This window comes from Sciurus carolinensis, unplaced genomic scaffold (genome assembly GCF_902686445.1).
Source record: "Sciurus carolinensis unplaced genomic scaffold, mSciCar1.2, whole genome shotgun sequence".
Lineage (NCBI taxonomy): Eukaryota > Metazoa > Chordata > Mammalia > Rodentia > Sciuridae > Sciurus > Sciurus carolinensis.
In genome coordinates, this window is record NW_025920119.1 from 3,951,861 (window position 1) to 4,022,966 (window position 71,106).

General features: G+C 49.8%; 1 long non-coding RNA gene and 1 pseudogene across 2 annotated transcripts; both read left to right on the plus strand.

Moving 5' to 3' along the window:
• Positions 1-5,374: 5,374 nt before the first annotated feature.
• On the plus strand, positions 5,375-16,837 carry LOC124973652 (uncharacterized). 2 transcript variants are annotated; one of them, XR_007106695.1, is made up of 3 exons: positions 5,375-5,593; positions 11,988-12,143; positions 16,629-16,837. It is a non-coding gene; the product is annotated as an uncharacterized LOC124973652 (long non-coding RNA). The 2 variants fall into 2 exon arrangements; XR_007106694.1 differs by lacking the exon at positions 5,375-5,593 and adding an exon at positions 10,356-10,566 and having other exon boundaries at positions 16,629-16,836.
• Positions 16,838-23,902: 7,065 nt separating this feature from the next.
• On the plus strand, positions 23,903-49,666 carry LOC124973703 (probable RNA-binding protein 19; annotated as a pseudogene).
• Positions 49,667-71,106: the final 21,440 nt, after the last annotated feature.

A 71,106-nucleotide genomic window follows, 5' to 3' on the forward strand; every position in this document is an offset into this window, starting at 1 on the left:
TCCTTCAATGCCTGCATTTGCTCTTTCATCTCCTCATTAGCTTCCCTGATCGTTTTAATTACGTACATTCTGAACTCCCTTTCTGACATTTCTTCTGCTGTGCTGTCATTGGGTTTTATTGATTGTAGTATCTAGGTTTGTTTGGGACATTTTCTTCCCTTGTTTTCTCATATTGGTCAGCTATCAGTGGGACCCTGAGATATTGCAGTTTTCCGCTATTGGCTTATAGTGTCCTGGTAGATTTCCAGTGTATTACCTCCCAGCCTTCAGTAGCCTGATGTCTTGGAGGAATCTGATAATGCAGCGCATCTGAAGAAAACTGCCCCTAGCCCCCTACTGGTTCCACGGTTTGGAGATGGCTCTGTGTGGAAAGGCTCTCACTGTGGGCCTGCACCATGCAGCTGGCCATGTGGGAGGAGCCCACTGCCGGAGTGTGGAAGGCTACCTTGGGAAGACTCTAGCTGCCCTGCCCAGCTCTGATAAGCCACCTCTATCTGGGCCTGCCACCTGGGCCAAGTTTTACCCAGCGGGCAGACTCACCTGTGGCTCTATTTCAGTCCAAGTCTCTCAATGCCTCCCCTTCTTAACTCCTCGGTTCTGGAGCGACTGGGGGTGCAGTCACCCTCTAGGCCGCCATCTTGGATTGCCCCATGAAGAGAGCCTGTGGCCGGAGTGGGCAGAGCCGCCTGAAGAGGTCTCTGGCTGCCCTGCCCTGATCCCAGAGGCTGCTTGTGGATCGAAGCTCTCCGTTGGTTTGGGGGCTTGTGGCTGGTTCTATGTAGAAAACCTCTCACTGGGCGGTCTGGTCTGAGAAGCTAGCCTTGAAAGGCACCTCCCACCGCAGGGGTCCAGGCTACTTGGAGAAGTCTCTGACTGCCCTATCCTGGTCCCTGAAGCTGCTTGCATGCCAGAGTACGCTGTGCTGCGCTGGCTCCGGGACTTGGAGCTTGTTCTGGTCAGAAAGGCTCTCACTAGCGGGCCAGCTCTGGGAACCTGGAGAAGTTGGCTGAGTGGGCGGGGCCCACTGCCAGAGTGCGCAGGGCTGCCTGTGGAAGTCTCTAGCTGCCCTGCCCGGCTCCGATAAGCCACCTCTATCTGGACCTGCCACCCGGGCCGAGCTTTACCCAGTGGGCAGACTCACCCGTGGCTCTATTTCAGTCCGAGTCTCTCAATGCCTCCCCTTCTTAACTCCTGGGTTCTGGAGCAACTGGGGTGCAGTCACCCTCTAGGCCGCCATCTTGGATCCCACTTTTTAATTTTTATTTTGAGATAGGGTCTCACTGAGTTGCTGAGGCTGGCCTTGAATGTACGATACTCCAGCTTCAGCCTCCTGAATAGATGTGATTGCAAGCATGTGCCATGGTTGTGAAGTTTTGAATGGTGATGTGCTTTCATCTCTGACTGCTCATCACCGCAAAGTCAGCATGCTGTGTCCCTTGCCCCTGTGATGTTTCTCAAATGGCCACAGGGACAGACATGTCCTAACCATGCCTGCCTCTCCAGATGTGCTTCACCAAGGGCTCCAGGCTGAGGGACTCTGATCTTTTCTTGCCACAGGGTATAAGTTCAGTGGAGCATTTGTGTCCAGGGTAGGAGGGGGAAAGTATCTTTGAAGGTCCTTTCCTTTAGACTTCTCTCTCCTTTTTCCATCTGCCAACTGCAATGAAAAAATTTCAGCATCCTGGTAACCCTGTGCCCCTTATAACTGTTTAGGTGTGATTTTCAAAGGGTTGAAAGTATGGCTGTCATTAAATACAAAGCAAACATGGGGGCTGTGGAGATAGCTCAGTCAGTAGAGTGCTTGCCTTGTAAGCACAAGGCTCTGGGTTTGGTCCCCAGCACCGAAAAAAAAAAAAAAAAAAAAGAAAAGAAAAGAAAAAACAAAGAAACTAACATGGGTGAGAGATTTTCTCAAGTTCTTCATTGCTAAGGAAACCAGTAATATGTGCAGATGAATTCAAAGGAAAATATGAAAAATAGATATATAGGCATAAATATGAATATTAGAAGAAATTTATTATAATACTTATTTCATTTCTGAAACATTGTTTTATAATGTACATAAATTTTACATATACAATCATAGTAATTCAAGAATATTAATCTTCTAATCATATCAGGGGTATCTATAGGGGCCCGAGGTATTGCTATGGACAATAAACATTTGCAAAACTATCAGCTTTCTCCAAGTAGATTTTAAAGTGTTGAGTGGTTTTCAGTGTACTCACAGTATATTCATACCACATTTTCCAAAATATTTTTATCACTCCAATATGTAATATATTAAATCATGGATACCAGGTGAATGTATGCATATTTGTAAATATCACTAAATCCAATCTTACACTTCACCCTTCTTGGTGGAACACTCTAGAATTCACTCCCCTACCTGATCCTCAGCTGATTCCCAATATATATAAGTGGGCAAGATACAAGTGGCTCAGGATATGATCTATTTCTCCTTCCCCATCCCCTGGCTACCTTCAATCCAGCTGCTGGGCTCTGCTGGGAGTTCTCTTATGCTGCTCCTGGAGTCAGTGAGGTGCATCTGGGGAAGGTCTGGAGAACAGGCATTCACACAAAGTCCCTGGTGAAGCCACATGAGGGTTTCCTGTAATAAAGGAAAATTCCTCCAGTGCAAGGAGAAGCTACCATGTAGGCAAAGAAAGCTGAGATTTGGCAGTCCAGCTTTGTCTGCATCTGACCAAATGGTCACTTCACAAATCTAAGGTCCTACTTCTTTCCCATCAGGGTCCCCATCTTTGTAGAGGAACTATTGAGGTTCAGCATGTCCCCCTTGCAATGATTTTCTGTAGGATCTGAAGAAGACCTTTTGTGTCCTGCGATTATGAAGACAAGGGATTCTTTGAATTTTGCCATTTGGTGAGCTTCACATGAGAATAGTTCATGTTCACTTGTTTCTCCTTAACACTTCCACAGCACACGGGAACAGCCATCTAAATCCACAATCTTATGTGATGTTCACTGTTGCCACAGAGATCACGCTGAACAGCAGCAGGGACCCTGAGGCCTCGTCCTCCATCCACTGCTCCTCCTACCATCAGTGCTAACAGGGTCCTCCTGCTGCTGCGAAATGGCATGGGCTACTAGCATTCCTTCTGTTCCCTACACGGGCACAGACACGTGCAAAACCCAGCCAGAACACTACATTGAAGAACTGTGGTCCCTCTTGCTATCAGCCAGTGCTGGTCAGCAAACAGAATCTTTCTCTGAATGTTGGTACTGATGTGCTGCTGAACAGCTGTGAGCAGGATTCAGGAAGCATCTGTATTCTTTTGCTAGGACAGCCCTATCAACGTCCCACAAACCGGGAGTTTTCAACACAGAAGCAGCATTGGAACAGGCTGGACGTCTGAGATCCAGGTTGGTTCCTTGTGAGGGTGCTAGGCAAGAACTGCTCCAGCCCTTTCTCTTAGCTTCTGGCACCTCTTGGCCATATCTCCAATATGCGCGTGGTATTCTCCCTGTAGGTCTGGCTGTTCAAATGTCTCATTTTGTAAGAACCCCTATCATATGGAATTAAAACCCACCCTAATAACCTCATTTTCAACTAATTACATCTGTAATGACTCTATTTCCATTAGGTCACATTCTGAGGAACTGGGGTTTAGGACTTCCACACATGGATTTTGGGGGACAAAATGCAATTATACCATCAAGGGTTGGTGAGCCCTCACAAAGGAGTGACAACAGGAAGCTGTCAGCACCTGTGCTAGATGCTCTCCATCCCCTGCTCCAGCTACCCTCTCCAACACTCTCCACCTTGCTCTGTGCTGGAAGGCTGACCTCTGAAAACTGCATCCTGGAGCATCCTGACCTCCCATGAGCTTCTGTCAGACTTGAGTAATGGGAGACATGGGCAGGAGACTGCAGGGTGGGAAGAGAGGAGTCAGGCTGTACTACCCCATGCTCCTCTTCCCATCCCCTCCCAACTAAGTTTCAAATTCCTGTCTTTCCATGCGTCTTTCCTATTGAATATTTGACAGATAAAACTGAATAATATTGAAAGTATGGGTGAATGTGTATGGATTGCATCAGAAGCACATTCAGGAATATGAGGAGATGTTCACGAGCGCCTTTCCTGCAGCTCAGGTGGTTCACTTGGGAGTGCTTCCCAAATGTGCCCTCAAAGAAATGATGTTTGAGGTGATGGATATGCCAGTTATCCTGATAGGCTCATTACCCATCGTATAAATGTAGTGGAATCTCATTCAGTGCCCCATAAATATGGAAAAGTATGATGTGTGAATTAAAATAAATCTTTAATAAAGTGTGCTAACAAGTCCGAACATAATTGTTTTTATTTTTCATGCTATTTTTGGGAGATCTCCAAAATGTTCTTTAAAACCCAAACACACTTGCTTTACTGGTTTCCATTAGTGTATTCTGTCCTTCCTGAGATAATGGGCTGTGGGCTGGTCAACCCGCAGCTTGGAGAGCAAGAGTTCTCTTCCCCAGGTCCTTCCTCCACCTCTTGGAATGAGGCGTGTGGGGGCAGCTCCTGCCACCCTGAGCTCTTTCCCAGGAGCCGCCACTCGGGGGTTGGAGCCGCACTGCTGCCCAGCGCTCCCTGCGATCTGTGCGGGCATGGGAGGGTGGGGACCTGGCAGCAGGATGGGACCTCCTTACTCCATTTGGGAACCATGAGTCAGGCCGCTGGGATGCAGAAACCCGCCCCCCAAGGCGCAGCGGGAGTCGGCGAGGTGGGGGCGGCCTGGGGCGGAGCCGCCGCGAGGCTGGGCGGGACGGTGGCGGGGAGGCGCGCGGTTGCGCGGGCTGCCCGGGGCGAGCTCCTCCCACTGCGCTCCCCCAACTGTGAGCGCTGGGCACCTGCAAGTGTGTGGTTCCCACGCTACTGCTGCAGCCGTTTCCTGCCCATCGAACTGGCCCTGGTGCTGCTGGTGGCCGGGCGATGCGAAGCGGCTCCCCACAGTGCAGCCGGATCTCCCGGGATGTGGCTCAAGCCCGAGGAGGTGCTGGTGAAGAACCCTGAAGCTCTGGGTGGCCCAGAGGAGCAGCGGGTACTTCTTGCCACAGCGGCGCCGCGGGCACGGCGAGGGGATCGGTCATCTCACCGGTAAGGGGGTGGCGGGGGTGGGCCGCGCCTGGGGTCTCGCTCCCTGCACCACCCGCCGTTCCCAGCCCGGGGTTGGGACCCGGAAATCCGGGATGAGCCTGTGCAGTCGGCGGGGCTGAGAGGGGCTCGGGGTGCTGCGAACGCTGCCTGGGCGGCTGGGCGGGCTGCGCAGGGTAAGCGGGGTGGGGCGGGGCCGGTGCGCGGCTGCGCAGGTTCGCGGGATGCGCTCCTCCTGCTGCGCTTGCGGAAGTGCCAGCGCTGGGCACCCACCGGTCTGCGTTTCCCGCGCAGCCGCTGCCGCCGCTTCCTCCGGAGCTAGCTGGGCCTGCGGCCTTGGCTCCGGCTATGTGAAGCGGGGCACCAGAAGAAAGGGAAAAAAGCCCGACGGGGTGCTGCTGAAGGACGCCCTGAAGCTCTGGGTGAACCAGTGGAACAGCGGCTCTTTCATCCTAGGGCGGTGCTGCGGGCACGGCGAGGGGGGCGGTGGCCTCAGCGGTAAGGAGCTCGCGGGGGGTGGCCGGCCTCAGCTCCCAGCCCGGGCTGAGTCGAAGGTGGGGATTTCTTGGGAGACGCAGGGTCAGGATGGCCTTGCCTCGGGTTTGTTTCCTTTCTTCTGCATTTCTCTGTCTTGTCAATGGTGTCTACTCCGCGCCCTCCCCCCCACCCCGCCCAAGTTACAGCCGGCCTTTGCTGCAGTGTTGGAAAGCAGTTGTCCTGTTATTCTTCTGCCCTGCAGCTCTGCTGTGCTTCTTAGTTCCTTAAGTTTTTCTTGATTCTTTCCTTTATTTTTCTAAAGAAAAGCATGTCATCTTTGAACAAATTTTATTTCCTTCTCTCGCTGTATACCTTCTGTTTCCTCTTTTCGTCTTAGCATATTAGCTGGATCTTTCAGTGTGATGTTGAATAGGAGTGATAGGAGAAGTTGTCTTTACCTTGTTCCTGGTTATCAGGAAAGTGTTGAGTTTCTCCTTAACTATGATGTTAATTGTAGGGATTTGGGGCGAGAAGGTAAATGATATTATCAAGTTAGACAAGTTCTTGATTCCTCATTTGCTATTTTTTTTCCTTTAATCGTGAATGGGTGTTCCATTTTTGTCAAATGCTTTGTGTATCAATTGGAATTATTTTGTGATTCCCCCCCCACTTCTATATTGATGAATTTTCTAATGCTGGACCATTGTTACATACTTGGAGCAAGTCCACTTGGTCATGAGGTATAATTTCTTTTATATGTTGGTGGATCCTGTTTGCTGGTGGAATTTTTTGTGGTGTGAGCAATTGAAGTCAGGGAGTTGGGTATACTAGGCAAGCACTCTGCCACTGAGCTACATCCCTTTCCTTTTACTTTGTGTGACTGTGACATGGGTTTCTTGTGGGTCTTGGTTTTCTTTTCTTCCTTTTTTTTTTTCTTAAATCCATTCTGAAAATTCCTGGGTGTTTTTGGTTGGTGTATTTAGGCCATTCACATGTAAAGTGATTGTTGGCATTGTTAGATGAATCTCTACCAGGTTGGTAACTGTTTTCTATTCCTTGTTCTGTTCTTTTTCTTTTGAACCTCTTTTCCTGACTTCTTTAGCAGTTGAATGCTTGGTGATGCCTTTTATCTGTTAGCTTGCCAACAGTAGGTTGAAAAGAATTTGTAGTATATATTTCTGGTTTGGAACATAATTTCCTGATTAGTCTGTGTCTACCTTCAAATATTATGCTGTTTCACATGAAATGTAGATTTTTTTTTTCGTGTTTTGGGATTGAACCCAGGGACGCTTAAGCACTGTGCCATATCCCTAGTCCATTTGTAGCTCTATTTTGAGACAAGGTCTCAGAGTTGCTGAGGCTGGCCTTAAACTTGTGGTCCTCCTGCCTCAGCCTCCTGAGCCACTGGGATTGTAGGTGTGCACCACCATGCTTGGCCGAGATGCAGTAATACTAGTATTCCCAGATCCTGTCTCATCTTTTCTGACATTGTCATCCATTTCACTTATTTACATAGTGTAATCACTCAATAAATTTTTTGTTAACCCTTCAAATATTTCTTTTCAATTGCTTAGGGATAGGAAAAATAAGAAATTTGAATCTACCCTCATTCATTTCCTGAGACACACTTCTTCTCTTTACGTAGCTCAGAGCTACTGACCTATGTGTTTTCTTTCTCTGACAAATTTGATGGTTAGGTCTGCTGGAAATGGACTTCCTTTCTTTTTCAAGAAAGTCTTTTTTTTTCAATTTTGAAGGATAATTTCACTGGACACAGCCTGGCATGGTGGTCCTTGCTGGTAATTCTACCAATTTGGTAGGAGACAGTAGGATCACATCTTTGAGGTCAGCCTCAGCAATTTGTTGAATCCCTGTCTCTAAACAAACAATAAAACAACTGGGGATGTGGTTCAGTGGTAGAGTACCCCTAGATTCAATACCAGGTATCTCACCCCCAAAAAAATCCTCACTTCATTTAGATTTATTGGTTTGTGATTCATTTCTTTCAACACCTTATGTCAACTCCCTTGATCACATGCTTGGAGAAGTCTGCTATAATTATCATGTTCTTCCTAGACTGTCTGCTTCACACCCCCTCTTCTTTAAAGATTTTCTTTTTGTTTCTGCAATTTGAATATGATATACCTCAGTGTAGATTTGTAAATATTTTTCCTTTGTTTTTTTTTTATAATTTTCTGCGTGGTGTTCTCTGTACTTCTTGGATCTGTGATCTGGAGTGTGTCATTAATTTTGGAAAATTCTTGGTCATTATTGCTTCACATGATTGCTTTCCTCTTCTTCTGTTTTTCCAGTTTGGGATCCTTGTATCTTTGGGAATTATCCCCAGCAGTCAGATATTGTGTCCTTCCTGTGTCTCTGTCTCTCTCTTGGCTTTTCAGTAGGTTTGGGGGTTTCTGTTGATCTGTCTTCAAGTTCACTGATTGTTTTCTTGACCGTCCCATCTACTGATGAGCCATGAAGGGCAATCTTCATTTTTGTTTATTTCTATTTGTTTTGTTTTTCATTTCTTAGAGTTTCCATCTGTCTGCCTTCATGATCTAGTCTTCCATACTCTATACCTTTTCTTCAGAGCCCTTCACCTATGAATCACACTTATTTTAAAAGTTCTCTCAAAGTACCAAGATCTGTCATATCTGTGTGTCATTTTGATGCATGCTTTATCTTTTAATCATGTGTATTTTCTTGCCTACTGGCATGTTTTTCTATACATATATACAGAAAACTTATTATGGTATATAAACAACTTATAATTTATACATGTATATAAGTAATAACAAATGAGGAAATCATCTTCCGTGTGTGTTTTGCTACTCTGCTGAGACTTGGCTCTTTGCAGTTTCCTGTAGCTGAAGGTACCAGAGGCCTCACATTCCTCCATGTCCCTGGTTGTGTTTCTTCTCTGTCCCTGGGTTAAGAACTTCCCAGTCTCCCTGCTCTTTGACCTGTCATGTGCTCTTATTTATCCTGGAGCTTTTGCTGTTGGCAAGGGGGAGAGTCCTAGAATCATCAATCCATCTCAGTCATCAGTGGACGTGTGACCCTGACCTGTGACCTTCCCAAGTGTTTTCTAGCCACTTCCTCCCACCCCTGCAGGGACAGGAAAGCCAGAGGGGACACAGGAGCCAGAGATGAGTCCAAGAAAAGCCTGTGATTTGCAGTCTGCTTGGCCTCTGCTTGTATTTATGGGAGGGGTGCTTCCCAAGCTCTTTGCATGCCTGAACTGAAGCTGGAAGTCCCCTTGTGGCTTTTTGATTGCTGCTCTGCCCACCTGCCCACCAGTTGAAGGGTCAGGGTTGACATAGACCACCTGACCTTTTCAGAAGCATGTGAGAGAAATCCCCACTCTGCCTCAAAACTCGTCACCCCTCTGTGACCGTCCAGGTGCTGCACACCCTCCCTGTTCTCTTCATTCCATGTCACCTAGAGTCCCCCAGGCTGCTGTTACAAAGTCTGCATGGGTTCTGTCAGAGATGTCTGAGAAGCGCCTCCTGGGATGGGCTCCCTTCTAGTCTTCCTCGGTGTCTCCACCAGGATTTTTTATCTTTGCTAGACAAACATGGCGTTTCACTGGTCTTTTGAAAACACAGCCTTAAGTGCCCTTACCCCAGCCTGCTGTTTTCTTCCACTGAGCTCTGCTAAGCTGCCTGTGGGTTCTGTATTAAGTGTCAGCTCTCCATCTAGCAGAGAGGACAGCCTTCCTGTCCCCGCTCCGTTATCTGACACCAAATAACAAACCCTTAAAGGGTCAGGGGACTAGCCAAAGAATAATTGCTGTAAAAACACACGTCCTTCCTTCTGCTGGAGAAAGTCATCCCGTAGGGCAGGTGAGGGTGGTGTAGGTGCCAGTCATCTAGGAAGAGGTTGCACAGGGTGAGCCAGGTGTCTCTTGGGTGTGGAGGTTGGCAGCAAGAGAGGCTTGATGTGCAAGTAAATCTATCAAGGGTGGTGGAGGCTGGGCTTCTCTGTTGGAGAAGAGAGCTGTGAACAAGGAAAGAAGTAAGAATGAACACGGGGAGTGGGTCGCAGGAGGCATCGGTGTGATCTCAGTTTTTCTGTATGTGGACTATGTATACATACACACATTGCATTAGAGATGTGTATGCCTGTGTGCAAATACATGCGTCATATGTATACACAGAGACCCCCTTACCAATGAGCTTCCAGATACCAGGTTTTTATTTTTATTTTATAGCAGGGATGGAACCTAGGGCCACATACCCACTGATCCACATCCCCAGCCCTTTTTATTTTTTTTATTTTGAGCCACTGTTGTGCTAAGTTGCATAGGGCCTCGCTAAGTTGCTGAGACTGTCGTTGAACTCACAATCCTCCTGCCTCAACCTCCCAAGCCACTGGAATGCCAGGTGGCTTTTGTGTAGCAATTCTCATGAAAGGAAAGAGAATTTCTGGGAAAAGTGTCCCATTTCAGGGCTGGTGCAGGGAAAGTACGAGACGATGTTGGAATATTTTATTGTGGCAGAGACTATGAAAAACCATGAGTACATGTCCAAAGGACACAGAACCCAGTTTGAAGGGATTCCTACCTGCCAAACCTGGGACAATTAAATCATCCGAGTAAATAATAGTAATGAGTTCTTACTCTTTGAAGAAAAACAGGAAAAATGAGACCATACCGATAAAAGTGAATACATTGAAAGTTTGAGGAATGGGAAATTTACATAACTTCATTATTTGTCTGTAGGAGGCTTGTGAGTTACAAGGGAAAAAGGAATAAGTTCATCTGTGCAGAGCCCAAGCAGACACTAACTTAAGAGACCAAGTGAACATCACCAGGAGTGGAACAAGTTGAAATTGTGTCCACCTGAGAGGATGTGATGCATAGCATTCCTTCTGTGAGGCTGGCCAGAGACTTTAACCTGAATCTAATCAGCGTCAGGCAAGCCAAAACTGGGATTTGCTGCTGAAGAACTGGCCAGTAATCTTTGAAGCTGTCAAGCTCACGAAAGTCAAAGGTGTGTTGGGAGATGTGACGGCTCAAGGCAGTAGTGGGTGATTCTGAACAGGTCCAGTGTGGTAGAGTCACAAGACAAGCAGTTCTCAACTCCTGTGGGCTGCATTAGTGCCTTTGTTTCTACAGTGGTGCAAAAGCAACCTGTGTTCAGTAGAAACCATACAAGCATTTTTTTTTTAATTTTTTTTGGATGTTAATAGACCTTTATTTTATTTGTTCCCTTTTATAGGGTGTTGAGGATGGAACCCAGTGCCTCCCACATGCCAGGCAGGTTCTGTGTCACTGAGCCCCAGCCGGAAGCCCCATATATGTAGTTTTGAATTTGGATCTTTTCCTGGGGATGTGCCCTAGTCCTCTCTGATGTGGGATAGTTGCAGAGAGCTGCAGGCCCCAGCCAGCCTGCTATCATGAGGGCCATCCAGTGACAGAGTGTGCCCTGCTGCCAAGGCGGGAGGAACAAGTGGATACATCCCATGCATTTGCGAGTCGTGTGTTTTTGTCCCCTTAGGACGGTTTTGTGAGGCACTTGGAAACTGGTGGGATCTGAGGAGCAGAGGGTAGGAATGTCCCAGCGTTAACTTTCTGAATTGTGGGGTGCGCTGTTGTGTCGGCACACATCCCTGCTGGTGTGAAACATGCTGTACACTCTGGGGTGATGGGGTGGCAGGTCAGTGACATACTCCTTAATGATTCAACTTCCTTTAACATTGGGGTCTTAAACCAAAATAAACTCCTCAGGCCACTCAGGGCCCTCTCGGGGCCTAGTAGTGAAGGAGCATGGGCAAAGGAAGGTGTAGGGCTTCAGCTCCTCCAGGGAGGAGGGAGTGGGTTTGTTCACCTGCCATTGATTCAGGATGCCATTCATCACAGCAGAATGCCAGTCCTTCACCTGCTACCTGTGCCTTCTGTCCTGCGGGGTCTTGGATGTGTTGTCATATTTCTCAGGGTACCTTTCTGGAGTAGAAAGGGATTATTCTTCCATGTGAGATGTGGATATGATGAGGATCCTAACGGGCAACACTTACCTGGTGCTTGAAGGGCCTGGCAATAGTCTAGGTACTTTGAATGATGACTTAATTTCCATAATTACCCTTGGAGGCATATCGTGGTTGCTTTATCTTCCTAAGAGACCAGGGCACAGAGAAATCAGGTAACTTTCCTAAGGCCACACAGCTTGAAAGTGGTAGAGCTGGGGTTCCAATCGGGCAGCCTGACTTCAACAGCAGATGCTGGGGAAATGGGTGTGAGGAAGCTAGAGCTCTGGGCCCCCTGGAGCTCTGACTCTGCAGGGTGTCGGAGCTGTGCCTGGGCTCTCACCAGTGACAATGCTCCCTGCGCATGTGGGAGTGGCAGCTGCACACTGGCTGCGGGTCTGCCTGTCCCTGAGCTCACAGGTGTGTTTGCTTCTCTTTTGCCTTGTAGGTGGCCTGTTGGGTGCTCTGGAGGCAGTGCTGGATTCCACCACTGAGGTTGCTCCCTTTCGAGTTCTGCTTCAAGTTCCCGGCTCACAGGTGTACTGTCCCATAGCATGTGGAGAGTTCCTGGATGGATGCGACGTTCACTGGGCCATAGCCACTGGTGAGTCTTGTTCCCGTTGGAATGTTCCAGAACCTGAGGTCTGAGCATGCGGAGCATCTGCTTGTTGGTAAGCCTGCAGGTAACGCCCAGGGAGCCTCACCTGCTTTCAGGAGCTCTGTGCTCTCCTCCACATGTCATCTCTTTCTTAGTGATCGGAAGCACACTGAGCTGTGAGCGTGAGTGAGCCAGGCTTCTGAGGGGTGTGTTTCAGGGCACTAACATGTTGTTGGGTATGAAGTGGCTGTTTCCTTTACGGTCTTGGTGTCTGATTAACAGGGTTTTCCCAGGTGTGTGCATGTGTGGTAATAGCCGGGGGCAAAGTGCAAGGGCTGTGTCCGACTTGGGCAGTCTCCGCCCCATGTTGCATGTCCGTACCAAGAGACTGCATCACTGGGCTGCCGGGTGCTGAGGAAGTTTTCCTTGGGCCAACACAGGTTAGGTTTGTCAGTGGCTTGATTTCTACCATCATCCTGCCCTCAGAAGGTCCTGAGTAGTGAATTGTTCTTTTCAGGGTTCTCTTGTGGAGAGTGAGGATGGGAGGCATGGGTATGTTCTGGTGTGGCGATTGTGCTGTTGACTGAGATACTTGTACCTGGCAGGCATTACTTAGGCATCTTGCATGTCGTTGACTCGCCCTCATACTTGATTGTGTGCTGAGCATTGACAAAGGATCCCTGCCCAGGAGGCTAAGCTATGATACTTGGTGGATTCGGTATTGAATACGGGTTTTTTTGATAGCAATCTCAATCTCACGATGAGTTTATTAGGATGCAACCTGGTTGTTTGTTGAGGAGCATGTGTAGTTCCAATGAAGATTTCTTGGGTCCTTTGTGAAAAGGCAGGGCACAGGCCTGCTCATGAACAATGAGCAGTCAGACAACTTCAAGATAGAGGTTGTGTTTTTTACTTTCAACACAAATTTTTCTTCTCAACAGTACAATACAAAATTTACTATCCTAATTATTTTTTTTAGTTAGTTGCATAAAGTACATTCACAATGACATATGGGCATCACCACCATCCACCTCCAGAACACTCCTCAAGTTCTCAAACTGAATCTCTGCACCCATTAAAGTTTCTGCTCCCTGCAATGTCCCTGGCAGCTGCCATTGCACTTCCTGCCTCTTCATTTGGCGAGAAACCTCATATGGAGGATTATCCTGTGACTGCCTTATCCTGTGACTGGCTTGGTTCCCTTGGCACAGTCTTCAAGTTTCATCCATGTTGCTGTATATGTCAGAATTTCCTTCATTGTTAAGACTGGACGAGACTCCATTGTACGTCTGCCTGCCTTTTAGAATCATATATAATGGTTGTCCCATGAGTAGAGTTCAGGACACTGTACATGGAAACAGGAGGGCAAAATACCAGGAGGTAATCCCCACTCAGTTTGGGGCCAGGGGAAGAAAGTGGAGAGGAGCAGGAGTGATGAGAGGACCCGAACCCTGCTGAATTGACCCTAAGCCATGACAAATTCTCTGGGGGCCCTGGGAGGACAAGGAGGCTTTGCTCCTGGTTCTGTGTTTCTGTTGGTCTTGGTTAGTCATGGTCCTGTTCTGCTTTTGAGAAGTCCAGGCCATGGCAGGACTTATGAGTTCCCATGTGAGACACAGCTTGTTCTCAGTGGTATTGCTGTGTTGTTGAAACACTCGCTGTATTCTTCACCATGACCCGGAGCACTAAACACCTTGTTGTCTCTGCCTGTTTTCCAGGAAGCAGAAATAACATTGGCAGGAACTGCAGGAGTTTGAGTTATCTGCTTAGAATCATTCCAAGAATGGATTTGCTTATGTAGTCATTTGATTCCTGTTGCTGTAGATTGAAGGCTTAGGTGGACTTTTCTGATTCCCAAAAGAGGACTTAGAGGCACAGCCAGGAGAGGAGTCCTCCATGGAAAATGACTGAAGGTTGAAAGAATCTTAGAAACTCTCCAGACCTTTTGTAGAGATAATAACACTCATGCCTTTACAGACCTGAGTTTGGATTTCTGATCTTCAATGTAGTTTTGGATTTGCTTGTAGCAGCCTAAGTGCAGGGTTTTCCCATTGCTAGCAGGATCTGTGGCATGGACTGGAGGCAAATGAGAGAAACAGGAAAAGAGGGAAAAAGGAAGGAGCTCTATTGTCGTGGGAGGGTCAGGAGCTGGAGTTCATGGGCTAGTGTGCAGGATGTTGAAGCAGAGGAGACGTGATTATGAAGTGGTGTGCAGGAGCATGTCTGCATAGTGGGAGGTGGTATGTGTCTTCAGCCTGGGTATCTGGGGTTCAGCTTCTGCAGAGTCAATCAACTGCATATCAAAAGTATTCAGAAAAAAATTGCTTCTGTACTCAACATGTAGTTTCCTGTTATTGTCATTATTCCCCACATAAGATAGTATAACAGTTGTTTATGTATCATTTACATTGTATGAGGTTAATGAGTAATCTAGAGATAACTGGAAGTATACGGGTGGATGGGCCCAGGTTATACATCAATACTACATACCATTTTATCTTAGGAGCCTGACCATCCTAGGATTCTGGTATCTTTGAAGGGTTCGAAAACCCATCCCTTACAGATATTGAGGAGCAACCTACAGTAGTTTGAAGAAAGCTTACCCAGTAGTTGAAGAAGATCCTGACCACTCTCCCCAGTGGTAGCTCCTTCTAAGTTTCAAGTGGGTTGCCGCATAGGCTCCTAGATTCTTAAAGAGCAAGATGGGAGGTGAGAAGGTCTCTGGCCAGGTCCTCTTGGTTACCTGGGAATGGAGACGTGGGTGGAGAGAGACAGGGACAGCCTTCCAGTGCTGACAGATTGGCTTTGGTGATGACCCAAAGATGTCACCTTAGGCTATCCCGTGCCTCAGCGTTGGGAGATCACAAAGGAACCAAGTTCTGTTGTCTTGAACTTTTCTTTTTCCTTAAGAGGTACTTCTGGGTACTTCTTTTAATTCCATCCCAAGTACCCACTCAGGAGAGCAGTCCTAATACAGATGTTCTTCTTTCTCACAGACCTTAATCTGCAAGTTCAGAGTGAGCCTTCTGCCCTTTCCCTGTGAGGTACAGGTTGCATATCCCTTATTCAAAATCCTGGGGACCAGAAGAGTTTTGGATTCTCTAGGATGACGGGATATTTGCATGTTCATAATACCATGCTGCCCAACTGAAACATGAAAGTCATTTGTTTCATATGCACCTTGTGCCCATAGCTGGAAGGTACTATTATATAGTATTTTCAGTACTGTACATGAAGTAGTTTGTGTCCTTTGAACCAGAAATCAGGTATGGGGTTTTCCACCTGTGACATGATGTTGGAACTGCAAAGTTGCAGACTTTGGAACATTTCAGAATTTGGATTTCCAGATTGGGTTGCTCAACCTGTGTTACACGATATTCACATGAATCTATAGTGTAGGAGAGGAAGGTTGCAGGTGGGATAGAGTGGGAAAGGAAGTTCAATTTTGAAAACACACATGTGGCATTTGGGTATTATGACTCTAGTGGGCTTTGTGCCTTACAGTGGCTCAGTTATTCTGTACTATTGTCTGGTATCCTTTAACTTCTCTGAGTTTAGAATATATCCCATGTTCCATTTGGAAATCCAGCTGAGCCACACTGCCTGGTCCTCGCATGCCTTTTCTTGTTTAGGATTGTGCTTGCTTTACTGAGCACTTCACTGAGCGTCTGCTATGTGCGGGACCCTGCACTGGGAGCTGAGCACATGCTCTCCTATGCTGGAGTAGCCATCATGCAATAGTGATGACTAGAAACCTCCTTGTAGAGAAAGAGATGACTGAAATGATCGTTCCTTTGGTTAATGGTGTTGCTCAATGCTCCAAAAATATGGTGAAGTTTCTTAGTTGCCTTTGAAAGGAATTAACTTACCATATTTGACTTCATGCTATTGTGTTTTTTAATGTATACCTGATCTTATAGTTTTTAGAGATATTGCTGTAAATGGTATGAAGTGTCCATTTGTAAACCTGTGAAATTCCTGGCTGTTGCTTGTCGGTTGACCGGTGCCTGTTGTAGCGACAACATCCTTGTGAGGACCTTCCCAAGAGGTTCTTCCCCTGTGAACGTGACTTTGGTACTTCTCCACGGGCCTGTCTTCTCACGGGAGACACTAAGTGAGACTCTTGAGAATCGTCTGCCACTTGGTCTGTGTTCCATGCTGGAACAGCTGTACCATTGCAAATGCTTCTGACACTTGAGTGGTAGGTGCTCTGCACATGATCAAGGTGTGCAGGGTGGTCACAGGACAGTTCCAAGGTTTTCCTGCTTGGTGAGCTGGCCTAAGTGGCCATGGGACTGAAGTTTGTAAGTCCCAGTGCAGTGGCGGGAGAGACCATGGCACCAGTGGAGAGTGCCAGCTTTCAGTGACAAACCGTGGCTCAGGGTGTGAGAACCCTGGCACGGGATGTTTGCAGAACATTAACACAGTGACTTAATGTTAGCAAAACGATGACTCTTGTTTTTCACTCTCTCTCTTTCTATTCTGATCCAGGTACCACATTAGAGGAAATCAACCAGCACTGGAACTGGCTGGGACAGAATCTCCTCCATACTCTGTGTTTGATTATAAAGACGACATGGCCAGCTTTGTCAAGGGGAAGGTGAAGGTAGGCCCTTTGATCTCGACCTTTCTCACCATCTCAGGTGACTCTTCATGACATTTTGAACTCTGCCACGTACCCACAGTCTTCACCAGTCCGATTACACTTTTTGGATTAATGCTCAAAGGCAAATTAGTTCAATTTGTCACCTGTCAGTCTTTGCGGCACATAAAGATACACCTGAAATTTAGGAAGAAAAGAGGGTGGTGCTTCATCCTCAGGCCTAATTCCTGTTATCTTTTACAGATATAATCATCCTTTTTATTTCTCGTGGGATACCATAATGTTAAGATTTCTGTTTTTGCAGAGCAACATATTATTGTCTTCCTCAAATTAGTTATTCCTGACTCATTTTCTCTTTAGCTGTAACATTTGTCACCACATTGGACCTAGTGCTCTGGTCCCACTAATAGTGGATGTTTGTTCTGCAGATGTTAATTAAATGGAGTTACAGCCAGTTAAGGTGTGAGAAGGCAGGAGAGGAATCTTGGGAGGTATTTGTCCATACCTGCTGCCAGTTACATTGTTACATAACTGGTGTCATTGCAAGGACATGATGGTGATTGGTGCTTTAAGATCCTGTTGGGGAGGGACATGTTTCCTTGTTCTACAGTGAACTCTCCTTACATACTTGAACATATAAGCCTGCAGTACAGTTTTCTTCCCTTGGGATAAAACCTCCCCAAAGCCATCCATCTTTCCTCCCTCTTCCTGTTCCTCCTTCCTCACCCTCAGTTCATTTCCTCTATTCAAAGGATCCCCAGTGTGGAAAGAAATTGTCAAAATAGTGCTGTATACATACATGAATATACGACAGTGAATTCCATCTTTGATGCATACCTATAAAGCACTAATTAAAGACCAAATACGTAGTAGAGAGCCCACTAAAGTAGGCAGCCCAGGGGAGGGAAATGGAGCTCATTCTATTCCATGCCTGTATGATGATGTCAGAGTGAACCCCACTACTGTGTATAAGTAGAATGCACTAATAGAACTGTTGTGAATATCCCAGACCATGGATTTTGTTTTTTTGAAAACAAACCTGAAGACTTCCAGCTTTTCGTAAGGGGTGTCAAAGTGAATTTTTGGTTTTAGAGGAAGCAAGAGAAGCAGTCTTTTCCATTTGGGGACTAGGGGATGTGAGCTATGTTGTTTTGCTGAAACCACTGAAGATCTTTTCTTTTTTATTTTGTATAATATTCCCTTTTATAAATGTACCACAGTTTGTACATACACCTGTTAAGGGAAATCTTCATTGCTTCCAAGTTTTGACAATTATGAATAACACTGTTATAATTTTTAATCTTTGCCCAGGTTGTTGTGTGAACATAAGTTTTTCGATCCATTTTGGTAACTATCCAGGAGCAAGATTGCTGGGTTATAAGGTGATAGCATTCTAGTTTTGTATGTTCTTACCAATCCTCCAGACTACACCATTTTGCAATTTTACCAGTGATGAAGTAAATTCCTTTTGATCCACATCCTCACCAGGATTTGTTGTTGTCAATGTTTTGTATTCTTGTCATCCTAGTAGGTATGTACTATATGGTCATTTTAAATTGTCATTCCATAATGGCATGTGATATTGAACATCTCTTGATATGCTTAGTTGCCATTGTGCAGCTTTGGTGATGCATGTGTCCAGATCCTTAGAACATTTTTAAATTGTCTTATTGTTGAATTTTAAGACTGATTTGTATGTTTTGGATATCAGACCTTCATATTATATATGTTCTACACATAGATATTCAGCAGTTGTAGATGGACATAATAAATTTATTTATTTATTTTTAGGTGGTGCTGAGGAATGAACCCAGTGCCTTACACATACAGGGCAAGCGCTCTACCACTGAACTATAGCCCCAGCCCAGTGATGAGATGTTTGAATCTACAAATCCAAGAATCTCAACAAACTGTGGGTAGCAAAGCACAAAGAACAACAAAACACATTATAACCCAGTTGGTGAAAGACAAAGAAAATTTCTCCAGATTCCTTTTGTCTTTGTGCAGTGTCTCTATTTCAACTGCAACTACTCAAAGTATAGAAGCTGAACTGTGTAAGGTTTATGCTTGTTGCTAGAAATAGCCTGATGGATCAGACACAGGGTTCACTTTAGTGTAATCTAAACTTTCTTATTCTAGCTAAATGATGACAATATAGCTGATAAAACATAGTTTTGATTTAAGTAAATAATGAAGATTTTGCAGCAAAGATATAAGTAATGAACATTTATTTTTTATAAGTATATCAACATAAAGCTTATGGCAAAGGAAATTTTGCTGTTCTTTTATACATTACAGATTGATGTATGATGTGTAGCTCCATTCAAAAATGTGAACTGCATTATAAAAAGCTAAAAAAATTAAATCAGGGTGATCACAAAATAGTTCTATACATATATACACAGATCTTTTAAATCCTATAAAATGTATATTCTTCATAATTGGAAGGAAGTTTAGTTATGGTTTTTCTTCAATCAGAAGAAAAAGGGAAATTATTTAACCCTCCTTGTCTGAATAAAAAGTGGGCTGCTCAGGTAATCAGAAAAGGCAAACCCTGCCTTTGTGTAATTACTGGAAGAATATAAGGCAGAATAAATCATTTTTAATGTTATCTGTGTAAAATACACAGATGAGCTATTTATATGAACACTTCTACTACTGCCCCTAAATAAGAACTTAGGTTATTATGTAAAATTCAACCTATTGTTAGGCTAAAATGAACTATCACAAACATATCATATTGCAAGTAGTCATTACCTCTGGAAATTCTTTCCTTTATGATAAAATTAATTATAGCATTATTACATTTATTTAAAAGGACTACATTTTATGTGTCTGACAAAATTCAGGTAACTCTGGAGGAACCAGTTATTCTTTTCATTTAATAACAATATTGTAAAATTATTTTGCTCTACTATTTTTATTTCTTAAATTTTATAAAAAAATCATTGAGCCATTTAATATATAACTCACCCTCATGGTCCTGTATTTAATAAATTAGTAAATTTTGCATTTATAGGCTTCACTCATCCCTCTTATTTCTCTAAAATCTTCTTACAGTTTTTACAATTATGGTTTTGAAAAGGTCTTCAAGTGTTACAGATAATGAGAGCTAACATATATTGAGCAATATTCCTGCCAGAGACTGTGCTAACAATGTAAAGTGATATTTTATAGTGGTTATTTGCATTTTCCTGAAAATTAGTGACACAGATCCCCTTTACATGTATCCATTGGACATGTTTATGTCTTCTTTTGGCAAATGTCTGTTCAGCTCCTTATCCCATTTTTAAGTCAGGTATTTGTTTTTCTACTATTGAGTTGTAAATCTAGATGATGCTATCTGATTGTTACCCCCAAATTTCATTTCTAGTGCCAATTTGAGGAGTATTGTCGCCCTGTTTCCTTCTATGGGTTTTACAGTTTGGGCTCTTACATTTAGGAGGAATTTTATCCATTTCAAATTGATTTTTGTGTATAATATGACACATAGGTCCAATTTCTTTCTTTTGAATGTAGATATCCAGTTTTCCCCAACATCTTTGATGGAATAGACAATCCTTTTTCTGTTGTGTCCTGGCTGAATATTAGTTGGCATTATGTGTTTTGGTTTGATTCTGGGGTATTTATTCTGTTCTACTAGTCTATGTGTCTTATGTTGGTGATAGTACATATAATATTTTTTAGACTATTATAATCCACAGTGTAATTTTTAAATCAGGAAGTATAGTGCATCCATCTTGTTTTTCTTTCTCAGAATGTTTTGGTCATTCAGGGTCTTAAGTGGTTTCATAGATATTTTAGGATCTGTGAAAAATTTCACTGATATTTTTATACATATTATATTGCATCTGTATATTGCTTTGTGTGGGATGAATATTTCAACAATGAACAGTTTAGATCAGAAGAATAGAGGTTTATAATGTTTTAATACACAATGCATAAAATACAGGTTAGATATAAAATATGCCATAGAAACAAAACAATATGCACACATATTTGGAGACACTCCTGCATGTTTTGCCATGTAGCACAGGTTTGGAATACAATTTTCAGTTGTATCTGTATTTCATGTTTTCCCTTACTCATATTTAAAGAGAAAGATTTTGCTTTAATACCAAGGGGTTTTTCTGTTCCTTGGTAACCCATTTTTCCTAATATAAATTGTTAAACTCATTAATTAATTGTGATGAGCCTTTGAGTCACAAATATTAGTTAACTTATTAATTTCTGTCAGATATACTGCTATATTAGCAGGACTGACAAGCATTTATAAAGAATTCCTTGAGAAGATAATCAGGTACTCTAAGCTACATTGGACACTAAGATTTTGGAATTACTTTCATGTAAGAAAGCTTTTTTTTAAATTTTGGAGTAGTTTAGACAGATTTTTGCAAATATAGTGCAAAAAATTCACATAACTCACACACTGTGTTCTCTATTTTAAACAATTTATGCTAGTACAACACTTTTGGCTTCACAAATAAATCAGTATTGACTTAGTAGAAACTTCATTAAGATTTTCTTAGTTCTTAATTAAATATTCTTTTGATGTTCCAGTATCCTATTCAGGATACCTTTTGGTATGGCTTAGTCTATTTCTTAATGCTATAACAGGGCATCTGAGACTGAGTGATTTATAAAGAAAAGTGATTTATTCAGCTCACAGTCCTGGAGGCTGACAATTTAAGAACAGGTGGCAATAACTGCTCAGCTTCAAAGATGATATTGTGAAAGGGGAATCAAGAAAAAGCCAGGGAAGTCAAACTTACTTTAAAACAACTCACTCCATGGTAAAAACTTTAATCCTAAGAGAGAAACAATCCTTTCATGAAGCTCTATCCCCATGATCAATACCTGGCTCCACCTCCCAATACCACCACATGCTGGAATTACATTTTGATGGGGGCAAATCATCTCCAAACAATGTCAACACATTTTATTATTGTATCTCCTTAGGTATCTCTTTTCTTTGATAATTCCTCGGATTTTTTTTCTTGTTTTTGAAGACTGAATATTTTAGAAATACTGGTCAGGAATTCCATAGAATGGTCCTTTGTCTGGAGGTTTTCTGCAACTAGATTGGGATTATGACTTTTGAGAAGACCACACACTTAAAATGTTGTTTTCACTGTAGCATGTTGAGGGTACATGCTATGACTGCTGAGTTTTAATTGCTGTCGTAACCTTAGTTGTGTGCCTGGAGTAGTGTTTATTAGAGTCCCACACTGGAAATTTGCATTCCTTTGTTCTCTATGGTAACTCGTTAGAAGTGTGTAGCTATGATGAGGTCACAATTAAGTAAGAAGAAAATATTTACTATTGTGAAGCAAATTAATATGTCCATTATCTTACATTATCACATATTTTGTTTGTGTTTGTGTGACAAGAGCAACTAAAATGTGTTAATTTAGCAGGAATTACAAACACAGTACAGTTTTATTGCCTACAGTCCTCATGTTGTATGTCTTTAGAGGACTGAGACCTCTGAAACCGGGATTGCCAAATAAACATTTCTTTCTCTTCCTCCTTGATGTTTTCCTGTCAGGTCTTTTGATCACAGCAATGGAAATATGACTAAACACACACACACACACACACACACACACACACATATTTATGCAATAAGTTTATATAGGATAATAACTCAAAAATAATGATCATAATAATGAAAAATTTTAAATGGCAATAACATGAACAATTTACAAAGAAAATATGTGAATCACAGATACAAAAAATGTACTCAATATTATTATTCTGTGCAAAAATGCAAATCAAAACTACAATAAATGTCATCACTTGCCAAGTTCATGGAGAAGGTAGAGCTCTCAAATACTAGTAGTGTGAATGAGAAGGGATACAACCATTTTGGAAATGTTGACAGTTTTCTCACAGATCACAAAGAAATCTACATCATTTAGCTGAGATATTTTCCCTGTAAGAAAAAAAAATCAAATCTTACGTGTATGCAAAGCTTTGTACAGGAATATTCACAGCAATTTTATTTGTAATTATAATAAAAAACTAGAATCTATCCAAATATTCCCAAAAGTGAATTATATATAACAGATTGTCAATCAATAAGAACAGAAAAGCAAAGCTCCATTTCTAGGAAAGGCGTGTATCCGTGATTCTCAGAAGGGAATGATCCACTCCCATGGGACACCTGGCGATGTCCAGAGGAACACTTGGTTGTCACCTCTGAAGGGGCTGCTGCTGGCATCTAGTGGGCAGAGACCTGGCATGCTGCCAGATGCCCTGCCGCCCAGGACAGCCCCCACAACAAAGAATCATCAAGCCCAAAATGTCACCAGTGCCTGGGTTAACTCACAGGGCACATTAAAACGGGGGAACATGAGGTGTCACATGAAGAACACAGTGACAGGGGACCCCAGGGTGCTGTGGCAAGTGGTAAAAGCCAGGTGTGGAACAGCAGGTAGATTCATCCCCAGAGACACCTGACTGCATGTGGTGCAGGTGCTGGCTGTCCCACCAGACACCAGAAATGAGGCCTGGCTTCTGGAGAGAATCTGATAATCAGGAAATTGGCAGCAGCAGTGTGAAAACCCTACTCTGCTGAACTTCTTCATTTGTTTGGAATGCTTTTTAGTTTCATCTGGTGGCTGGCATCACAGGCTACTCAGGGTGGGTGCCTCTGAGCACCCAGTGCCCAGATTAACACTGGTTTCACTGCTTTTATTTTGCAGAAGGAGCCAGGAAAGGAGAGCTGGCCCTTGGAATTAGAAGTAGGTTTTCTGATTTGCAATTTTCAACATTTCCATGATTTCACACCCTGCCTGTTCATGAATTTTTTGAAATATCTGTTTAGGTTATACACACATCCAGAGAAGGGAATGGTTAAGAACATGGGGCTCTCCTTACAACATGAAGTATCATGGACAGATATCTATGCTGTAAAGTGATGTGAGAAAAGCTAGATTTGACCCCAAGTATAAAAGAAGAAAAAAGAAAAGAAACCTCAAAAAACGTCATCTTTGATCTCTATTTTCCAAGTCTTCTATTTTATGATGAAAGACGAGTGTAACTGAAAGCAGAACTGTAATTGCCCTGTTTTCTTTTCTGATTCAGTACTTTGTCCCTCCTCTCTTTATTGGGCAGCACTTTTCTTGTTGCACTGATCAGGGGCCAAACTTCTCCTTGAATGTCATGGAATGTTATGGAATTCCTGGCGCCCCTGAAACCAGTGGCTATTCGGATAGTGAGGAACATGCATGGGAACAAGACGGGTGAGGTCTGGGAGCTGGGCCGAGTCAGGGAGGCCAGCACAGGGAAGGGCATGTCTCCTCTCCTGGTGGCAGTCCTCACTCTACCCTGGTCAGGACATGGCTCTGATGGCCTCCTTCCTGCCTCTGGCAGCCTGGTGGACAGTGTCAGAATCTTCACCTCTTTTTGCCCAGCCTCCGCTTTTCTGGCAGGTTCCCCCATCTGTTTAGATAGAGGCCAGCAGTTCTGGGTTTGCTGGGCTGAGTTCATGCTGGCAGAAGATGGTGGGGTAGACAGGGTGCTGCTGTGAGGCTCCATGGGTAGAGGCCTCATGAGGCTGAGGCTGAGGAGGCCCCCCGCGATCAGGAAAGACCCCCCACCTGCTGGAACTGTGTGAGTTGCGGCCTCTGTTGCTCCCCAGGAGTGGTGCTGGTGGGCTGCGCTTTACTCTGAGCATGCGTGGTGCTGCCCCTGGGTGTCCTCTCTGGCAGTGAGCCTCCGCCCCTGGCCTTGGAGCCCTCGATCTGGCTGCCCAGAGGCAGGGGGCATGGCTGGAGGTAAGTTGGTGCTGGGAGGGTGGTCACAGAGTCCAGCCCTCCAGTGCTAGGCTGGGTCACGGGGCCTTCGTGAGCATTTCTCCTTTGCAAAACCTGGTCAGGGAAGGGCTAAGACCGAGAGGGAGGCAGGAAGGCCCTTGTTTCTGACTCCTGGCATCTGGAACCTTCGCCTGCCATGCCAGGCTGGTGCAGAGGGCTCCTCAAAAGGGAGTTTGGCCTGTTGGGGAGGGAGGCAGGTGTTCTTTGGAGGCTTCCAGCCTCTGCCTCAAGCCGGGTGCAGCATCCCCAGTGACTCCTAGCATCTGCAGCACCTTCAGTTACCTTCGTCCTTGTCCCCCTCAGGGTATGTCTTTGTGGATTTCAGCAGTGAAGAGGAAGTGAAGAAAGCCCTGAAGTGTGACAGGGTGTACATGGGTAAGGGGGCACTGGCAGGGGCCCTCGGGCTCCTTGTTCCTTTGTGGGCTCCTTCATGTACGTCTGTGCCGAGCCTTCCCTCCCACCTGACACTGCGGGCACTGAGGGTACAGCAGCAAATAGAGGGGCTGTGGAGAGGCAGGCAGCGCCAGAGCCCATGAGCGGGCACATGGCCCTGGCAGTACGGGGCAGTCAGGGCAGTGGCTAGGGTTGGGGTTGGAGGAGGCAGGTCTCCGGCAAGGTGACTGCTGGGCCTCCTGGAGCAGGCTCTGGCCTCTGGGCGGGTTTGGTGGGGGTGCAGCAAGGGCACCTTCCCCGAGCTGGGACATGGTCCTCCACCCTCTCTGGCACGAATGGCAATTGGACCCAGCCACGGACTCCTGGGGATGCGTTGTGTCAGGGTAGACTGGGGTCCCTGGGAGTCCTGCTGGCAGGTCAAGGGAAGGTATCCATCAAGCTCTGGTGGTGTGGGCGGAAGCAGGCCATCCCTGCAGCCTCCTTACACATGCAGGGTGGTTTTTGCAACCTGCTCACCAGCAGGTGATTGTTCATGGTCAGGCTGTCACATGAGACCTTTCCCAAGGCAGAGCCGCCAGCAGTGTCAGAGTGGGCTCAGAGTTCAGAGGACCTGTCACTTGACCTGGAACAGTGGGAGCAGGCTCCAAGGGCTGAGGCCATACTGGCAGACTGGGCAAGGCCCCAGGGCCTCAGGCTGTTGCCCTGTTACAGAGTTTGCTGCCAGGTCCATCGCCTTTCCCAGCTGGAGCATCTGGCAACCTGCAGCCAGGGCCTGGGTCCCCAGCCAGGTGTGTCAAGTCCCAGGCTCCCCAGAGCCCTGACCCTCTCCTCCTGCAGGTGGATGCTACATCGAGGTGTTCAGGGAGAAGCACGTGCCCACAGCCAAGGGGACCCTGCAGAACAGTGTGCAACCCTGGCAAGGCCGGACGCTCCAGAAAGATGAGGAGGAGGAGGACCTGGCTGACTCTGGGAGGCTCTTTGTGCACAACCTGCTCTACACCAGCACCGAGGAGAACCTGAAGGGGCTCTTCTCTCCCTACGGTAGGGCTCCGCTGCTGGCCGCATGTGTAGGCCCCTGCTGTGCCCAGCTCCAACTTGGCTGGGTTGGCCCCGTCTGCCTCCCACTCGCTCTTGACCTTGGGCAGTGGCTCCAGCTGGTCTCCTCATCTGAAAATGGCTTGCTGTCCCCACTGCAGATCCAGTGGCATCTTTTGCTTTCTGAACTTGAACTTGGATTTCTTTTTTTTTTTTTTTTTTAATGGTGCTGGGGATTGAACCCAGGGTCACTCTGCCACCAAGCTACATCCCAAATTTTTTTTATTTTTTAATTCGAGACTGTCTTGGTAAGTCCACAAGGCTGGCCTTGATCATTCTACCTCAGCCTCCCAAGTTGCTGGGACCACAGGCACACCCAGTATGTCCCACAGAACTTGATTCCTTAGCTCTCACCATCCAAATGCAGAGCAAGAGCGATGGAGGCATTTTCCTGAGATTCTTTGGCTTCTGGTGTTGGAATTCAGCAGCTGCCCAGCCCTCCCCACCCACCATGCTCCTGCCTTGGAGTGCTTTTCTTTCTCAAGTTTTCCCAAGCAAACCGAAACTTCCGAGAAGAGGCAACAGCCAGGGCTGTCTTTAGTTTTGCTGCTGTTACTTCTAGGTGGAGAAGAGCCCTTTCAGGTTGCAGGTCTGTAGCTGAGCTTGGTCACAGGGGCCGTTTGTCGAGGGGAGGAAGGTGGGCTCACAGTGCAGGTGAATCTGTGCTGTGGAGATGCTACTGGTGCCCTTATCTCCTGGGAGGCTGGCCTGGGTGTGGAGGATCAGCGAGGCTGTGTGAGTGTGGCTTGGGCCAAGGACAGCTCAGAGGTCCCAAGTGGAACCTGCTTGCAGGCCAGGTGATGGGACCTGAAGGTCTGTCCATGCTGTCCTGCTCCCCAGGTCCTCACATGGGCTGGTGCCCTGGCCACATGGCAGTGCTGGGTGGATGGGAGGGGGCTTGACCATAGACTGCAGGTATCCATTTGGGATGTGGCCGCACCTGGTGTTCAGAGTGGAACCACTGCAGACAGTGTCCTCTGAGAGGGACAGCATTACGAACACTTACATGGCACTAACTGCAGCAGGCTCTGGGTAGTGACTGCACACTAACTCTTGGACCCTCAAGGCCACTGTGTGTGGGGCGACTTGTGCCATTCAGAGGCGAGAGGAGGAGGCCTGTGTGGGCAAGGCCACTGCCCAGGACAGGCTGTGCTCAGCAGGCCATGGAGCCAGGGGCAGCCCGAAAACTTCCTCCTTGCTTCTCTTAGGGTGGGTGCGAGGGGACTGGGAATGACACCCTTGACCTGGAGGTGGACCTCATGGCTGGCAGTCGCCATCCTTACCTCGGGCTGAGTGGACATGGCCAGTGCACAGCAGTTGTGCTGTGTTCATGGGGCCGACCCTTAGTGCCTGGCACTTTCCCTTGAGCTTGGGCCCAGCTCCAACCCAGGCGACTGACGCTCTCCTGTCCTCAGGTCCCCTGTCAGAGCTCCACTACCCCATCAACAGCCTGACCAGGAAACCCCAAGGGCTTTGCCTTCGTCATCTTCATGTTCCCTGAGCACGCAGTGAAGACCTGTGCAGCAGTGGATGGGCAGGTGTTCCAGGTGAGGTTGATCACGGGACTGCCGGGGTCGCCAAGCCTGGTGATGGAGGAGGGATGGCCCTGTGGAATGCAGGGAGCTCTGCTCTTCAGGGTCACCTTGCAATGTGCCCAGGCCACCCCCCCTCCAGTGCACCTTCATTCACAGCATATGAAACTTGTGGGCTCCAGGCTAGACCTGGCCCACCCATGGCCACTCATGTTCTTCCTGTGCAGGGCCTGGGGGTGCAGTGTGAGGGGCCGTGGGGTGTCACAGAGGGGCACTTTTCCCTAGACATTGCCGTGTCGGGGACCCCAGCACCAGCTGGACCAAGAGTAACCGTCTGTCTGCTCCGTCTGCCGTCCCTGTCCTCCTGTAAGTCTGGCCCTGGGTCCAACTTGTTTAGGACAGGAGGCCACACTAGACAGGAGGCCCCACTGGAGTGCAGGGCTGGAGGATGGGAGGGTAGCTTGCCCACTTCCTCCCCTGTCCCCACAGGGCAGGATGCTGCACGGGCTGCCGTCCACCATCAGGACGGAAGCCAGTGAGGATGCAGACACCCCCGGCTCGTCCTACAAGAAGAAGAAGGTGTCCAAGGACAAAGCCAGCAGCTCCAGGTCCTCGCCAGCCCCGCCCGGGCTCTGCTGCCCTCTCCACCTTTCCAGGCTGCCTGGTCCCTTTTGCTTTATAGCTTGAGGTTCATCCTCACCTCCGAGCCCGCTTCCCCACTGCAGAGGGGAGAGCGGTGCCGAGCTCACTTATGCTCTGAGGTATTGCGTTCACTACAAGTGGATGGTTGCCACCTGCTGGGCCCTGGCACAGGCCAGCTGCTGCACTGCCAGAGGTTGGATCTGTCAGTCCCGCTGCCTGCTGGTGGGGAGCCCACCCAGGACAGGCAAGCTGGAGGGAGGGCTAGGAAGGCGGGGAGGTTTAAGACAAGCTATGTATCTGTGAGAGAGCACCTGTGCGTCCCAGCGTTGCCTGTCCTGTTCTGCCCCTGCCCGCAGCTTCCACGACTGGAACACGCTGTTCATGGGGCCCAATGCCGTGGACGATGCCATTGCACAGAAGTACAGTGGCACCAAGAGCCAAGTGTTGGACCACGTGAGTGGCCCGTGACCTGCGAGCTTCATGTCCGCAGACCCTCTTGGCAAATCTGTCCAGGGCTGGATCCCTGCGGAGTTCTTTCTGGGCAAAACCAGGAACGTGTTTCAGCCACGTGGTGAGGGACATCCCTTGATTCTGCCTGTTGGCTGCTTTCTTCACGGTCCTCTGCCCTTCCTCAAGACACCAGAGGCCAGCCTGTCTGTGGAGGTGGACAGCAAGCTCATGTATAAGTGAATGGCCTGGTGGCCATGTTTTTAAAAGAAACAGGAAAATTAATACTAACACATGCCCTTTTCAGCTAATGCGTCTGAGGGATTGTCACTTTGCTGTGCCCAGCGTAGTCACAGGGTGTTTCTCTTCCCTCGTTCCTACCCAGGCCACTGAGTTCCATGCGTAGCAGGACGTGAACAAATGACACCTCAGGTGCCCAGTGGCTCATGGCTGCCATGCTGCGCAGCGCAGCTTGGCCTGAGTTGGAAGGAGGGACAAGGGACGGTTGCAGTGGCTCTGGTGCCATGAGTGCCCTGAGCACCAGGTCTTCGTAGTGCTGGGACAGGGTCCTGCCTTCTAGAGCCTTCTGGTACCTTCTGGAGCCTCCTAGTGGAGACAGGTGGAGAGAGGAGAGCCTGGGCTGGTCGGGGAGGTGACAGAGCAAGGACTGCTTGGTGTGAGGGGTTGGGGTCAGGGTCAGCCCTGTAGAAGCCCCCAGGGGCTGCAGGAGGAGCTGCAGACCTGCCCACTGCGGAGAAGGGAAGAGCCCGAGCGGGTGTGGGGACGTGTGGCTGGAGAGGGTGCCCTGAGGGGGTCAGGTGGGTGTGGCTGAGTGAGGGGCACCGCTGAACCCACTTACACTGGGTCTGCTTAGCTTCTGACTGGAGAGAGCAGATGGGGTCCACCTGATGGCCGCGGGCCTCCTTTCCTCTCTCCCTCAGGAGACCAAGGGCAGCGTAGCTGTCTGTTTGGCCCCTGGGGAAACCCAGCTGGTCCAAGAGGTGCAGCGCTTCCTCCTCCACAACGGGGTCAGCCTGGACTCCTTCAGCCAGGTGGGTCCCCACTGCCCTCCACATGGACTCTGATGGCCCTAACTGGTGGCTGCTGCAGAGCTGGGGACGGGGCTGCAGGGAGGCTGGGGGCGTGTTGACAGGCCCTGTGGTGACTGGAACCAATACCTGAGGGCTCACTTCTCTGCTGTCCCTCGCAGGGACAGGCTGCTCCTGGGGCTTCTCCATGCCTATGGTGGCAGGTGGCCTGCAGTTCCACACTGAGATACCAGTCTGATCAGTGGAACAGCGGCTGGGGCACCTGGGAGGTCCATCAGGCTGGTCATTCACTGTCAGGGTCTGCACAACTCAGTGGGGGGCTGGAGGCTGACCCCTCAGCAGAGCTGCCCAACTGTGGAGCCAGCAGGTGGCCTGCTGGGTGGCGTCTCCTGGGTCTGCTTCCCAGGCACCTGGCCCCTGGGGCCGCAGACAGTGCTGGTGTCAGACTGGACCCCTGCTGCTGTCCCTCACGAGTTCTGTCCACAGGCTACAGCAGAGCGAAGCAAGACTGTGATTCTGGCCAAGAACCTCCCTGCAGGCACCCTGGCAGCTGAGTTGTGGGAGACCTTTGTCCACTTCGGGAGCCTGGGCCGAGTGCTGCTGCCCAAGGGCGGCGTCACTGCCATCATTGTGGAGTTCCTGGAGCCCCTGGAGGTGCACAGGTCCTTCTGACACCTGGAAACTCCAAGGTAGGGCTGCCCCAGCGTGGTTAGGGGAGAGGGAGCTGGCCTGTGGGATGGCCCTCAGCCTGAACTCCATCCTCCCACAGCAAAGCTGCAGAAAGTGCCCCGCCCTGCCCCCTGTCCTGCCCCCCTTTTCCCTGGCTTCCTTTCCTGCCTTAACTTGAGCCTTCACTGTCTGCTTCTCTGCTGTCATGTACCCATGATAAGCTGAGTTCCCTACACAGGACGGTTTAAGAATATCTATAGCCACGGCATGTTGGCTTAGACCAACAGAAAGTCACCTGTGGCAGAGCTGGCAGGCAGGTGTCCAAGTCCAGGGTGTGGTCAGCACCTCTGAGGGCTGAACACAGGTTGGCACCTTTGCCTCTGCAGTTCCACCACATCCTGCTGTATCTCAAGTGGGCTCCAGTTGGCATCTTCTGTGGCACAGCCCCACAGAGGAAAGAGCGCCAAGAGGCACCAGCAAAATCTGCAGAAAAGAACACGGTGGAGCCAGAAATGGGTAAGAACAGGTCTATGTGGGAGGAGAGCAGGGGAGCACGGAAGTGTTCTCAGGACACTGGTTTAACACTTTGTTCATCTTACATACCAACGGACTTCGGTCTCTAATTGTATAGGTGTGTAAAACCTCCCTGAAAAATAGAGTTTCAGAGCTGGGCATGGTGGCGCATACTGCTTATCCCAGCAGCTCGGGAGGCTGAGACAGGAGAATTGTGAGTTCAAAGCTAGCCTCAGCAACTTAGTGAGGCACTAAGCAACTCAGTGAGACCCTGTTTCTAAAATATAAAATAGGGCTGGGGATGTGGCTCAGTGGTGAGGCACCCCTGGTTCAATCCCTGGTACCAAATAGAGCATTGTGAGTGCAGTATAAGGTAGCAGCTGAGGCTGAGGGAAGAAAACCTAGATCTCGTCATACTCAGAACAGCCGGTGAAGCATCCGTGCTCCATAGCTGTGGAGAACTGGTAGCAGTGAGGAGAGCCCTGTTTGCGTGTGGCACAGCGCCCCCTGGTGTCCATCAACTGCACAGGCCGGAATGGGAAGAGCAGTGGTGGGCCACACTGGCTTGGGCGGTCCCAGCCCCCTGGCTGACCCGCACAGTGGGCATATGAGAAGGGTAAGCATTCCTTGTCAGGACTGTTGTGCAGACTGCAGGACCTGGCACGTTCCTGGACTTCACCTCTGTCAGAATGCCCGAGAACTGAGACCCGCCTCGTACCCACAGCTGCCCCAGGAGATGGGCAACTCTGCAGGGACCCACAACCACACCTTGTAGTCAGACACCTTCAGAAGCCTCCTGTGGACTGGGTTGTTTGACCCAGGTGTTAAGATTCTACCCCTCGGCCCACCACACACAGGGTTACCAATTGCTCACTTTACTAAAATGAGAATTTTCCTCTTGAAAACAGATAAGCCCCTTGTCTACCACTCCATTGTCCTCATATATTTACAAGAAAACGTGTTTTATGGCAAAAAAAAAAAAAAAAAAGCAGAGGGTGGCGGAGCCTCTGATCGCCCCAGTAAGGTTTGAATCCAAGGCCTTGCCTGGTTGAGGCCTTCCTCCATACCTGTGGCTCACGTCAGCATGCCCGTGGGTCTTCAGGACTGGCCATATGTAAGGGCATTTGTGACCCACTGGCCTGGAAGCCGCACCTGTTCCTTCTCTCTCTGCCCATCCCTTCGCTCTGTGAATGGAGCACACCCCATCTGCTAGGTGGATGGAGAAAGGCGTGAACCTTTCCAGTCCCTCCTTGGTGCTGCCCAGGTCGGCTTGTGTTGGGGTCCTTTCCACCCTGCTTTCTCTCCTGGACCTCTCCCCTCGTGGGATCCTTCTGTGTCCGTAAGCAGCCATCGCCCTGTAGCTCCCAGCCACCATGGCTTTCAGTTCCGCTGCTGCACATGAACCTGGATGATGATTTCTGACCCAATTGAACCCTCCTCTCAAGCACACACACTGGCGGGGTCAGGAGGCTTGCAGACAGCTCCAGTCTGGCTTCTTCCTGTTTTGGGCACAGGCAGGGGACAGGCATATTGGGCATGGTTCCTCCTTGGGGGTTCTGCCTCCATCTGGCTTGGCTGATTTCGTTTGAAATAGATGGTGCCCTCTCAAGCAGGCACCTCGTCTGCCTCCCTGACCATGCACCCTGCGGAGTGCCAGGCCCTGGGAGTGCAGAGAGGGTGCTGCCCCAGGGCAGAGCGGGACCTGCTCCCTGCCTGCTGGTGCCAAGCTCTCCATGTCCGCACGCTTAGGTGCTGCTTCTAGGGAGGAGGTCATGCGTGCCGGTGATGGTGGGCAGGATCCCTGTCCAATGCCTGCTTTGGGGCTGGACCAGCTGCCTCTCTTCAGGCCGTTTCTGGTCCTAAACAGTGAGGGTGGTGCCCAGGCACCCCCCTGATGACAGGGGAGATGCCATGCTGACCACTGTTACCCCCACACAGCGGGAGTGCACATCTGTAACTCTGCCACTGTTGTCCAGGGTGACCACAATGGACATGGCCCAGATGTCCCAGGAGCTCCTGGGCTGGTCATGGCCGCATCCAAGGAGGGCCTCAAGGGCAGACCTGCTCTGGGGCATGAGCAGTATCTTCTGGGCACGAGTGCCTGGACCCTGTTAGGATGCTCTTCTGTCCCCAGGCTCAGGTTAGTGTAGAGGGTCCTGACAGGCCTGCAGCTTAGAGGGGCTGGTGTCTGCCCACTGGCTGACAGGAGGCCTCAGAGCTGGGATTTGTCCAACCCTGCTGGGCTTGTCACAGCCTGTGGTAGCCGATCTCCTTTTCTGACCATGTTGCCTGCAGAGCCCCCAGTCCCTGGTCCCCTGAGCTGTGCCCTCTCCCCTGCGGCACCCCACCCACCCTCTGCACATTGTTCCAGATGCTTCCTCAGGATGACAGGAGGTGGGGGGGCCCAGCAGCCCCAGGCCCTGGGTTTGGGGCTGGGCAGGGGGAGCAGGAGGGACCATGCTTCTCTGCAGCACTCTGCTCTGCTCTCTGCCAGTCTCCAGGGAGGGGCCAGCATGTTTTATCTCCCCACAACCAAGACCCATATCTCCAGATAAAGGACTATGGATGGGGGGTCCTGGAAAGCTGTTTGCAACTGATAACAGTCTGTCAGTGGCCACAGCGCAGGAGCCTGGAGGGGTGGTGCAGCCTGATTATAATAAAGTTGTGTGGTGCTGTGTGACTGGATTTGATTGTGGGGCTTCTGCGGAAGCCCCTCCCTGCCTCCTGCCTATAGCCCAGTGGTTCCTGCTCCTGCTCCTGCAGCCGGCCCCTCCGCTGCTTCCTCCTGCCAGGAACTGGTGATTCTGTTGGCGAACATCTGCTTGAGTTTCACAGTCACTTATTTTTTCTTTCTTGTCATCCTTTGTCTCCCCATTGAGGCCAGCAGCAAAGCACTTCTTAAAAAGACCTTTCGCTGGTCGCCTCAGCCCTGGGCCACATCTGGACCTGCCTGGACTTGGATGTGGGTTGCAGTTGAGTTTGGCCTGGTGGCTCGGAGGTGCTGGGAGGTGCAGGGGTGACTGGGTCAGGCTGGGTCCTGTCCTCAGGGCCAGCAGGGACACTATCCCCTGCACACAGAGGTCTGGCTTTGAACCTGCAGGAGGAGGGCTGGACTCCCCCACAGCCGCCTTCCCTCAAAGGGGATCACAGGCTCCCCTGGGTGCCAGCCCGGCCAGCTGGACATGCAGGGTCCAGGGGCAGTGTTCATGGTGTGGTGTTGCTTCTGGGGTATTGGATAGACCCAGAGACTGTTGCACAGCCTCGATGTTCATCTCCCAGTCACTCTGCAGGCAGCTCTGGCCACAGTCCCCACTCACATATGGAAAAGAGGAAGCCCTGGGGTTAGTGACCTCTGGAGGACACACGCGTGGAGGGCGTGGGGATGTGCCCCGCACCTGTGAGCCCTGAGGCCTGAGCCCTTGTCTGTCCCCACTGCTCCCCTCGAGCACTCAGCTTGTTGACCATCTGCAGATGTTTTTGGAGTGTCCTCTCTGAGCCAGTGTTGGGGGTGCAGACGTGATGCATCAGGCTGGGTCCTGTCCTCAGTGAACTCCCTTTTAGTTGGGGACCCAGATGCAACCAGTAAGGAAGGTGGTTTCAGAACAGGCTAGGGACTATGGAAAGAGGACACCAGGGATATAGTGGCTTTTTTTTACTAGTGTGGCCAGGAAGAGCTGTCTGAGCACAGGATGTTTGGACTGACACTGGGCAAGCAGAAACCAGGTCCAGGAAGACAGGAGGGGAGATGGCTGGGCCAAAAGATATCAAGTGCAAAGGCCCTGTGGTCAGCATCCTCTGACAGGCTTGAGCATCAGCAAAGAGGCCAATGAGGTCAGGGATGAGGTCATAGGAGCTTGCAAACTGGGAGCAGGCACTGAGAGGCCACTGGCAGGGCAGCCACTCTGTTGTCCAATGGCAGGTGATAGTAACTAGGCCTGTGGATGGGTAGTGGACACTTGTTTTTCTTAACAGCTCAACACAGTACAGGAGAGCATGTGTGTGTGTATGTATGCATGTGTCAGTGTGGTTTTATTCCTGGCTGCAGGAGGGATGTGGAGGCAGGGCAGCTCTGTCACTGGCTCAGGCTGCGTGGATGATACACAGCAGAGATGGGCAGTACAGGCTCACAGCCTTGTGTTCCCGCGTGCATGTCCCATGGCTCTGCCCCTCCTGACCGCTGTCTCCAGACCCCTGTGGTCAGCAGATCTCTAAAGACTGCTATGTCCTCTTCTCATAGCATTTCAGGACCCGGGCACTCCAGGGGTAGGGATGTCATTGTGGGTGTGAAGGGTTAGGGCGTGGAAGTCTCTGGAACTAGCCAGCCTGTGCTGTTGTGGAAATGTTGTGGAAAGGCCCAGCACACGGGAACACGGCTTTCATCTCCAGCCAGTTGTTTTTTCCAGTGCCCCTTCCTGGGCAGGGCTGAGAGTGGCTGACCTGCCCAGGGATGGACCATTCCTGAGCACATTTCCTGAGGTGCCCACTGACCCAGGCTGCTCAGCTCAGCTCGGCTCTCTCATTAAACCCAAACACCTGCAACCACCTGACCAGGCTCCTGGGCTGGGTTCAGGTGGAGTTGACTCTGCCTTGCTGAGAGCCCTGGGCTCCCCAGGGTGTCCATAGGAGGCTCCCACTCCTGGAATCTCAGCAGGCCCCTGGGACAGAGCAGGGAAGGTGATCAGTCTTTGCCAGAGATCTCTGAGCAAGAGGGAGGTGTCTGTTGCTGGTCGGTTAACCAGCTCCTGCATGGCACAAAAGCCTCGTGCTGTTGAATTAAGTTGCCAAGATTGAAAAACTGGGTTTTCCCGTGTAAAGTTGGGTATTCCACTACTTTTCAAAACTCTGAACTGGCCATACCGAGGGGGCAGAAACTGACTTTGCCGAGGAGAGGCTACCCCTTGCACTGACCATGAACCTTCTGGGGCGCCATCGTCCCCATGCCTCTCCCCTCTATAAGTTTCTGTCAGTCTTCTGGGAACCTGTCTTGCCTTCCTGAAGCTGCTTGGCATCTATTGTTGGGATGCTGGAATGTTCCTGAGGCCACCCATTTGTGTTTGTGATGTGATCTCTGTGGTTGTGGATGAGGTCAGGTAGCCAAGGCACCCAGCTGAGGTCCTGGCATGTGGCAGGAGATCTACTGCCCATTCTTTCTTTGGCCTTCAACCTCTGACATGTGGGATGACCAGGAGACCCAGAGGGTCTTCCCGCTGACAGTCTTGACTTTCACTTTGGTTGAAGTTCTCCTCCAGGACTTGGAGTCTGACCTGCTGTGTCCTTAGCATGCTGTTTCCTCCTCTCTCCTTTGAAATTGGGTTTCTGTGCATCAATGCCCACACTTGCAGTCCCTTGCTGGGTTTGTTGTTTGTTTCTTGGGTGGGGAGGAGCCTGCATGTAGATTTCCTCCTTGTGGACCCAGGAAGCTGGAGGACTGGAGGTATCCTTTGGGTCCTGGGAGGGATCCAGCTCAGTCACTAGCTGTTTCTGTGAGGCTTGAAAGGCTTGTTCAGTGGCTAAGCAGTTGACACCTAATCAGGACTGGAAAGCTTCAGGTCACAAATGAGAGGCAGGGAACAGGGCCCTGGATCTTGGCGTGACAGTGCACGGCAGGTCTGAAGACCCAGAAGCCCCCATAGACCCAACACAGTTGGGAGCTGTTGTAGGGAAGCATGCTGGGGAGAAACCTGTGGGCTCCTCTTGGGCCGCAGGACCTCGGGAGCTTCTGCCAGCCTGGGGGGCAGGGCTGCAGTCTGGGGAAGGGCTGCCACCTGCTCAGCACCAAGGTGGGTTGGGGTGAGGAATCCCCTCCCTGTGGCTGTCCCCCTGGGGCTATGGGATAGCTGTTGAGCCTTTCCAGGGGAAAGGGCTTGTCCCCAGGCCCAGCTCTCGGGACTTGATGAAACTGGGGAGGTTGAGTCAAACTGAGCACATTTCCCTAAAGTAGGGTTTCTCCAGTGGTCCTGAGGCTGAGGCATCCGCCACCCTTGCTGGGGCAGACACCCACACTGGGTCCTGGCCAACCACCTGTGGCCCTGCCCCTTCTGTCCAGTGTGCCCGTGGGCACCGCCACTAACTGGCAAGGCCACGTTCACCTTCCCTATCTCTGGAACCTGTTCCTTCAGAGGGGGGGAGGTGCAGGGGCGGTGGTGACAGGTACTGGTGATCCACCTGGGTCTGCTGCTGTGGAAGCGCCCATGGCCCCTGCCCTCTGTTCTCATGGCTGCATGTGCATGTGCGCTTTCCCCGCTCAAGCAGACTGATGGAAACTCACACCACCCTCCTCCACTTCACCTTCAGCTCCTGGGATCCGTCAGCGCCCTTCAGCGTTCCTCAGCCCATTATTTCAGTGACGACCTACCTTCCCAGCCTCCGGTGGCCTTGCTGGTCTGTCTGTGACTCTGTGGTGGGTTTTCCCAGTTTCCACTATTACAAAATACTATCACTTCCTCGTGTATAGACAAAACCACTTTGACACACGTGCAAGTTCAAGGGGTATTTGAAATCCATATTCAAGGGATTTTAGAATGCTCTAAGTTTTTCCATTCTTTACTTTTTGCAAAACTCTAAGATGCATTTCAGTTTGAAAATTCACTAAGTGCTGTTTTTTAAGGAAAAATAACATTTTGCTTAGGTTCATGGTTCGAGAACATAGTTCCCATAATTTATTTTGAAGTTAAAATGAGTGTGGCCTAGTCCTATCTGGGGCTTGTAGGTTTGGATCTCTGTCATATTCTCTTTAAGACAGTGTAGGATCTGGGTGTGGTGATGCATGTCTGGAATCCCAGCAGCTCGGGAGGCTGAGGCAGGAGGATCTTGAGTTCAATGCCAGCCTCAGCAAAAGGGAGGCGCTAGGCAACTCAGCGAGACATGGTTTCTAAATAAAATAAAAAATAGGGCTGGTGATGTGGCTTAGTGGGTAAGTGCCCCTGGGTTCAATCCCCAGTACAAAAAAAATAAAATACAACAGGGGCAGACGGTGGGACTTTGTCTCTCTCCCTGGCTCTCGCTGCTGACACCTGCTGTCCCTCCTGACCATGCCACAGAGGCAGAGCCTCTTGGTACAGCGTTCCATGATTTAGGCCCTGGCTTTAATGGGTAGATATTACTTAATGGGGTTGTTTGTTTTTGATGGGGTTAGTGGCTGATGGTGAGACCCCAGAAGGTGAGAAGCCAGCGGGGGAAGGAGCAGAAGCCCCCACAGCCAAGGGCAGAAGAAGAGGAGGAGGAGGACGAGGAGGAAGAGGAAGATGAGAGCCTTCCAGGATGCACTCTGTTTATTAAAAATCTCAGCTTCAGCACCACAGAGAAGACCCTGAGGGAAGTGAGTATCCACCAGGAATGGGGGACGCTCCAGGCTGCGAGGTGGGCAGTGCGTCTGCTCTGGGTCTGGCACGGCTCAGGTGGTGACAGCCCGCCCTACCACACACCATCCCTGCTGTTGGGGGGTTCCGCATTCCAAATGTGCTTGAAAACAGTTCCCCAACTGCTTCTGTGGTGAGCAGCCCAGAAGTCAGTGCCACCACTGCGTGTGGCCTAATGGAGCCAGCAGGAGACTCGTCAGTGAGGGTGTCCCCACCTGGCACATCTGGATGGGGTGAGTCTGCACCTGTGGGAGGAGACCAGGAGGGGCAGGTTAGGGAGTTCCAGGCAGGGGTTTGGCAGATGCCTAGTGAGCATGGCAGCCCATGGACTGCAGGGCCAGGATGGGCGAGGGGCCCCTCCTGCTCAGAGAATGGGATCTGCAAGCTCCCTGCCTCCCCCAACGGGACTCCCCAACAGAGGTACTGCTTTCGGTGGATCGAGCACGGCACAGAACAGATGCTCACCTGATTTCCTGCTTAATGGATGAGTGACACAGCTCACAACCGTGAACTTGTCCTTGAAGGGAGATGGCCAGAGGATGCAAATCTCTGATTCCCCTTCCTTTTAAAATGTCCCCTGATATCTAAAATTCTACAGAGGGTTCAAGAGAAGAGGCATTGTCCACTGACCCTGCCTGTGTTCCATGACTGTTCCTAGGTAGGACAACCACAGCAGTGGAGAGGCCCAGACCCAAGCAGGCAGCATGGCCAGGGGCCCCAGAGCACCTGGTGAAGCACTGATACCATGTGACTTGGTTTTAGAGGCGCACCCTAGCAGTGTCTCAAAGGCAGGTGGCTCTGAACATGTCAGGACAGCCTCTGGTCCTGTGTTGTCCTTGTCACTTCTGGTGTGGTGTGGGATAACACTATTGGATCAGCATTTCCTGAAGTTGCACAAATGGCAGCTCAAGGGTGTCCTCAGAATTGAAGGCCCTGGAGCTGGAAGGTTCAGCCAGGATCATCTAGTTCAGCTGGGAGATGGAGCTTCAGAGAGGTTGCCTCACTGTCCTGAGCTCACACAACCCATTAGAGCACTGTGGGGAAGCACACCCAGATCACAGGACCCCGTCCCAGCACCTGAGTGTGGTGCAGAAGACATATTTGGGTAACCCTAAGATGGCAGCTGGCGTTGAGCCAAGAGGTGGCACATAACTAGTGTTAACACGGTGTGATCTACTTTTGCCTGATTAGTTAATGTCTCCTCTGCACTAGTGGTCAACAGATATTCCTCATTCTTTCTTGATTGGTACCGAGGGGTGTGCTTCAATTGTGCTAATCCTAAGCTGATTGGCTGCCTTAGGTATATAAGACACACACCTATAGGAAGCACCATTGTATAAGCAGCACCTCAGGTTGCAGATCGCAGAACGCAGGATTAAGCCACACCTCTAGATCGCTGTTCGGAGGACTAAGCAGACACCTCTAGGTTGCGGGTTGATGATGGCAGATTGCAGAATGCAGGTTGCAGCTCGCAGAATGAAGATCGCAGGATGCAGGACTCTAAGAAGATATAGATCTCTGAAAGTGTAGCCTCTCCGATAAGCAAAGATTCTCCTTTAAGCAAAGCCTTTTCTTCCTCTCTCTCTTCTTCTAAAACTTCCTCTTTAAGCTAGGGAACAAACAAGCAAGAAAGCAGCACACTAAAGAGAAAGATAATAGAAGTAGCTCAGTTTCCAGTCCACCTCCGATAAATACCCGTGCAATTGTTGCTGCAGGCGGTAACAATATCCGCGCGACTGTTGCCGCGAGCAGCGACAATGTGGAGCTGTGATCAGGGGACAGTCCTCCCAGGCCTGGATCCTGGCCTCACTCCTTGCTAATGGGCAAGCCCTGCTGCCTTTCTGTGCCTCGGTTTCTCCGGCTGTCATAGAGGTGTGAGTGGAACTTTCCCATTGGATTGTTTTGAAGATTTATCTAGGACAAGTGAGGTCCTCCAGGTAGAGGGTCCCATGCCTGAAGCACGAGTCTGCCGCTGGTGTGTGTGAGGGTCTGCGCTCCTCCTGCTGACCATCGCTCACTTGGAGGACAGTACTGAGCACCTGTTTGTCTTTGGTACTGAAGAGAGGGCCAGAACCAGAGTCACGTGGATTGTGCCTTAGCTGGGCTCTAAAGGGAGATAGGGGAAGGGAGGGGAAACGTAGGGTGTAACTTACAGTTTTTTTAGGATTATTTTGGCTTTAAGCACAGAGGACAGTGACATGGTCGGTCCTGGGGTCAGTAGACTTCATGCCTCTGAACTGACCCCAGCTTCTGGGGTCTGCGGCAGACCTCTCAGCTGTTCCAAGGCCTAGTTCTTCCCTATGTAAGTGGAGCAAGAAAGCAGCCCAGCTGCCATTTTGAGAGGCCCCAGGGACTGGCAAGTTTACTTGGAACCGGCCATTGCTCACCACCTCCGAATGACCCAGCATCTCCATGGGCAGACATGGGAGGACAGCTTGCCAGGCTGCACAGTGGTTCAGAGCCTGGCTCAGCAGCCCAGGCCAGGTCCAGCATGTCCAGCTTTGTGACCCCAACTGCCAGCTCCTGAGCCCTGGCCTTCAGCTGCCCATCTGAGGGTGTCTCTGGGTTCCTAGGTGGGTGGGTGGTGTGGGGCCTGGCACAGACCTGTGCATGGTGAGCACCCTCCTGAGGTCAGCTCTGCATGCCTCCTGCTTCCTGTGCCTGCGGCTGGACCCATGGTGACTGGAGAGGCTTCCACGCATGTGGCGGATGTTCCCAGAAGTCGGGGGCTGCATGATCCTCTTTTCCAGTTGTTTTCCAAAGTGGGTGCCATGAGGAGCTGCTCTGTCTACAAGAAGAAGAACAAAGCAGGTAAACCCATGGAGATCGTGGCTGGAAGGAAGTGGTTCCAGAAGAAATTATACCTGTGGGCAGGGAGGATAGCCAGGCTTGTCTGAAACAGCCCCTCCTCTCTCCTGGAGACTCCTGCTGCACAGTCAAAGAGGCCCATGTATCCTGGTCTGTCCAGAGACTCGCAGGCTTTCACGTGATCCTGGAGCTGTGTACCAACTGGGTGGACAGGCTACCGTCAGCACCCGGGGGCTCCCTCCTCCCCACTCCTTCCAGACACAGCAAGGACTGATTGTGGACTTTCCTGCTCAGTTCCAAGGAAATGATCCATACATAGAACTTCTAGATCATTCCACCATGTCATTAATCTTCACCTCCCTGGCCATTAGGTAGTGGGCAGGCAGAGACCACCTGGCCTCTCCCTTCAGTCCTGGGTCTTGTTCTGACCCTCCTGGCCTCCGCTCATTCATACCCTGCTTCCCTGCAGAACATGAGCAAGGGCACGTCCTTTGTCCTTTATCACAGCCACATACCCAGTGCAGCAGCCCTTTGATTCATGGACATGGTGGGGTGCAGCACGAGTCAAGAGTGACCACTGCTCATTCGCTCCCTAACTGGCCTGGACCACCAGGCAGTGAGCACCAGAAATGTGATCCCTGTCCTCAGGTACCTGCAGTAGCTGGGGGACATGTGAGCTGGTGGCTTCATTGCAGGACCAGGAGGGCTGTGGCAGGTTCTTCAAATCAGAGTGGGCCTAGAAGCAGGGAGGCTGAGCAGCCTGGTGGCAGAGGCCAAGGCAGGAGGTGCCCTGGAAAGGGAGGCAGTTTCCAGCTTAGGAAGTGGCTTTTATGCCCTGCAGGGGTTTGGACTGTGGTCTGGTGGGGAACCACCGAGGGTTTTAAGCAGATGCTTCTGTGTGAAGTTAGAGGTCCCTTGCCTCTGTCTGCTCAGACTGCCATGGCAGCAGATAAACCAGGCCACAGGGACACTGCCCCTCTGGGAACCTGCCCTCTCCCCTACGAGCACTCAGCACCACCTTGCCACCCCGTCTTCAGTGTTGGAAGCAGCTCTTGGGGTGTCCATTGTCCTTTTGGGAACCTGCCGTCTGGCCAGGCACTGGGGAGAGCTAGGTGGTATCTGCTCAGCTAGGTGCAGCAGGATGGGGCCACACTCAGCCTGGGGCTGGTGTGAAGGACAGCTGGTCACAGGCAGCTGTGAAGCAGCAGGTCACACTGCTAACCCTTGAGGGGCACAAGGAGAGATGGTGGGCAGAGCTTGTGTAGAACTGGCACACGGGGGGCCAGCAGAGCTGGGTCCTTAGCACCAGCATGTGCCCCTCTCCTGCAGTCCCAGGTCAGCGTTTCCTGTGGGCCGATCCCATGGGCACAAAGGCTGGGAGCAGGTGCTGCTCTTGGCAGAGACCGGCCTCCCACGCAGTATGGCCCTGCCGTGTCAGAGGCTGGGTGAGCTCCTCTTTCCCAGGAGTATGTTTGACACTCAGGTGCAGACGCCACCAGCCCACCATCCACAGCCTTCTGCCCCCAAAGAAAAGCTCTCTGCTCAGAGAGCAAACTGACAGTCATCATGGGACAGGACTGCCTGCCCCCTCCACAGTTTTGAGCCATGTTTGGGCTGTTCACAAGGTTACCTAGCATGCCTGGCCCTGGGTCCCTCAGCCTCTGGATAGAAACACAGGTGCAGGGCTCTGCAGGGGAGGCAGAGGTGCAGTTAGAGACCTTGTGCTTTGGGGTGCCCCGTGGGACTCCCCAGCGTTACCCCTTTACACCTGACACATACTGTCAGGAAGCAGCGTCCCTGGAGAGGCTGCTGTTGCTTTTGCCCTCTGACCTCCTGTTGCCTTGGAGTGGGGAACCAGGCGGAGCCAGGGCACCTTCACCTCCCTGTCAGAACTTTAGACCTGAAATCCAGGAGCCAAATCTGAGGGTCAGAAATGTCCCCAGAAGGCGGCCCTGGGTGCTTGCGATGCCACATGGAGGCAGGGCCGTCCAGGTAGAGGCTCCTACTGGAGAACAGTGGTCAGCCCCGAGTCAGTTGTCCCTCCCTCATGAAGGCGGGATCGTATTAGGAAGTTAATTATCACATCAGTAATCTGTTAATTAATAGTCAGTGAACCTCTGCAGCTGATTCGCTGGGGCAACTAGTCATAAACGGCAAGCCCTGAGCTGAGGCCATGTGGGGGCTGGAAAGGGAACTGGAAAGGATCCAAAGCCGAGCCCTGGCTCACTCTGTGCTCTCTCTCACAGTAGGTCCCCTGTTCCAGGAGCGCTGCTTTCCATGGGGTTTGAATTCGTGGAGTACCAGAAGCCAGAGAAAGCACAGAAAGTCCTCAAGCAGCTGCAGGTAAGTGGGCTGTGAGCCAGGGTCCATTCTGTGGGCCCGTCGCCTCTGAAATTGGGGGCAATCCCTGATCTCCCATCCTGCTGGGCCTGTCCTTTCACCAGTTTTCCAGGGAACAATGCCAAAGCAATGAAGACCCTCTCAGCCCTCCACAGCACTTTCATTCACTTATTCCACCCACATGCTTGTGTCGTGGGCTTAGTTTGTGACAGCACTGTGGTAGGCCTGGGGAGACCCTTCCTCTTTCTGGTGTGGAGACAGGCAGTGGAGCCATGAATTAACACAAGACAAGATCATGCCGAATGCTCAGTCACATGACTTCAGAAGTGGGGCTGCCTTGGGCTGAGTGGGCTAAGGGGAGCCCCTGAGGAGCAGATGGCTGAGCCTACCCCTGCCTACACGAAGTCACCTGCACAGTGACCTGGAAAGCTGTCCAGGAGCAGAGGATGGCATGTGTAAAGGGCCTGTGTCAGGGACTCCAAAGAGTTGGGGAAATAAGCCCCCTAATGCAGCTGGCAGAGCAGTGTGTGGTGGGCATCAGGGGAGGTGGAGGTGTTTAAGACCAGATTTGCAGATCACTTAAAATACTGGATGTCAGCCTGAAGGCTGGGCGAGACTGTTGGTGGTATGGGAGCACATGGGGAAGGGTCTCATTTGTGCTTCAGGACAGTTTCCAGCCCCTGTGTGGAGATGAGATGGGAGGAGGGTGGGAAAGAAACCCTCAGTGGCCAGAGAACAGTAGCTTGGGCCAGGGATGTGCAGGAAACATGGTGGGAGGGACTGGAGAGTGTTTGAATGTAGATTGAACGTCCTGTGCAGATGGAGGAGACAGCCTTCCTGCTGAGCCCTAAGTCCAAGAATAAATGGGACCCTTAGCAAAAGAAGGGAGCCATCACCATAGGAAGCACATGGCCAGGGGTTCTGTACCCACCCCGGGGAGCCAACCTCACTGGCAATGACCACATCTCCCTTACTGAGGCCCACGTGCCAGGCCCTGCCAGGGCATGGAAGAGGGAAGAGCACTTCCTGGTCTTTGGTTAGACACTGGAACTCCCACTGTGTCACCAGCACTGTGCGCTGTCAGGACAGACGCAGCTCCTCAGACACTGTGGTCATCTACCTCTTCCACTTAGGTCAAGGTTCAGTTCAACTCCTTTGCACAGACAACACACTGCTCAACCCCAGCTGTGCACACATGCGTGCCCGTGGCCATGAAGGATTGCTTATGCAGTGTCACCTGGCTGTATTTTCTGGGAGGTTGGATGGACTTTTGAGGTATTTCACTCAGACGCCAGCTACACCCCCAGGGACGACTGCTTTAGGTGCAGGGCACTGGGCTAGGGATGTTGGGCCCTGCAGACTAGATAACAAACTCTCTCTGCAAGCCACACCAAAGGGTCCCTGAACCTTAAGATGCTTTTAAGCTGTGGCTGAGTCTGAACACTGAATGCTGTAAAGGTCAAGGCTACTGCAGTGTTCAGGGAGCATTTGGAGGCTGGGTCTCTGTGTCCTCTGGACGCTGCCTGGCTCTCACCCTACCATCTTGGGGAATGCCCTTACGTGTGTGCCCTCCTGACCCCTCAGCACGGCCTCTGTGTGCTTGGCCTCTGTGAGCTTGGCTTTCGTGATAATGTCTCTGTGAGCTTGGTGTCTGTGAGCACTGCCTATGTGAGCAAGCCCTCTGTTCCTAGGCCTCTGTGAGCTAGGCCTCTATGAACATGGCCCCTGTGAGCTCGGACTCTGTGGCCAAGATCTATGTGAGCAAGGTCTCTGTGAGAAAGGCCTCTGTGAGCACAGCCTCTGTGAGAAAGGCCTCTTTGGGCACGGCCTGTGTGAGAAAGACCCTGTGAATCGGGCTCTGTGAACATGGCCTCTGTGACCATGGCCTCTGTGAGCAAGATCTCTGTGAGCGCATCCTGTGTGAGGAAGGCATTTGTGAGTTCGGCACCTGTGAGGTCAGACTCTGTGAGCTTTGTCCTCTGTGAGTACAGCCTCTTTGAGCTCAGCCTCTGTCAGCACCACCTATGTGAGCAAGGCCTCTGTGAGCAGGACTCTGAGCATGGCCTCTGTGAGCAAGGCCTCAGTGAGCAGGATTCTGAGCATGGCCTCTGTGAGCAAGGCCTCAGTGAGCAGGACTCTGAGCATGGCCTCTTGAACTTGGCCTCTATGTGCACGGCCTCTGTGAGAATGGCCTCTTTGAGCTCTTCCTCTGTAAGCACTGTGTATGTGAGCAAGCCCTGTGTTCCTAGGCCTCTGTGAGCAAGGTCTCTGTGAGAAAGGCCTCTGTGAGCACAGCCTCTGTGAGCAATGCCTCTGTGAGCATGGCCTGTGTGACCATGGCCTCTGTGAGCAAGGACGTTGTGAGCACAGCCTGTGTGAGGAAGGCATCTCTTAGTTCGGCCCCTGTGAGGTCAGATTCTGTGAGCTGGTCCTCTGTGAGTACAGCCTCTTTGAGCACCACCTATGTGAGCACGGACTCTGTGAGCAAGGCCTCTGTGAGCAGGTATCTGTGAGCAGGACTCTGTGAGCATGGCCTCTGTGATCAAGGCCTCTGTGAGAACGGCCTCTATGCACATGGGCACTGAGATTACGACTCCGTGAGCAAGGTCTCTGTGAGTATAGCCTCTGTGAGCAGGGTGAGTGTTACAGGGTGAGTCTCTGTGAGCAAGGCCTCTATGAGCAAGGCTTCTGTGAGCTTGGACTCTGTGAACAAGGCCTCTGTGAGAAAGGTCTCTGTGAGCAAGGCCTCTGTGAGCTCAGCTTCTGTGAGAACGACCTCTATGCGCATGGCCACTGTGAGCAAGGACTCTGTGAGCAAGCCCTCTGTGAGGAAGTCCTCTGTGAGCACGGCCTCTTTGAGCAAGGTGTTTGTGAAAAATTCTTCTGTGAGCATAGTCTCTGTGAGCTCGGACTCTGTGAGCAAGCCCTCTGTGAGTAAGGCCTCTGTTAGCAAGGTCTCTGTGAGAAAGGCCTGTATGAGCCTGGCCTCTGTGAGCTTGGCAACTATGAGCATGTTCTCTGTGAGTAAGGCCTCTGTGAGCAAGGACTCTGTAAGCTTGGACTCTGTGAGGAAGGTCTCTGTGAACAAGGTCTCTGAGAGCAAAGCCTCTGTGAGCTCAGACGCTGTAAGGAAGGCCTCTGTGAGCAAGGTCTCTGAGTAAGGTCTCTGTGAGCAATGCCTCTGCGTATGCAGCCTCTGTCAGGAATCCCTCTGTGAGCACAGCCTCTGTGAGAACCATCTCTATGAAAATGGTCTTTGTGAGCACAACCTCTGTGAGAACTCCTTCTCTGAGCATGGCCTGTGTGAGAACAACCTCTGTGAGTTCATCCTCTGCAAACTCAGCCTCTGTGAGCCCTGCCTATGTGAGCAAGCCATCTGTGCTAGGCCTCTGTGAGCTCGGACTCTGTGACCAAGGTCTCTGTGAGCAAAGCCTCTGTGAGTTCAGCCTCTGTGCGATCGACCTTTGTGAGCAAGGCCTCTGTGAGAATGGCCTGTTTGATAAAGCCCTCTGTGTGCATGGCCTCTGTGAGCTTGGCCTCTGTGAGCAACATCTCTGTGAACACGGCTTCTGTGAGGAAGACCTCTGCGAGCACAGCCTCTGTGAAAATGGCCTCTGAGCACAGCCTGTGTGAGAAACTCCTCTGTGATCTCGGTCTCTGAGAGAAAAGCCTCTGTGAGCTCAGCCTCTGTGAGAACAGCCTCTATGCCCTTGGCCACTGTGAGTACAGACTCTGTGAGCAAGGTCTCCGTGAGCACATACTCTGTTAGCAAGCCCTATGGGAGGAAGGCCTCTGCGAGCACTGCCTCTTTGAGCAAGGCCTCTATGAACAAGGCTTCTATCTGCACGACCTCTGTGTGTATGGCCTCTGTGAACATGATCTATTTGAGAACAACCTCTGTGAGTTCGTCCTTTGTGAGCATGGCCTCTGTGAGCATGGCCTCTGTGAGCATGGCCTCTGTGAGAATGGTCTCTGTGAGCATGGCCTCTGTGAGAATGGCCTCTGTGAGAATGGCCTCTGCAAGCAAGCCCTCTGTGAGGAAGGCCTGTGTGAGTGCAGCCTCCATGAGCAAGGCCTCTATCAGAAGGGCCTTTGTGAGCATGGCCTCTGTGAGCTCAGCCACTGTTAGTACAAACTCTGTGAGCACGGAGTCCATAGCATAGCCTCTGTGAGCTCGTCCTCTGTGAGCACAGTCCGTCTCAACAGGATTCCTGTCACTTGGTCTCTGGGAGCATGGCCTCTGTGAGTAAGGTCTTTGTGAGCTTGGCCTCTATGAGCACAGCCTCTGTGAGCATGGCCTCTGTGAGAACTGCCTCTGTGAGCACATCCTGTGTGAGAATGGCCTCTGAATTCGTCCTCTGTGAGCACGGCCCCTGTGAGCTCAGCCTCAGTGAGCACCATCTGTGTGAGCAAGGCCTCTGTGAGCGTGGGCTCTGTGAGAACTGCCTCTGAGCACATCCTGTGTGAGAACGGCCTCTGTGAGCTGAAAATGTACAATGCGCCCCAGTCCCACCCTGCTCTGTCCCACACTGGGCATGCTGTACAGTTGCTCCCCTAGAGCACGAAGACAAGGGAACCAAGCCCACAGAAGCACACTAGGGGTGCTGGGGCCCTGTGGCCATGTCTGGAGGCCTCTGTTGATGGAGGCATGAAGCAGTCCAAGACCAAGCCCTGGTGCTGGCTCTGGACCATCCTTAGTTAGTGCTGGCTGCCCTTGGCAGGGGTGCACCCCTCTCTATTGGACCCCAGCCCCTGCCAGGACCTGGACCTATGGCAGGCCTGATCTGGGCCCAGTTGGGGCCAGGTGGGAAATGGGAGATCAGATGGGCAGGTGAAGAAGAGAGGAGGAGGGTTGGCCAGTTCGCCTGCCCAGAGAAGACGAGTCCTGCCAGGAACACGGAGCCCCAGAACTGCTGGTCAGGGAGGCACAGAGCGTGCCCGACACTGGTGCAGTGAGCAGGTGTCACCAGGGACCTTGGGGAGTGCCTGTCATGGGCCCAGCTGCGGCTGGCATCTCTGTCCCCCACAGTCCTGAGCTGCACCCTCTACATGGGTGAAAGAAGAGGCTGGGCCTCTGGAAAACACTGAGTTTGTACTGAGATCAGAAATGATGTATGCACAGTGATGGCCTGGGGAGATGCCCTGCCAGATCCCAGTGGTGCTGGGGAAATCAGCACTGACCTCACTGCTGGGGAGCAATAGCCACACAGTCACTCCCACCTGTGAGCATGTGAGCTCTCTACCAGGGAAGGTGGAAAGACCTGTGTTCACCAACACTGGGATATGCCAGGGGGACTCGGCACAGGACCTCAGCCTCAGCTCAGTTGAAGCCATCTGGGCACTGCCTTGGGCTTCTGCTGGTTCAGTGGAGGGGCCCAGCAAGTTCTGGCAGGTGCTCTGCCCCTCTCTGTAGCTCCTGCCTGCCCACGGGCACTAGGACTCCTGTGGCCCCACTGCCCAGACACCTCCCCTCTGCGTGGTCTCCCCCTCTGTGTCTATGCATCTTAACACTATTCAGCCCTCATCAAAGCACACCCCGCCTGACACTCGCTGACCACCCTCTGTGGGCTGCTTTGCTAGGTAGGATCTCAGGCCTCATTCTGAGGAGTGAGTTTTAACAGATACAGGTGAACAGACAGGTGGAGGCCTAGGTGTCCAGCACCACACCTACAAGGTCAGCTGGGAGGGGAAAGCTTCCTCTGCACTTGGCTCTCAAACCGAGCCACCTCTCAGACTGTCCCTTGTCCGGATGCTTTTGTGTGGCCTCTGTTATGTTCTTTGTTCAGACTATGTTAGACATGACTACTTTACTTAGAAGAGGAACTGCAGTGTGGCTCTAAGACAAAGTTCATTTTTAAAAGATGACATGGAGATCACAATGTCTGTGAATTTGAGTTCTGCCTTTTTCACTTAGCATTATGCCATGAGCATGTCCCCATGTCATTATATGCTTTACTACAGGGACTTTGGATTTATACACAGACCCTTTATGTAAATGTAGTCACTATTTTTAAATCGACTCACTTAAAACCACTGTCTTGATGAACACTCCATTGTTTTCCCCAGGTTTCATATTAAAACTTACAATTCACATTCTTGGTGGTCCAAATCTTAGTGTGTGTCTGTTTGATTGTTTCCTCAGGAGAAAAATCAGGAGTAGTAATTGCTGATCCAAAAGAGGTAAAGGTCTAGGACACGCCTGAGACATGGAAGATCTGCTCTTCTGAGATTTCACACAAAAGGACACACTCATCAGAGAGGTATGGAAATGATGCTTAATTCCTAGCAACAGCTGACAACCTGAGTGTTTTGTTTTGTTTTGTTTTTGAAAATCTGCTTTTTTGATCATTTAAAGAATGGCACCTGGTTTAGGTTGTGTTCTCTTGGCAGTTGGTGAGGTTGAACGGTTCTCATACGGTGACGGGCTGCTTATTAGTCTTTTGTGAATTGCCTATTTGTATCCATAGTCCTTTCTTCCATGGAGATACCTTTTTTCTATTGATTTGCAAGTACTCTTTACATATTGTGATAATTAACAGCCTTTGGATACTGCATGTTTTAAGTATTTTCCCCAATTTATCATTTTCTCTTATTTTTTAACATGAAAATGGTATGGAAATTTTAGCTTGCCAAATCCATCAAATTTTTCCTTAGTGTTTCTATGTTGATATCATGTTTACAGAAATCTGTCTCCACACCAGATATGTATGTATAAAATATTCTTTCCTTAGTTTCTTATGACTTTGCTGTTGTAGTAATTCATCTGGAGTCTATATAGATATGTGTCCAATGTATTTATCTGTTTACAGTTGAGCAGTTATTCTGGTTCAGTCTGTCTCCACTGATTTAAGTGGCATGTGGCCTTACACTAAAGGGCAGCATAGTCTGCTTTCTCTTTGCCTGCTCCGTTGAACTCTGCCTTGTCTCTGGCACTGAATTAGTCTTCCTGTTTCCTTTCCCATGTGAACTTCCACATCCCGCTTCGTATACATTAGTGAAGTTCACAAAACTATGCAGGAAGATTTTTTTGTGTGTGGGAATTTCATTTTGTTTGCTAGTCAATTTGGGGTGAACTGACATCCTTACAGTATATGTTGGGTTGTTCATCTAAGAATAGAATGTGCTTTTATTTCATTTGTTTCCTCAGTAAACATATTGCTGGATAAAGGGTATTTTTCATCATGTTTATTGACTTTTATTTTTATGTCATGTGGTTATTCTGAACAGCTTTTTAATTATTGCTGATGTATAGAAATTCATTATATTCATAATAGTATTATTTTGCTGCTGACTGTCTACCTTGTCACCACAGTTCACATTTCTTGACTCTTTGTGATTTGCTGTTTGAGAGAGGGGCAGAGGAGAAAACCTTCCTGTTGAAAATAACAACAGTTGTGGCACTTCTTTCCAACTCCTCGGGTTCCAGATGAGGATGGGTGACAGGAATGAGGGGTCAATGCTGACTTTGCTCTTCACAAGGTGCCCACAAAGCTAGAGAAGCACTGGCCACTGATTCTCCATCTGGGACACAGGTCCCTTGTGAAGTTTGGTGGTTTGGGGTACCAGGATTGAACCCGGGGGTACTGTACCACTGAGCCACATCCCCAGCCCTTTGATTTTGAGGCAGGGTCTCCCTGAACTTGCAATCCTCTTGCCTCAGCCTCCCAAGTTGGTGGGATTGCAGGCATGTGCCATCGCACCCAGTCCTGGTAAAGTTTTAAATACATATTTGGTTTCTGTCCATCTCCACTGGACTTTCCAGCCATGGCTCTCTAGTACTCCTCGACATTCTTCTCGCCTTTCTCTATCTTTAAATGCATATTTATTTTCACTCTAGGCTTGAAATGTGTAAATTTGAAGTCTAGTTTCTCTGGTGGCCGTACTTGGTGTTTCTAAGATCTGAGCTCTGCTGGAGTTCTCTGCCAACATCAGGACTAGCTCTCACTGTGCAAGACCAGGGAGGACCGTCCTTCCTCACTGGAAATGCTCTAGAACATGTCAAGTGAGGTCTGGGGCTTTACAGCAGTAAAGAACCAGTGGGGGTTCCTCGGCATCGGGGAAGCTTTTCAGTAAGTGGTGAAACTGCATGTACGGTTGCACACCTGTGCCAGTAGCACCCCTGCTGTGTCCCTCACTCAGGTCCCGTGGGTTCGTGGTTGCACTCTGTGACTGTTTAGAAAGGCCTTGCTGTCTTTATGAGTGCTTCGTGTCTGGCACAGGGTCCTGCACCAAAGGCTGCACCCACACTCACCTCCTCAGAGCTGGGTCCATGCGTCTCAGGCTTTGGTTCATGTGCCTCAGTGACAGTCTGGGGACCCTCTGTTTCGGCTGACATGCAGTTTACCCTGAATGCTCCAGCACCTGCCAGGGACCCATGCTGCATGAGTCTCGCAGGGCTTCTGGCACCGTGGGAGCTCTGCACTTTCTGCTCTTAACAAGTCTCACAGAGCTTCTCTCTGAATTGCCCTGGCCTTCAGTGGGCTCCAGGAAGGGATCCCAGGTCTTCAGTAAGCTTTCCTACTACCAGTGGGCTCTGCTTGCTTCCGTGAAGACCTCAGTCCCCAGCTTGCTTTGTGGTTTCTCTGAATCCTCCCATGTCCCATCTTCCTGTTCCCTGCCAGTCCTTACCCAGGTGCCTTCTGGCAGTCTTCCTCTTTACCCCATCCAGCCCCTCTCTTGGTTCCCTGCAGCCTGTGTTCTGAGCATTCTCACTGAAAACATGAACGAAATGCTTTCAGATTTCTTCAGCCTTCCACAGAGGGTGCTGTTCCTCTGAACTCTGTTCTTCACACCTGATGAGACCTGACCCTTTGCCTGTGTGACTGTGTAGCTCCGCCACCTCTGCTGGGTTCTCCTCTCACTGCAGATCCTGGTCAGGAAGGGTAGCCAGCAGTGCCCTTGCCACCTGCTGTGGGGTCTGTGGCCGGGTGTTACACACTGTCCCTGGCAGGTGTCCAGCTGGCTGGATCTGTGGCAGGTATGAGACTGGCCTGCTGCTCTCTAAGTACAGTCCTGGATACATTGGAAAGTCATCTGTCCCTCTTCCCTTTCCTAAAATGATGTGGGAACCACTCAACCACTGGAGCCTGGGCTCTGCCCACCACCTTCTACTGCTGGCCAGTCCACGGTTGGGTCAGGGAGCCTGGGAGGGGTGCAGAAAGAGACCAGGAGAAACTGCTTCTGAGAAGGTTCCAGGGCAGCAGGTGGCAGGTGGCAGGGGAGGGCTCTTGAGGGTCTTCCCAGGGCACTGCTGACCTTCCAGACCTCAGTACTCTGCTGCATGCCAGCCCCCATCTTTATTCACGCTGGGCCAGTAAATCATGAGTGCTTGCTTCTTGGCTTGGTCAGCAGTGACCCCAAGGATGGGAGGAGCCAAGTGATTCCCAGCCCCCATTGTCTCCTCAGCCCTCACAGTGATTCTGATGCCCACAGATGTGGCGTCTCCTGTGGGCCACAGTCTAACCCCTTTTCTGTTTTTCTCTCCTTTACTAATTACTCTTCAGGCAGAAGTTTTCAGCTGGTACAGGAGAATAAACTCTCTGAAATAAGGTGGCATGTGCCTCCGGAATACCCCTTGGTTTTAGCAGAGAAAACGGCAACTCCAATCGTGGCCTTGCTGGCTCAGGGTGGAAGGGTAGCTCTGATTTGACACCAGGTCTCCTCGGTGTCTCTATGGCCATATAGCTGTTTCCTGCAGTCCTCTTGTCCATCCAAGGTCCCATCCTGGGCCTGGTCATCTTGAACCTCAGAGGCAGCCTGTTTTTCAAAGGGAGTTTGTTCCCAGCCCACTGTGAGCTCCTGTGCTCTGCTGGCCCACCTGCTCCAGGCTGTCTGCCTCCTGGCCATGGGCAGCTGTGGTCCACAGCTCTGCCCTGGCCCCAGGGCGTGACTCAGCCCCTGGCTGCACCTGCACACTCTCCACCAGCCCTCCCTGGCCAGGCCCTGCAGCCTCTACTCAGCCCGCCTCTCCCCTGGCCCTTGCTCCCAGCTGCTCACGACTCAGCCTGAGCACTCGAGCTTTGCCTCAGGCTACGACAAGCCAAGCGGAGATGAGCTCCCTGAGGTGGAGGCCAGCAGAGGAGGGAAAGGCACAGGACATGGAGGTCACCGCGAAAGGGTGTGCTGGGGCGTCTCCACACCTGGACGGCCCACACCATCACAGGCATGGCGTCACTCTCACCTCCCAAAGCCATACGACAGTCACTTCCTGGGGTCCGCTCTTGTGTGTATGCTGCATGTCTTTTTGAGGGGGAAATCATTACAGCAGGAGAACAAGTGGCCATGGTCAGGTCCTCCTCTTGGAGGAGGTAACTGGGGCTGCTGTGCAGCAGATGAGGGAACACGAGGAGGCTGCAGCCTGAGAGAAGAGATGGGAGGTGACTTCCTGAGGAGAGTGAAAGATGGCAGCTTGAGGCCAACCCAGCGGAAGTGGGAGTATGAAGGCGTGAACTGTCCTGGATGGGGCTTGGCAGGGCCCTGCTCAGCAGGAAGTCACTCCCTCCTGAGCCCTGGGATCTGGCCCTCAGGTGGAGCCTGACCTTCGTGACATGCCACGCTGCAGTGCCCTCTGGGGATCCACCTTGCATTGCTAGAGGGATCCAGAGGCAAACCTGGGCTCAGGCGCCCATTCCAGTGGTGTCTGATGGAGCAACCAGAGGACTGGATCAGAGAAGGTACTCCAGCCAGTGGAGTAAGAAGAGCTCTGCCCACGGGCCTCTGTGAAGAGAAGGGCCCGAGGACAGGGGAAGCTCCCTGGCCTCAGCAGCAGCCTCTCCACTGCCCATAGGGCGTCTGACCACCAAGTGGCCAGTGATCCCTCCTCCCTGTGTCCCTGGCAGCTCTGACAGTGCCCCAGGTCCTGTGCTGGATCTCCACCCTCCCAAAGCACAGTGTCTGGGTGGTGGGGATGGTGGGGCCCCGTGGGGCCTGTCAGTCACTGAACACAGAGCCCCAGGCAGGCTCTCCCTGCTCCTGGAGCGCACGCACCTTGCTGCCTTCTCGCTCCCATGTCTGCAGGCCCCTCCACGGGGTTCCTCTTCCCCGTGCAAATGCACACAGTGTGGCCCTAGCCCAGCCCCACCACGTCCTGGGCCCAGGACGAATGTCTTCTATGCCCATAGCACCCTGGGTTCCCGAGGCCCTGCTCCTGAAAGAGGCCTCTGTGTTGCTCCCAGCCACTCTGGAAGGTCGTCCACCTCTGTGTCACAGACCCACTCTCCCCTTGGAGTGTGGTTGGGCCTCAGGGAGGTGTGAACTCTATCAGAGATCAGAGAGGTGACCAAGTTGCATTTGTCCCCAGGACTGACTGCCCCTTTGTAAAGCCAGGTCTTGCTTTTGAGAGGCAGGGTCTGTCCTGCCTCCGCATGTTGGCTGGCCTTAGCCTCCTTTGACCAATTGAATTTCATGCGGTGACATTGCAGCTCCTGGCTGTGCCCTGACAGGCTCCACATCACTGCCTCTGTGCCCTGGGTGTGTGGCCCTAGGGCACTGCTCCAAAGCTGGACTGGCTGCTGGGGGCTGAGCCCCACGTGGAGAATGACAAAGCAGCTCAGCTGACACCTGGCATCAGGCAGCAGCCTCTAGACCCAGGAAGAGGGGCTGCACAGGGGCCCAGGCAGGACAGCAGGGACTCGCCAGCCAGCCTGGTGAAATATGACATCCTTAAGTGGCTGGTTTGTGGGTGGGTTGTTGTGTAGTGGCACCTGACTGGCAGAGGTGTGGAGACTCTGAGCGGAGGCAATGCCATGGAGGCCTGAGCTACTGGTGCTCCATGGTGCAGTGACGTCTGGACCTTCCAGTGGTTTCTCTCCCACCAGCTCCTCCACAGCCCTGTGAAAGCATATGGGGCTCGGCAGCACATGTCTCAGGCACAAGGTGACTGAGGAGGGGCCACCAACATCCCAGCCTGGAGTCCTCTTGCAGAAGACAGAGACTACAGAGCTCAGGGCAAACAGCACAACAAGCTGCCTTTACCATGCAGAGCTGAGGGCAAGGGATGCCCATGCCCTGGTGTGGAGAGTGTCTGGCGCAGGTGCCCTTGGAGTCACCTCTGCACTCAGAAGCATTCAGGCCTCTCAAGCCCATAAATCATTGGTTAGACTATCAGCCGGCAAAGGGCGCGGAGGCTCAGTGGTGTTCAGCAGAAGCTGGGAAAGCCTTCCCCACCAGGACTGGGAGGCAAAGGGAGAGGAGGCCTCAGGAGTTCAGGCCCTAACAGAGCAGTTGATTTGTTCTGCTCAGTCAGCTCCGTGATATTAAAATGTAAATAAGTTTGTGTGTGTTTGAAGACGCATCTGAACACACTCATTGACCTTTTCCAGAAGTGTATTTGCATTTTGAGCCAAGGCTGTGCCTGACCCACCCTAAAGATTGAGAGGAGCCCAGTGGGTGAGCTGAGGACAGACAGGCCCTGAGTGAGCCCAGGCCTCAAGGGCAGAGGAGGTCAGGACCTGGCCCTGCCTTGTGAATGTGTGGGGGGTGGGTGTGGCCAGAGACAGATGTGTGGGCTGTCTCAGCAGCACAGGAATGTCCTGCTTGAAGAAGAGGGACTCAGGTGCTTGGAGCTGGGTGGGAGCTGATGTGCTGTGGGTGTTCCACTGTGCTGGCTGCTTCTGGGGACATGTAGACAGAGAAGGAAAGGGACTGAAGCTCTAGCCTTGTCCATAAGCCCCATGAGCAAAGTGCTCTGATTGGAAGGATGGCTTCTCCTGGGAAGCCTCCTTGGGTTGGGTTGTGGGTGCTCTTCCAGGGGCAGCTGGTGCACTGTGGCAGGTTTGATGGGCAACACCCAAGTCCTTTCCATCTTCTGCTCTGCTGTCTTCACAAGCTTGCTCCCAAGGGCACCAGGATGTCTCCCTTCTGGCACCTGGAGATTGGAGAACAGGGAGGAGTCGAAGCCCTTCTGCATTTCCTGGCTCCTTCTCTGTGCAAGGCCCCAGCGCAGCTGCAGGAGATGCAGTTGGAACAGAATGGGTGCAGCCCTGCCCTCATATAGCTGATTGTCTGAGTGCGTTAGGCCCACTTTTCTCTTGCTTTTTCTCTACCCAATTTCCAGTTGTGATTTTCATACCCAGCCAAACTCTAAGTCAAGATGGGCATAAAGTTCAGTGTATACTCCTCCTGATATCTATTCCAACTGTCTTCTCTGCCCAGAACTAAACCCCTCAGCCTCCCACCTACCTTGCCTCTTGTCTTTATTGCCTGCACCATACTACCAGCAGGATGGCTCTGGTAACTAAGATGGCACTGTGGTTCCATGTGCAGTCACTTTCCCAGTCTTAGTGGATGGGGTCCAGATTCCTGAGAATAGAATCCAAGATCATCTGGAGGGCCTCTGTCCAGCCCCACAGCCCTGGCCCTCACAACCTTTTCTCACCTCCACACACACACTCTCCCACTCCCATAAAAACCTCTTTCCACACCGCATTGCTCCTTCTTGCTGTCTTGAGTGGCATCCCTCTCTCACTTACTTGGTAAACTCCAATTAATTCTATACTTCCAATTCTTATAAAATATTTAGTGTGCGTATAGTTCAAGTGTGAATTCACTCTCCTCCAGAACTTGTGCCAAGCACAGGACTCCCTGCCTCCCTTGCTCCCATTTACCCTCCTCAGACACAATCATTTTCAACTTCTTATTCTTAGGTACTTATCTCCATGTGTCTAAATGAAAGTGTCTAGATTGCTCCTTCTTGGAGTCTTTAGCCCCTGACTTGCTGAACACCTTCATGAAGATGTGAACCAGCTTGCTCTTGGTCTGCATGTCCTCCTGACGTGGTGGTGCCGACTCTCTGAAGCTCCTTCTACCAGCTGGACCTACATGGGTGTTGAGCATGGGCACTGTGCACTGTGCCACGACTGCTTTCCCTCTGCTGGCTGCCCAGGGCTCCCAGAGTTCACAGCTGTCCTCGTATACCCTCATTTTCTATGTACTTACAACTAATTACAGCCTGACTCTTCTCTACTTTTCTAATGCTCTGAATTACAGGTCAACTCCTGGAATCTCTCCAGTACCTTTTGGGGGTTGGAGAGCCTCCTGGCCTCACCCATCATTGTGGTCTGAGGATTTCTTTGCCTCTCTCTTTTTTCCTTGGCCGCATTTTCCCTTTTTCCCGATTCACCTCTTTTTTTTGGAGGGCTCCCTACAGTAGCTTTCTGATAAGTTATATATTTGAGGTAAATTTTTTGAAGAATCTGGTATGTCTGAAAATAATCCTGATTTTACCTCATTTTTGTTTGCTATTTTGGATATATACAGAAGTCCAACAGGAAACACTTGCATCCAGTAAATGAAGTCCTCCAGTTTCCTGGGTTGCTGTGGAGAAAGCTCTGGTCCTCTGGTCCTCTGTATGCGACCTTGCTTCTTTTCTATCACGTTCTGGACTCCACAGTGCAGTGTACTGATGTGGATCTACAATCATCCCTTTCCTGGGCACTTGACTTCTTCAATCTGAAAACTCATGTCCTAGAAATTTTCTGAAATTAGTGACTATTTTTTCTTCTGTTTCCTCTCACCTCCTTCTAGAATTGCTATTATTAGGATATTGGTCCTTCTCAACTAATACTGTAATATTATCTTTCCCTTCTTTTTATATTTATAAGTTCTTGTCTTTAATTCTATTATTTTATAGAAAAATAAATCTATTTCTTTGAGGTTTTGCTCTGCCTTCTAAGAGGTTTACTCTACTTTGTTGTCCAATGCTCTGAACTTCTCATTTCTGCCATCATATAGTAAATTTGTTTTGTTCTCTGAGTGATTTCATTTTGTGGCCTTCTATTCTTATTTCTTGGATATAACATCATCTCTTGTTTCTTTAAAGACATTAGTGATGGCTTCCATAGAGTTTGTTTCTTGTGTGATCTCTGATTTATCTGGATACATGTTTTGCTGTGTTTGTTACCCTCTCTTCATGTCATGCTGCAACCTGTGCTCATGTGTCTGATGACAGTTGACTTTAGCTCATGAGTGAGCAGGAAGTATGGCAAGGTCAGTGGAAACTCCAGGCATGTTGGGGGGTTCCTTACTTGCAGGGCTTTCTGTGAGGAGGCTCGCTGTTCCTGCAAGTTGGGGATTTTCATATCGGTATCTTTAGGCCTGTGTATTTGCCCAGTTGGATTGTTCCTCTTCTTGGCTGGACTCATAAGGCCTGACAGCGCCTGTCCCAAGGGCCAAGCAAGCAAGGAGCTGAACAAGCGCATGGTGCTGCAGCCTCCTGCTTCACTCTCTTGCGGGCCACATCCTGGCCTTCTGCTGGGAAGGGAAGGGTATCTGCTGGCCTGCCTATGTAGGGCCTCCAGGCATCTGACCACACTGAGGAGAGACTCTGGCACAGCCTGCCTCTTTATCCCCACCCGTTCCCAGCTCCCACAGCCCTGGCTCCGACTGCCACTGAGCTGTTCTGCCCAGCCACAGCAGGCTCTCCTGGGCTTCCCAGCTGGCAGAGCCTCTGCCACCCCAGCCCTTCCATATGTGTCCAACCCTCCAGCTCCTTTACAGTTGCTAAGCTCTGTCGTCAGCCCTCTTCTTCACCCTGGGGTGGGTGTGGACCTATCAAAGAAGCCCTGTACTATCTGTGGGGGGCTCAGAGCAGGATCCGTCTGCCAGCCTAAAGGTTCAAAACACAAACTGGCCCTCCTCTGCTCAACCGCCTTGGTCCTGCAGATGGAAACACATGTGCACATGAGTGTGTGTGTGTATTAAAATACATAGCACTCAATAAGATTAATTCTTTCAGAATACTGATCCCAATCCAAGAGCCCAGAAGCTAATGTGTGACCTTTGCTTGATTGTCCCATTTGCCATCCTGCTGCCTATGAGGGTCTTTCTGAGTCTCTGAAGGGTCATGTAGGAAATGCTTGTGGGTTTGCTCACCAACCCACTTGCTCTCACTTGCAGGCAGACAGAGCAAGGTGCAGTGTATCTTCTGTGTCAATTCTGTGCTGCATGCAGGAATCCTACCTGGCTCACCCTTGTCCCCAGAGTGCCCAGCACAGAGTTTCCCTGCAGTGCTCCACACACACTAAGGACTGAATGAAGATCCAAACAGATGAATGGACATGTGAATAAATGTGCCAACGATGGGTGGCAGAAGGATGGGTGGTGGTGGAGGAGTGGATGGATGGATAGAAGCTGCTTGGAAAAGCAATGACATGATGAGCTGGGAAACTCCTTGGCAAGCCCTAAAGTTATAAAGTTATATACATAAATTAAGTCATTCTGGTTGTCTGTGTATGTGTGTGTGTGTGTGTGTGTATATATATATATATATATATGTTATATATATATATATCCCCAGCCCTTTTTACATTTTTTTTGAGACAGGGTCTTGCTACATTGCTTAGGGCCTTGCTAAGTTGCTGAGGCTGATTGAACTTGTGATCCTCTTGCCTCAGCCTCCTGAACTTCTGGGGTTACAGACATGAGCCCCTGTGCCAGGTGTTGGGTTTATAGTCTTCATGCTATAATTCTCAGAAACATTGTGAAGTGTCTTCAGAATCTTTGCACCATAGCTATTCCTTCTTGGCATGACCATGTGGAACAGAGGAGCCCTAGTGATGGGTGTGCCCCACCCATCTTTCCTACTCTAGACTGCGGGCACAAGATGTGGGAAAATGGCTGACACACCACCTTCTCTCTTTCACCTGAAAGTCCAGAGTTTTATCAGAAAGAGATGATGTTAGAAAAGTCAGGACTGTACTTATTGACTATTTCTGTTATATTCATAGGTCTGATGCATTCAGTTTAGTTTAGCTACCAAATCAATCTTTTCTGGAAAAAAAGAGAAACACGGAAGTCCTGAGACACCCTAGGCAGTTTTGATGTCTCAGTTGTGGACTTGAGAGAGCCACACTGGCTCCTGGGGAAGGGAGGGATGGACAGGTTGTGTCCTTCATTCCTTAGCATGTAGAACCGTGGTTCTCAGCAGGGTGGTCTCACCCCGGGGGTATGTGGCAATACTTGGAGAAATGTTTGAGTGTCTCTGCTGGGTGAGGCACTTCTGGTATGCACCCCACAGAGTGGGGCCAGCGAAGCACCTGACAGTGCACAAGACCCCCCCACACACACACACGCCACAGAGACTGGTCTCACTGTCCAAGAGGATGAGAATGAGGGACCTGGTGTAGGTGCAGCAGGAATGGCAGGGCCTGCAGGGTCCTGGATCTGGGCTGGGGGCGGGTCTGGTGAGGAAGATGCTCTGCACACACCCTGCTGCCAAGACCCAAGCTGTGGCCGCTCTTCTCAGAGCTGCCCGGCAGGGTGCCCAGTGCTCCTGGGTGCTGAGGGAGAACCATCCCTCCCAAGGGCACAGCTGGCCATGCCCGCAGAGGTGCCCTTATGCTACGGTAAGACTTAGAGCTCACAAAAGCTGCTGGGGAGAAGCAGCAGGAGTGACTTTGCTCATGTCCTTTAAGAGGGTAGGCTGGGCGTCGGTCTTCTGCCATCACAGATTTCTGAGGTCCAACGTTGTCTGCTGCAGCCTTCCTGGTCAGAAGAGCTGCCTGAACTGCCAGGAGAGAAACAGCCTTGCCCCAGAATCAGCTCTGCACTAACTAGCTCCCTGTCCAGGAGCTTCAGTGAGATCCTTGGATGTTAAACTGGAAGGAAAGAGAATGACCTGTTTTTACCCAAAACCTGAAGTAGGCAGTGAATGGATACGTGCTGGAGGGAGAGGCTTGGAACAGCCAGAGGGCATGAGGGGCAGGACAGGCTTTCTGTCAGATTTTGAATCACTCCCCAGCTCTCTCCTCTGGCCTGTTTTACTTTTCTTTCTTTTTTTTTTTTTTTCCTGAGGTTGGGGGAACTCTAAAACAGAAAGGTAAATCTAACTATACATTTGAAGCTTTCAAAGACTCCATTACAGGACTTATTATGCTAAAAGAAACACAACTGGCCTGTGGTGGCCTCTTAGCACATCCACCGTGCATGTAATGATTCAGTTAAACACGGCGCCAGGATCCTTTCCCATGATTTCTATGTAAATTGGATGCTTCACAATTACTATAATATGTGTGAAATTCCATTTATTTCTTTTAACTGTTTCTTTTAACTTATTTCTTTCACTTAACTCACTGGACAGAATATTTTAGCCATTTGCAATCATTAGAGCATTTTTGTTTGGTCAAACCCTGTGGGGTTATACTTCAGAAAAGACAGAGTGAATTATATTCATTGCAAGAAAACAGCCGTTTTAAATACATAAGGGGCACCAGGAAATTTTTCATTTTAGTGCAAATTCAATATTATATCTTACTTCTTTTTACAGCAGGGTAAGCATTTTATCTTTATGCAATGTATAAAATCCAGCATGGAACAGGACTGCGACAGGCAGTGGCAGATCAGGCTGATAGATAAATTGATGCTTTGCAGACAGAGGGAGCCGTGACATCTGTGGGGCTTAAGGTAATAGCTTTTTCTTGGGGAGATTTTCCTCAAGACCCTAGGGGAGGCCACGGGATATTTACTGGTTCTGCAGTTTCCAGCATGGAACTGGGTTCTCCCTTTTCCAGGGAGACTGGGACCATGCCAGCCCAGGAGGTGAGTGGGGCCAATGTGTTTCCAATGGACACAGGACTCTCAGCTGGACTCTGCTGGTGAGTCCAGAGTCCAAAGGCCTTCACTTTAAGAACATCACAATTTTTTTTCAAATAAATTTGAGAATAAAAAAATTCAAGGATAAAAGGAAGCATTATTACCTATAAAACTAATTTCTTTCCTGCATTGAGCTGTTAGGATCTTTCATGAGATAAATACTCTAGTTAGGGCTTGGTATTTTGGGAAGTACATTTTCTGCTTTGGTCATTTGGGACACTTTACAGAGGAAAAACAGCAACTTAAAGAGGCTTTGCATAGATACAAACTGAATTTTAAGTGCAGGGGTAGGGGTATTTGTTTTCAACAAATGATTAGAAAAATTAAATTCAGGTCTTGAATAATGTCTAATTATATAAATACATTTAAATCATCAAGACAGATTTATTTTCTTCTTTCTATTTTTATTGCATTTTAAAATGTAATTTCTAAGTGACATGACATGATATTTATTTCCCAAATTTTATTCTCCAAATTTATAACTGATAAAGACAAGTAGAAAACTTTCTATTCTCTTGAAGAACTGACATATGGAGTAAAAATTATTTTTATTTGTACTTTTTCTTTTTGTAGCTGTATCCCTCCAAGAGAGGATGATTACATTCTCCTGGAAATCAAAAATAAAGTAGTTATCATTTCTCTATTAATGTATTTTCCCTTCACATTTTGATAGTAATCTTTTTAGACATACATAGGAAGTTAAAATATGCCATGTAATATATAAATCCATAACTGCATGTTTGTGTATATGTGTGTGAGAGAGGCAGACAGAACACAGGGAGAGAGGGATAGACAGACAGACAGGACCTACAGCAGAAGCTCCAGAAAAGAGCAGTGAGGTCATGGTTTCCCTCTGGATGCTGCCTCAGAGGCACCTAACACTGAAACTTACCAGCAGAAGGCTTATGTTGAACCCAGCAGGCCCCATGGTCAACTTTTCCCAAGAGAGAGATTTTGGACTTTAAATCAGAGATGGCAACTGAAATTTAAACTCATGCCATGTTTAAGTGAAGGACAGAGAAGACAGGCAGCATGGGCAGGAGGGCTGGGGGCACTTCTCAGTGTCGAGAAGCAAGCCCAGCTCCCTCCCACAGGCCACTGGGGCCCACACTGAGGCACAGTGTACCCTGGCCGTGCAACCTCCTGAATGAAGGGCCTAGTCGTACAATTGTATACAGGTGGTGCGATGTGGCATAACTTGCACTTGACAGGAAGCAGCAACTCCTGGGTGGAGTCCACTTGGGGCACAGTGGATGGAGTGGGGAGTATCCAGCTGTGTGCTTCCTGGTGGTGCCTGTGTCCACAAGGCTCAGGGCCGAGACAGGCTTCTGCACAGACGCAGAATGAAAGACAGAGACCTGGAGGACGGACACCTCCTTCCCCTTCAGGTTGAATTAGTAGAAGAGACATTTTTAGAAATCTTAAATTGATAATGTATTCATAGTGAAGCAGGGAAACCGGGTGCATATTTTATTCCTCTTTCTTTGCCTGCATATTTTCAAAGACATCTTATAGTTAACATTATAATATAGTTAGTCACTCCACATCATTGGGTGATTATAGGAAAGCTGTCAGCCTTGGCTCATGCTCTGAAAAAGCTGCAGCAAATAGCTTTTCTCTTTGCCATGGAGACTGGGCCTGCTTTTACATTTACTCTGGAGACCAGAGCCTTTCTGTTGTTGGTCCTTTTCAGTTACTTTAGCTATTAAACCCTCTGATTGAGACAAAAGGAAGGAGGAATGCAGACACTTCCACAGGGAGAAACCCCAGCCTAGAGGAACAGAACTCAGGATGGGGAAATAAAAGCTATGCTGCCAGGCTGCTGCGTGCCTGCCAGGGAGTCAGCCCTCTCTGGGGAGCCCCCTGTACCTGAGACTCCTAATCAGGCTGGGCAGCAGCACCTCCATTCCCCACCCCCAGGCATAGAGGACCACCCTGCAGCTGAGGTCCCAGGTTCCTCCTGCCTGCAGAGACCACAGCACCCTGTTTTACCATGAACCTGGGTTTAGCAGCTTTGAGAACACAGCAGTGTAGGATCCCCAAAAACACTGGTTGTTTTATGATGCAAATTCACTATTGCTGTTGACCTGCGCCTCATGACAGAAGGTGGAGTGGGTCCCTCTGCATGCACTGGTGTTGAACCTCATGGTTTCCAACCTTTCAGCTTCCTAAATATATGAATGACTACCACTGTTACTCAGTATGTGGACTTCATGAGACTCAAGTAATAGCTGTGGGTCACAGATCTCAGAGTATGGGCAGGTCGGCAGACAAGATAGGTCACGAATTCCACAGCTAAATTGGTATCACCAGAAGGACAACTTGTTTGTTTTTTTAATTTTAATTTCATTTTCAATTTTCTAATAATATCAGGATTAATGGAAAAAGAAACTCCTTAGTTCTCATTTGCCTCCTTTGTAGTTTATCCTTTAGCTTGGAAAGAAAAATTGCTATAGTTTAAAATAATTCCTGTGTTGAAGTTTAGAGGTGGGAGGTTGGGAGAAGAAAGCGTTCATACTGTTGTGTGCTACTCTGACATTAATGGCTCACAGACTCTCAGGTTGGAACTTTTACTTTGCAACTCAGTTTTGTCCATGTACTCCAGGGTTTCTCAGCCTCTGAACTATTGATGAATAGTTCTTAGTAGGAGGCAGGGAGCTGCCCTGGATATTGCTGGATGTTTGGCAGCATCCCTGGGCTCTATGTACCAGATGCCAATAACACTGCCACACATACCCATGGTGACAACCCAGAGGTCACTGTCAAATATCCCCTGTGGGAAAAATCATCCCTAGTTGGGAACTAGCAGTTTAACCAGATGTGATCAGAATAGGCTAAACTGACGTTACTGCCTACTGCTCTGGGAATGCATTATTCTCTGCTGCTCTTCCCGGAATGTCAGCAGCTACTTTTCCATGGTGCTGGCTCTGTGGAAATGAATCAGGTGTCTGCAGCATGGAACACGTGGGAGCAGTTATGTCAGAACAGGGTGTAAGTCACCTGCAGCCAGCACACTGTAGACTGCACAGCCATCACTGGGCAGCAGAATGATGGTGTGCATGTCTGCTAATCTAGACATGGATGAGATTCTGGGACTCGTCAGTGAGCCCACTGGACTGTGGGTGGCCCTTAGGTGACTGAAATGCAGCAGAGAGAGGACCAAGAGCAGCTGTAGGATTCGAGGAGGGAACCGAGGCCATGTCCCAACACTAGACAGAAGGCACTTTTTGTGCACGCATTAAATGACATGCGACCCATCTACTCCCACAGCATCTGTCATGTTTTCATCATATGGTTACACATTTTATGCAAAATAAACCCTCGTGGTCTGAGACCATCTTGCTGCATTGCTTGGTGACATGTTATTGCTTTGGAGTCATGTACTGCTATCCTGGAAAAGATGGGATGGGACTGTTTACCCATTAATTCTCCCAGTCGTCCAGCTTGTGTGGGCTTCTTGAACAAGCAGAGCTGGACTTCTTGCTCCAGTGACTTCCCTGGCTGGTCACAGCACCTAGGCCTCTAATGGGACAATGGGATGGCCATCTGGCTCTGAGCAGTTTTGAGATGGCCCCCCTCTTCCAAGACCTGGATGTGCCTAGGGGGTCAGGGGCAAGAGACCTGGAGTGAGTGCTGCCCATTTCTGGGGTGTTTGGGTGGATGTTGAAGCTTGGTGCTCTGCCCAAGGGTGGGAGCTGCCCCCTGGTAATTTCTATTTCAGGTCACTACTGCTGGTCTGCAGGCACACCAGTGGTGGAGTGCAGATTTACAGAGCCGATAGGTGCAGGGATGCACACCGATGAGAACCATGGCCACCCCCTTACTCCCTGCAAGAGAAGCTGTATACCAGGAGCTCCCAGTACCTCCACAGAGCTGGTGAGCATGAGCTCTGATCTGCCACCCAGCTCTCCAAGGCTCAGGGAGCCCTGATCTGACGTTAGCTCCACAGGCCTGTGTACACTTCATCATTTGGAGGTTGGTTCTGATTTCGGCATGTGAGCTGCAGCAGGAAAACATCCTGCTCCTTAGCCCATTTTATCAACTTTGTTTTGTTCGCTGGAGCCCAGATCCGCATCGCCTTCGAATAATCACAACTGCGCAGGTGGATCCCAAGGGTGAAGGAGAGGCTTTTCCACAGGCCCTGATCCCTGCAGAAATGATGTGTACCTCAGGCTGATTGTCACTAACAGAAAATGAGAATGAGGGACATTCAATGCAAAGTAATATGTGCTGTACAATTACTGGATTAATAATTTTATTCCATTACTGTGTGGGAGAAAGGACATCAGCCTGAAGATCTGCAATTCTAGCATATTTCTAAGCATCCTGTTAAACGAGTGAGCAAGGGTCAGGAAACTTAATTATGCTATAACTAGATAGAAATTGTCAAGTGATAAAAAGAAACATCCAGACAGTTCAGCAGGAAATTACATCCTTAATAATACAGCATAATGTCTACTACTATACAATTATTGGAGAGACCCTGAATGGTTCACTGTAACAGGCTTAGGTTTCCAGTAACTATAAAAAATTTCACTGAAAATGATGTTTCCAATATTGCTGTAAATATTTTTAAAAATAAATAAATAACATTATTATTCAGTGATCAAACATCTTGTACCTATTTCAGACCAGATGGTATGACCACATTGATATTTTGGGGTGATGAGAGGGTTGGTTCCAAGAAGAATAGTCTCTATTTGCAAATTAAGTTCCTGGCATCATAGGTAATAAATTATCTATTTCATTTAGCCTTTCAGAATCCCCTGCCAAAAGAAAATCAGGCATATGTTTGGAGATTTGTGCTCCGAGGAGCACTGGTGGTTGGTGGCTGTTCCCTGTGCCCAGGAGCTCACGCCCAGATGACAGGGAGGAACAGTGCCTCTGAGTGTCCCAGGGGCTAAAGACGAGGAGGTTAGCTATTAACCCCAGGGGCGACTAGCCGTTGTCCCAGGACATCAGAAAGGAGGAGGGAGAACTCTAAGACAAGCTCAGCGAGGCCTGGAATGAAGCCGCTGTGCATTGCTAACATGTCGTGGTGCTTGGAGTATGGAGCCTCGGCACTCTCAGGCTGCTGTGGTGGCTCCAAGATCCCTCCTGTGTTTGGCCTTTCCTCCTCCCTCTGCAGGAGGGATCAGTCATCTCCATGCTTGCCCAGGAAAGCCCAGTGTTTCATTTGTATTCTGAGGATGAAGATTAATCAGCAGCTCCTTACCCAGAGATGGCCATGCTGCCCAGAAATCTGCATATCTGCATATTTCTATTCTTCCCTGAATTTAATTTCCTACAGGAACTGATATTAATCACCCTGTTTAAACAGAGGGGATTTGGGTGGGATCTATACAAATGTGACATTTTCTTCTTGTAGAACTTGCAGAATATTTTCCTCCTTTTTTTCTAGTTTAAGGGGACAGTAGCAGTGGTTACTGCTGTTGTGTTTTCTTTGAGTTGACTGTTGATCATTTGGATGGTAACGGTGAACCCGGATTCCACTCTCATGCTTGAGGAACATGTCAGTAGATTTAGAAATAGAAGTCTGTGACTTGGTTTGCATGAGCTGCCCTGTTCTCTCTTGGGCTGAGGCAAGGGAGCATCTCCAGCTGGAGCAGCGATGCTCTAACCAGCCCTCGCCGCTCGGCCCGCACTTCATGTGCAGCAGAGTCGCATTCATCAGCCATTGGCAACTCTGCCAGGAGCATTTGGCATATTTTATTCTGACTGCCTGCAGCACAATGGTGGCTGAGGCAGAAACAGGAGACAGATGAGCAAAGTACTTAGAAAATGCGCTGGTGTGCGCTGTGGAGTCATGCCAGCTGGAAGCCAGCAGCGTGCGTCAGTTACACCATATCCTTGGCTAAGCTGGGCCAGCGCTGCTGGCCAGGGAGTGCTTAGGCTTCAGCCCTGACCTGTCCTGGCCCCAGAGGTGAATTACGGTTGGCGTTGCCTCTGCAGGTCACTGGTCCTGGGTCTGGGGGAGGCGCGGGAGAGGCGGCAGCAAAATACCAGTCTTTGGAGGCTGAAGGAACCCTGTGGCCCTCAGATTCCCAGAGGAGGGCTCTGGAGAGGTTGGACCAGGTGCCTAGCTCAGGTGCACCCCTCAGATGCCAGCACCCACTTTCTGAACTCTCCGCGTCTTTGGCCCTGTGATCAGTGGTGTAGCAGGGCAGAGAGCACCCCTCGGGCTGAGAGGCAATCCCCAGGGTGGCATCTCCACTACTGCTAGCCCATCAGACTGTGGACTGAAAGGTTGGCAGTTTGTGACTGCAAGCTAGCTTCGCTGCTGTAGGTGAGACTTACCACAACAACAGGGCACCTTCTCCTCACTCGACTACACATGCCACAGCTCACCTTCAGTGTCTCCTCAAACCCCCTCATGCTGCTGAGTTGGACCTGGGCTGGTCATGAAGTAGCTGCCATCATCTTCACAGGGCTGACATCTACAGGGCTGTCCAGGGCCACATGGTCTGGGCCACCTGGTGGGTACAGTGAAACAATTGGTATTCACACCCAGGCTGCTCTACCTTCTTCACCCATGTGAATCACATGGGTGTCACCCCAGAGCCATAGAGGCTCAGACTGTTAATTTGAGAGCATTTTATTTTCAGTCTTCAGGTCCCAGGTGGCTTAAAGGGGCACTCATGTGGCTTCACATTTCATCGTAAAGTGACAGGCCCCCTTTCTCTTCTTTGCTCTGAAACCTTCATGCCACTTGGTCAACAGCTGTGTCTCTTCTGATTCATGTTTTGGGCAGGATCCCCGTGAAATGAGGCTCTTCTGCAGGGAATGAGAGCGGGACACATGGGGGCCACTGGCCTCACAGTTGCTTTACTGCCAACAGGTGTGGGAATGAGGAAGTTAATGTAGACTTTTCTAATAAAGGAAGAGTACCTGACAGTATATAGGGATACATATTTTCTGTCAGATTATTTAAAAGGAAAAGCATTCCCTTATGTAACCCCATGCCATCATGGAGGCATTCACTGAGCTGAAATCGATGCATTCATTCTCAGAAGAGGAAACATACCCAGGTGTGGACGCTGCCCCAGCAAAGCTTCAGCACAGGGGCATTCGTGGGACGTTCCAGAGCAAATGTGGTCCTGAGAGGTCAGCAGGGGAAGAGAGCGCTGTGTCTTCACTGTGGAAACCACTGACCCCAGTGCAATCCCAGGTCAACCATCAAGGAAGCTGTCCACAGGCAGGGAGTGGGCCTCACCATCTTCTAAGTTGCTCAGCTGTCCAGGAGGTTAAAGATTGAATCCTCCATGCCACAAGCCACAGGCAGGGAAGCTTAGAGGAAGCTACCTCAGGTTGGTTATGGAAGTTACCTCACGTTGACTGCCTGAATCTTAGGAGGCCAAGGAGAGAGAGAAAGCAAGAGCACACACATGCATCTATGTGTGTCTATGATGGTGTGTTTCTGCAGGTGTGGAGATGTGTGTATTTGTGTGTATGTGTATGTGTATTTGTGTATGCCTATGTGCATGTGTGTGGTATGTATGTGTGTAGGTATATGGCATGTGTGTGTGCTTGTGCTCATGTAGTGTATATGCATGTGTTTGTGCATGTTTGTATATGTGTATGTGCCTAGGTGTGTAGGGTGTGTGCATGTGTATGCATGTGTGTGTGTGTGTGTGTGTGTGTGTGTGTGTGATGAGTGTGTATACAGGTATCTTCAGGGTTAAATGCATGTACATTTTCCTGGGTGACAGTTTGTGGAGAAACTCCCTGGAGTCCTCAGTTGACCCTGCTAAGGCCACTTTCCCAGGAAACTCCTACAGCATATGGCTGGGACCATCCACTGCACAGCTTCCCCCTTAAAGCTGCCTAGCTCTGTGGCCCTGTTTGGTGTGCCTTAATGGCACTGATGGTGAGCACCAGTCTCACTACTGAGGGACCTTGACTGTCTCAGTGGTGACCATCAGCACAGTCCAGCCCTGCATGGAGCTGCGGCATTCAGAGCTGAGCTGAGGCTCTGGGGCCAGCACAGGGTGGAGGCTGGAGGTCCTCAGTCCCTAGGCCCTGCTGCAGGTGGTGCCCGCCCTCTGGGGCTCACTCATCCAACATGTGCTGCCTGTCCCCATGAGGCTGACAAGAGGGATTCTACTCCAGGGGTTCCTGCCCCAAGTGGCCAGTGTGGAGCTTGTGACTCAGATGTCCCAGAGCCCTGGAGACCAGCCCAGCAAATGTGCAGCAGGCAGGCACACCAGCTTGAGTCACCAAGCTGGTCAGTACACCCAGGGTCAACTGACGCTCATTGTGCCCTTCCTCAGTGGTGGCACCATCTAAGGCTGACCGTGAGCCACCCCACTTCACCCCTAGTACTCTGACTTCACAAACAAGAAACTGAGGCCCAGGTAGTTTATATCCCTAGTTTCCAGGAGGTGGCAGGGCATGGATCATGGTTGCCCATGGCCTTGGGACCACATCTTTCTCATGACCACCTCCCTTTCATTTTACCTTGAGGTTCAAATGGCAAAGGAAGGTCCTTGGGAGGAATCTGATCACCGATCCAGAGGGAGCTGAGTTGATGCTTTCAGCTGTGCATGTGACTGTCTTCATCTTGAAGGTGCATTTACACCTTCTGCACCCTTGCTGTCCATCTGCCAGGTACAACAGAGAGCATCCCTCCTGGCAGTGAAGGCAAGTCAGAGCAAAATCTCAGGAGGTGATTTCTCTAGTTTGTGCAAAATTGGCATCCAAATAAAGAGCTACAAGAGTGCTGTTTCTTGCTAGAAAGCAACGTAGCTCTGTTGAGAAGAACAGCGACTCCCAAAGCTGTTCTTCCCTTCACTTCCCTTACTGTGCAGAAGTATCTACTTCATGCAGGAGTCACGAGGTAGCCCAATCTACAGATGTTGGTGTAGGGAGATGCATGTCAGAAAGAAGGTAATTGACAGTAAATGTCAAATATTAAGTCCCATCTGGTTATTATCCAACATATGAGCCATGAAAGTAGCTTAACAATTACAGTCATGATTGACTAGGTGGGAACTGAAATCCTAAACATCAACTGCCAGAAGAATAATTATAACACATTAGCACCTGCTTAGACAAGATTGACAACTGCAGTCTAACATCTGCTTAATACCACTTTCATACTTCTCATGCATTT